Source organism: Vanacampus margaritifer, chromosome 5 (genome assembly GCF_051991255.1).
Source record: "Vanacampus margaritifer isolate UIUO_Vmar chromosome 5, RoL_Vmar_1.0, whole genome shotgun sequence".
Classification (NCBI taxonomy): Eukaryota; Metazoa; Chordata; class Actinopteri; order Syngnathiformes; family Syngnathidae; genus Vanacampus; species Vanacampus margaritifer.
The window spans coordinates 16,795,640-16,867,728 of record NC_135436.1 but is presented as its reverse complement, the minus strand read 5'-3'; the positions used below and the strand labels follow the sequence as shown (position 1 = coordinate 16,867,728).

The 72,089-nt window shown below is 37.7% G+C and overlaps 1 protein-coding gene across 1 annotated transcript; it reads right to left on the bottom strand.

The window, feature by feature from the left end:
• Positions 1 to 11,999: 11,999 nt before the first annotated feature.
• si (sucrase-isomaltase) lies at positions 12,000 to 67,801 on the bottom strand. The gene is made up of 47 exons (XM_077565839.1): positions 67,678 to 67,801; positions 66,952 to 67,037; positions 66,350 to 66,470; positions 64,867 to 64,976; positions 64,616 to 64,767; positions 63,225 to 63,396; positions 61,677 to 61,776; positions 61,431 to 61,543; positions 60,781 to 60,906; positions 58,234 to 58,365; positions 57,722 to 57,841; positions 55,403 to 55,516; positions 55,209 to 55,293; positions 53,275 to 53,392; positions 52,215 to 52,386; positions 50,619 to 50,735; positions 48,838 to 48,992; positions 47,818 to 47,902; positions 43,885 to 43,941; positions 41,216 to 41,340; positions 39,664 to 39,752; positions 38,894 to 38,943; positions 38,374 to 38,565; positions 35,511 to 35,660; positions 35,221 to 35,427; positions 34,745 to 34,899; positions 33,973 to 34,141; positions 30,920 to 31,016; positions 30,141 to 30,253; positions 29,675 to 29,800; positions 28,549 to 28,677; positions 28,252 to 28,365; positions 28,083 to 28,145; positions 27,095 to 27,211; positions 26,892 to 26,982; positions 26,669 to 26,807; positions 24,855 to 24,988; positions 24,698 to 24,732; positions 23,370 to 23,486; positions 20,806 to 20,954; positions 20,415 to 20,499; positions 20,276 to 20,332; positions 19,712 to 19,836; positions 19,397 to 19,485; positions 18,278 to 18,327; positions 13,262 to 13,429; positions 12,000 to 12,641 (listed from the first exon to the last, which is right to left on the bottom strand). Exons 1-47 carry the CDS (start codon positions 67,799 to 67,801, stop codon positions 12,564 to 12,566), a joined length of 5,472 nt encoding a protein of 1,823 aa, XP_077421965.1. The 3' UTR covers positions 12,000 to 12,563.
• Positions 67,802 to 72,089: the final 4,288 nt, after the last annotated feature.

Below are 72,089 nucleotides of genomic sequence, written 5' to 3'. Positions count from 1 at the left end.
TAAATCCAGCATGAGTTTTTTTCCCCCCAATCCTCCTTCAAGTTATAAAGTCCCCCCTTGAGTGATTATTGCAGGGCAAAAGTGTTTGCAGGTGTTCAATTCGGAATTAACACAACACAGGCACACACGCTCACATACACATTCACACAGCTCGCCTCTTCATCACCATGACCGGCGGCAGTCTTAGCGACAAAGCCAATGCCAGAGGAGGAGCTTCATTTTCAGCGCCGCGGACAACTCGTTCAAGCAGTTTAAGTGTGAACATGTGTGTATGTGCGCATGTACATAATTAAGTCAGATTTATTTTGTGTGTGTGGTATCAAACATTTTGTTTAGCAACATATGTTTACCATAACAAATACTGATTAATGTATTTTAATTGCACATTGAATACTAAAATTAATAAAAATGAAGTGTTTACTACAATTAAGGCGGCACAGAGACCACTGGTTAACAAATCCACCACGGTAGTTGAGGTTGGCCCTTTGTGGAGTTTGCATGTCCACCCTGAACCTGTCTGGGTTTCCTGCGGGTACTCTGGTTTCCTTGCACATTCCCCCAAAAAATGCATGTAAGGTTAATTGAAGACTAAAGATAATCCTTAGTTTTGAATGTGAATAGTTCCACATGTGCAATTATTCCAGTCATACTCTTGTGACTGTTTGCAGAGGTTATTTTTTATTTGTATTAATGTATCTATTTTATAATCCATATGGTGCTCTCCCCCTACAGAAGGATAGTCTGGGGCTGTTTTTCCCCCTCCCCCTTCCTTATGTTTTTCTTTTTCATCTGAGAAATCGGGACGCTGCTTGGCGTCCTGCCAGGCTTCCTTTTTTTCTCTCCATCTGTTGATCACTGTTCGTTATATCTTTTGGATGTGTTGTAACTGTTGAGTGAATTTCATTGCTCCACACTTGTTACATGTGCAATGACAATAAATTAGATTTTATTCAATTACATTTTTCTCCCGAATTTTAACAAATATAAGACCATTTTGTGGATTGTGACAGATATTAGTCATTATAGACATTATTCAAATTTGTCTGTGCACAGTAGGCTACTGTATGTATAGACTTGATTAGAAAATACACTTAATGTAACACTGAATTCATTTATTAGAGCTGTAATATGGTGCCAATCAGCTCCATAGCTTTTTTATTTGACCATTTACGACTCAAACATCTTCTAAATAGCAGATTAACCCCTTAGATGTTAACAATAGGTACGCCTGCAAGCCTCTGACCAATAGTTTTCAGACTGAATTCAGGTTTAAATTTCCCATCCTCTGTCTGTGGATTGTGTACATAAAGAAGAGAGTGTGCAATTTCATTTTTTAGCGACATGTGGCAGTAGCGATTCAAAATAAAATTTGCTGCAGTCAGCAGCTTTAATAAAATGACTACTGATTCCAATTTTGATAAACACAAAAATATGAATGCAGTATTTATTAAACATGAAAATACTATGTTAAATAAATACAATTTAAGACAACATATTAATAAGAGGACATGATTTTATTTTCACAGACATAAATAGTTATTTTTTTTATACAGTAATCCTAACAGTGCATAAAATATGAAAGGATCTCACATAAACTGCAGATTACAACCTGATATGAAGAGATTTACAAAGATTCAGTAAAAGTGTCTTAACAAGTTAAACAATTGCTTGTCATCAGTGGGTAGAAATTAATTGACATTTGGAAGATCAGCCCATTGGGGGAAAAAATGGCAGTAGGTCAATCGGTCACACATAAATAATCAAATACTGAAGAATAAACCCCACAGATTCAAACCTCCTTAGCCGTATACTACAATTTATGCTGCATTACACAGTTATTTGCATGTTTCATTTGCACTGAAAAACATCTAGAATGCTGGGCAGATGGTGAACCTTGATAGGTAATATTCTAAACAAAGTAAAATAGGCTCTGATGTTGTAAATATTACCCATGTGCTTAATTGCCAGTTGAAAACAAACAACCCTCATTAAATGAACATTACCCAACTCAAAATATGTCATAATGTTTACCAAGGGGCTCGGAAATGTGAAAAGGTAAGAATTTGATGGTTTTATAGAAATGCCTGTATTGAATTCACAACTTATTGTTTTCTGTTTTAAGTGATATTTATTGAATATGTCGGATCTTCAGCGCTCTCGGACATTTTTGTAGAGTATACTGCAGCAGCTCTTACCATTTTAGAGAAGTTCATCACAGCAGGGGTGTGTGTGCACTTATAGCTCACACCGGCACAGTGGAACTGATGTTGTTTGAAACAGTAAACGTTCCAGCTGGCAGGTTGAAAACACTCTTAATCTAATCTTAAGCGTGTTTAGTGGCTAGCACATTCTCGTCACAGTTTTTAATTTTTGGGGTTTGAATCCAGGCTTCCGCCTTGTGGACTTGCCTCCGCCTGTGCTTGGGTGGGAGTCTCTCTGAGTACTCCAGCTCCCTTCAACATTCTTAAAAATATAAATAAAAATCCAGCCATCAACCAGCAGGAGAATGGGCAATGGATGGACCATCCACTCACAGCCAGCGGCTGTGGTGTCCTTGAGCAACACACTACTATCCTGAATTCTTCCCCTGGCCTCCTCTTCAGTGCGTGTGACTGTGTTTTTTTTTTTTTTTAGGCCTATGTCAAGTCAATACAAATGATTATTCCTCTTCTTCTTCTTCTAAACCTGAGCTCTGAGTTGACTTCCTCCGAATTTGAAAACTGTGAGCCTTCTGGTCCAGATCATCTTATCTGAATTCATTGAGTTCAATCAAGTCTAAGTAATGCTCAGTTTGGACTAAATGCAAAGGCCACGAGAAAAAAGACCTACTGAAAAGAGCCTTTATATGCTGATTTACCATGGCAACAGGGAGACGTGTCAAGTTACTTACTTTCCCCTTGGAATCTTGGAATTGGATGGAGGTGCCTCATTGTTTTTCGTTTTGTTTTTATGACAAATGAATAAAATCTGGAGGAAAAAAATGTACTAATGTACATGAGTAAAATAGTTTAGTTTACCAATAAAATTTGAATTTGCTAATTGTAAATCTTCGTTATTTATAAATCAGCTACCAATAAGCCATTTATTTATTAAAATTAATAAAACATTGCTTAATTATATGCTTTTTATTTTATATTCAACCAATGTTTTTTGGGGTATATATATATTATTAATATTTTAATAAAACAATGAATGGGAGTTCAGTTGAATGATTTTACATCAGTCACTTAAATTCTTGTGAGAATTGACTGATTTTTGCTGTAGGTTTGTGCTCAGTGAAGACCACCATTACAGTTAACAGGCGTTTAACTGCGAGGGTGGCTTTTTCACTAGCCGACACACTCTTGCTTTTATGCAATATGCTCTGCATTGCCACACAAAACTCCTGGTAGCAAAGAAATTTATGGGCGAAGGACACATTTTGCGCTGATGTCAACATATTTCTCCGGTGTGTGAGATTTACATACTATATGGCTGAAGAAGATACATGATTGAGTTTGATGAACGGCAATACTCTTTGAACAGAAATTAACTTGGGAATGCTCATTTTATATTTTGTTGTGCCTCGGGATCTATAAAGTCACAGAGAAACTGACTGTTTGCCTCAGATAGCAGAAGACCTGTAGAATGTCATTGTTTAGCCTGCTGGTGAGCAGGTTAGGTTCACAGAGTGTGTTACCAGGGTGACTGATTCTTCTACACGGCTCTCTGCACCAGAAAATCAATTTAGGGTTAACCCCTCTCTGAGTCAGGGTATTGAATCAATGATGAGAATATTCACAGGAAAGTCTCTCCAAATGTTCACTTAAACTTTGCGTAGAGTTTGCAGGCTTTTCCGGTGGTTGTGCGGGTTGTCCCCATTTTAGGTTAATTGAATACTCTAAATTGACCACAGATTTAAATGTGAGTGTGAATGTAATTTGCTTGCTTCTAACCAGTCATCTGGGATGCAACCTCTACTGATACTGACAGTTAATAATAATAATAATAATAATAATCATCATCATAATATTGTGGTTGTAGTGGTGGTTAAAGAAAGCCAAGAAACTAGTATAACTCCATAATCCCCCACGATTCAAGAAATGGCTAAATTAAATGACACAGTATGCAAGGCTGGAGCGGATTTGTTTTGATACAAATAATTTAAGAGGTACATTTGTAAAAGTGTGGGAACCCTTTTTGACACTACTCGATTGCTAATTATGAACCAACATATATTTGATTAACTAGTGTTATAAGCTCTGCCGCTGTCTGTATAAATTTATCTAAATTTAAATGTTTTCGCTTTGTGTGCAATTTTTTTTAAATGATGGCAATCCATCTGTTGTTTTATTTTTATGCTTGTTTTCATTTTGTGTTTTTTCTTTTATTTTCCTTTTCTGTTTTTTTTTCTATAGTAAGGGGGAAAATCTTAAATAAAATATTTTAAAAAGTTAATTTTCACTATCGACTGAGTGACCCTTATGCATGGTACCCCGTACCATTAACCAGTCCCTGGCGAAAAGAGGTTGGGGACCACTGGCCTAAATTAATACTGGACACCATTGAACAACTGTTTAATCTTAAAATTTTGACTTTAATGTCAAACGTTTTCTGCTCTCAGTTTCCCCTTAGTAAGGCCACATTCCCTCAATGTATGAACTATGGTGCCCATCTCAAGGTTAAAGCAGGGTCGGATGCACTCAGCTTAACCCAGCGTAATGAATAAAAAAATTATAATAATTGCACTCAGTAATCAAGCAGCATTCTGTCATTTTGCACAGACACATGCACACACACAAGTTTGTTGTACTATCTTTGTGGGGCCATCTCATTGACATAATGCATTTCCTAGCCCCTTCCCCTAACCCCAACCATCAAAAATGATTGCCTACCCCTATTCCTTACCCTAACCTCAACCATAACCCAATTCAAAACTAAACTCTAAAACAAAGTCTTGACCCTCAAAAAGAGGTCTAAATTTGTGGGGCCCAGCAAAATGGCCTCACATGGACGGGTGGACCCCACAACTCTGTGAAATCCCAAAATGTTGACCCCGCTATGTAACAAAAAGACACACGCACACACACACACACACGCCCACGTGCACGCACGCACACACACACACACACACGCACACACAAAAGTAAAGATGTTTCCTTCTTCCACTCACATGAACAGCCATGCATGAAATCAACCACAAATCTGCAAGTCATCCATTAGATTAGAAAAGGTGACTTTTGTCACAATGTCACATCTAATTACTCAAAAGACACTTCAAGTGTCAACAAACAAGCGATGAAGTTTTTACAGACTTAATAACTTTTATCCATCTATCTATCTATCTATCTATCTATCTATCTATCTATCTATCTATCTATCTATCTATCTATCTATCTATCTATCTATCTATCTATCTATCTATCTATCTATCTATCTATCTATCTATCTATCCTCCATCAATGCCAGTCACTTGCATTCATGCATATTCCTTCTCAGATAAGTGGAGTTTGTTGTAAAGCTATTATCCATAGTGCGGTTCTGTGATGTTTCGATTGCATTTAGAAAGGAGCTTGTCGTGGCCCCTTTACTTCCAGACATTGCTTTCATCAGTGACTGAGACAGAGAGACTATATGTGATGAGAGGATGTTATTAGATGCTCTGTTGGAGGAAATGGTGGTCCAGGACTGAAGATCCCACAGGGACTGAATCCTGAATCATAGCACTGAGGGTAAAGCTCAGTGGAGAGTACAAGAGCAATCATCAGTATGCTAGCTAGGCTCTTTGTTATGTTATTGAAAATGTAATAAAGATGATGTTAATGTTGCACGAATTAACTTGTTTTATCCACTAACAGATCGTGGTATCCTATAATGTTGGAGAAGCAGTGAGGAAGAATACCAGCAGTAGTAAACTGACAGCAAGTCATTTAATGTACGCAATGATTGGAAATAATATTGCTTAACATCATTTTAATTATCCCCATCTTTCTGGTTATTTTTGAGAAATACTCATAGCCTACAGATATTTTTGATTCAATAAACATTGATTGTTGAAAAAGATGAAGTAGACTACATTGTTAATCTTTAGAAACCCAACTAAGCAGTAATTAGGCTGCTCAGCTCCGTTATCAATCATTTGTTGCAATTGTAGCTTACTCTCGCTCATTTTTAGTCAAATCCACCAACAGTAGTACGGGAAGAAGTAAACAAAATATATTTCATGTGTTTTAACTAGTTTACAGGTACAGAACTTAATATGAGATCTTAATTTTTGGATTAATGATGTAAATTCATCTCCTGACATGTATTTATGGTCCACTCACGTATTTACTGGTTAAAGTTTTTCTACAGGATCCATCTCAAAGAATAAAATAAATGTACACAACCAAGAGGAAAAATATGTATTGAATAACAGATTTATAGTTTCGAGGGCTGATAGAGCTGCATCCTTAAAGGCGGATACATTTTTTCTTAGGAGTAGAGGGACATGTATAACCCATAACCCTGTCCTCAAAGGATAAACCTGAAGGTCAAGAAAGTCTCAAGTTTTCTTTTTTTATTATTGTTTGCAAAAGATGCCATGTTATGGTATGATATTTTTCTATTGTTTTTATTTATTCATTTATACTCTGGTAGGGGGTTGTTTGTTCTTATCATAACCATTATGTGGGCATTATAGTTAACTAAGTCAGGCTTCCCCAATCATGGTCCTTAAGGGCCTGAGTCCTGCAGGTTTGAGATGTTTCTGTCCTCCAACTCAACCTGATTCATATAATCAGCCTTTATCTAGAGCTCTGATAGCCATCCTGATCTTTAGAATCAGATGTGTTGGAGGACGGACACAACGGAAACCTGTAGGACTCAGTCAGGCACTCGAGGACCAGGATTGGGGAAGTCTGCTCTAAGTGCTTTATTTTCATAGACAGCACTTTTTACATGTCCTGAGGTAGTTGACTTTATTTGTATATACATAAATGTTAATTGATCAAAAATATAGCCACATACCTTTGCTGTCCAAGTATAAACAGTAAAGGGTAAAACATGTCTTTGCTTGCTGAAGGTACACTTTCAAGTAAATTATATGCAGCTGCAAATTGTGTGAAAAGTGTTGAAGCAGATCAGCCAAGTTGATGATGATAGACTGCGACCCTTTTTATGTTTTCTGTGTCTAAGTGCATGTGAGAAAAGGACTGGCAACAACATCCCCTCCCCAATTGTTGTGAAATATCTCTCTGCCGTCAAAATTCCTCCTCTTTCACACCGTCCCTTCTCCGTGTGATGAGGCCAGGCCTTCCATGGTGATGAGGTAGACAGAGGGTGATTAAAGTGGAGTCTCAACCGGTGGCAAAACTGACCTCAATCAAAGCCATTCTACCAAAAGGACATCCGCCTTCTTTTTTGTCCCTCCATCCATTCCTCCAACTCACTATCATCCCCACCCCTTTATTCTTCCTGACCCACTCCGTCACCATGTCAGTGTTCCCCATCGCTCATCTCCCCTGTCTCGGTTTCCGCTCTCATTTCTCATCTTTCCTCTTGGTGATCACTTTCAATTCATCATTATTGCCGCTATTGTTGTGTGATGCTAATCTGCTCTTCTCTGGGGCTTTCCGGTTTGCTATCAGATGTGTGTTACAAATCTTGCACTTGTGAGAAGAAAAGAAAATGAACTTACAAGGAAATGGCACTAACTCTGATTCCTAAAATGTTGGCGCTTTGAGATAAAAGTACAAGTATGAAAATCTAGAGTTTTAATTTTTATTTATTTGCTTTGCAATGCTCGTTTTGTTTGATTTATATAACATCTTTTGATATGTTAAACTGCTAAGAACTTTGACGACACGTCTTGCGACCATGTACAAATGCTTACAACAAATGCTGTATTGCAAACTTTTGCTACTTATAGTGAAACAATAACAAAAATGTTGCGACCTTTGATGACCTCGGACGAAACCCAAATTCACTCCGTTCGCCGCTCAGTGAGAGGCGGGCTTTAGGGAAATTGGAAGATAAATTGCATCAAGAGGAAGTACTGTAGTTCTGTAATCTGGTTTTAAAAAACCTTAGGTGAGATGCTGGCCATGGATGAGCCTATTCAATTTCTGTGCAGTTCAATGTTTTTTCTCTCACAATTAAGCTACTTATGACTTTTTCCAAAGAACAGGCATATGGTATTAAATATTCTCCGATTCAGGTCACGCAGCTGCTCTGTTGCCATTTTTTTTTAATATACATGTATGGACAGCCATCCTACCATGTCCTTATGTCCAACCAGTGTGTTGTAATAACAATGTAAAGTGATCATAATTCTATTTCAGCTTGACAAACGCCCTTGTGCATCAGCACTGTCAGCTTTTGTTTTTCCAACAGCAATGTAGCATGTACTGTATTTTCCACAAACATTCATTAGCCGTGGCCGCTTGTATGAGTGTGCGTCTGAGTCACCAATGAGTCTTCTCGAAGCCTGATTGTAATCTCCAACGAAGCTACAATTGGATAATTAAGCCTATATATTTCCTTCTAAAATATATTAAATGATAAATAAATACAAATTCAACAGCAAAAGTCCCAAGTATTTTCTCACAGTGGACAGAAGACATAAGATAAAGCTGACCTTCCTTATACATTATATTGCGGTTTGTAATCAAGCAGATATGCATAATCTAATTATTATTACTGTACATGCGTTTATAGTCACATGAGAGCTCTCAATTTCCTGGTGATAACAAGTGCAATGCAGGCTTATTATATTTATGCTCATTAGATTATATGAAATATTGAATTACTCGGGCACCCGAGTCATTTTAATATCTCTGCTGAGCCGGAAGTGATGCAATCACACTGGCCCCATTTCCAATGATATTTAAATCCTTTTCTGCGTGGATGGTCTGGCCAATTGGCAAGCCTCTCCTTCTCTGTTTTTATTTGTTTGTAAAGCATGTTTGTGTGAGCGTATAAATAGGTGGGAGATACTGTTGAGCTATTTGATTTGATTTGGGAAGATGTGTGTGGCTATCAAGCAGTGTTTAATCCACAGTCTGCACCGTTTGTTGTTTGCCAATATTTTTCTTATTATCTCCAGCAATCATGCTATTTTTCTTCGTCTCTGACTTCAAGGCAATTTTACTATGATTGCAGCAAGCTGAACACACATAAGACACATACAGTATGTCAACATATTAATGAAACTTTTATTCGTATTCTCTCAAACTTTTCACACAATCTTATTATACACAACACTGTATCAACAAATGATTTTGACATTTCAATGTCTGACTTTATATGGACAGCAATATTTGCAATAACTTGATTAATCATTCTTAAACTACAGTACCATGTATTTTCTCAAGGCTTGAATCAACATTTTAACATTTTACAGCATTTGAAGTGCTCATGTTGATTTTTTAAATATAATACACTCCCACGCAAAGGTTTTCTAATTAGGTGCTTTAGCATTTTATAGAACATTAGTACAGGTTGCTATTATATAGTGCAAGTGACTATTATAATTGTCTTTTTTTTCTTCCTTTTATTTCTTTTTTTTGTACGTGGGTGTGTGAGTACGTGTGTATTCATTAGTTCACCTAAAATCTATTTAAAAAATCCCATACCGTTCACCTAAACCGAACACTTCCAGCCAGAGTCGTGAGGCCGTCAGGAGACCCGAGGAAGGATCAAAGAAAGGAAAGTGAAATCCAGCACCGACCAGACACCACCCACCAGGCCACCAACCAGAGTCCTTCACCAACCCCAGAAACATCTAAATTCCAAAAAATCAGGGAGACCTCGAGAGACCAAAGGAGAGACTGAGGAAATGGAAGGAAACACTATTATCATTTTCTAATGTTTAAATAATCTTATTGGAAGATTAAATGAAGAAAATGTAATTTATGTTACACACAGTATCTGAAATTCACACTTTGGCAAGTTTTGAAAATTTGGATACCAAATAATGTTTTTAGGGTTTCAGTGCAAATTAGAACATCAGTGATATGATCATGCTCATGGTGATGATTATTGATTGATTATTAAATTTTTAAGTAATTAATTACATTATTTAATGTTAGATGATAGTAGGTCTTGTCAAGAATGATTGAAAACAATTTTATATTCATAAATAGATGCCTAAATATGTCTCTTAAAAAGTTTTGATATAAAATGGACTTTTAAGGATGTGCTATTTCTCTACGGTCTGTGTACATGTCTTTGCTGTACCTGCTTTTTGTGAGTTTTCCATTGCTTGCTGAACAAAACAAAAAAACTGTTACTTTTGCAATGTGGTGTACTTATCTACACAGTTTAAGGCTCAGTTATGTAGTTTTGTGAGCAGGGAGTAGAATTTAGTTTGGGTTTAAATAGGAGCAGCCCTTGGGCACAGCGGCCACGCCACCATCCCTAAAGGAGGCCAGCCACAGCGGGCATGTCAGCTCTAATTTATTGAGAAGATCCGACACTTACTCACTACTTTCCGTCTGGTCACATTTACCATGTGCCAGTACAACCCTTTGAAAGTGATTCCAGTGTTGCATATGGTATGGCGCACTTATAATTGAACTTCTTTCTCTCCTCGTTGATCCTGTCATGCTTGCTTCCATGATACTCCTCTTCATGCCGTCGCTAAGCTTTGTTGGTTGGTTGTTGATGGAGCTTTTGTTTCTTAACGTAGTGGACGTAAAGCAGCCAATTATCTGGCACATCGATCGCTCTGTAAACACTTTCACTGGTTCGATGCTCAATCAACTAAACCCTCAGAATCTTTCAGAAGAATTCACTGTGCGCTCCAAACTGTGATCTTCTGCTTGTCACATCCTTTCATCATCCATGTCCTGTTTGAATACAGTATGTTGCAATGTGATCCTGCGGAGCTTGACTTTGGTGCTTTTGTCTGACTACCAATTCGTCATGCTACTCAGGGCATTTAATCCAATGGCCATTCTGCGTCTGATTTCCTTGCTGTTGGCCCTGTCTTTCTCCAGACATTCCACACTATCCACCCCCTGCAGGGTTGCTCTAATGCTGATTTGCTTTTCATTGGGATTGTCATTCATGGGGACAGCCATGCAGTGGCGGTGTAGATACAATAACATAAAAATGATGTCACTGTCCAAATATTTCTGGACACGATGGAGTACTTGGATACGAATTATGTGCATGACTCTAACAATATAAATCTAATGTTAACATGTTGTATACTAATTTAAAACATCTTAAAATTGAAAAACACCATTGGCATCAGAAACAAAATGATCCTCTGAGTCCTTGATTTCGTTAAAGAGGATCACTTACTGCATCAGGCATCTCCGAAATCAAAGCTTTTCCAATTATCAAATGCATATATCATTTCCATTGAGCAGTACTTCTTGTTAGAATTTGTATTATGAACATCTGCTTACTTGCTTGACACAGATGAAGATTGTCTTCTAGCAGTGTGTGGGAAGGAGAAATCATTGCATTAATTTACACATGAAGGTTATGCAGTTTTTATTAAGTAATTATGAATTATTTTCAACTATGTTCATTCTCTTATCCACTATCAGACTGACATACATATTGGAATGTTAATTAAAAACAAGAAAAATTGTTGGCCAATCATTACCATACGGCTAATCAGAGCACAAAAATGGCTACATTTTAATTAATCGAGTGGAAGGTGGTCACTGTTAGTGAGAATAATTGAATAAAACAAATTTCAGCCGGTGGGATGGTGAATATACATGCACTAAAATAACATTTTAACCCTACCTGAGAAATTCTGAAAGTTTGAAGACCAATTAGATAGTGTAAGTATTAGTATAATTGTCCGTTTGTTGTTTTGTGATTCTTGCTGAAGTAGCTCTAGTACCTTCGCTTAGAATGGAGCACATGGAAATCACCAAATTTGCATTTCTTCCATGGTAATGCTTTGCCAGGCCATTTGCTTGTTTGTGCATTTTTCTGCTATGCTATGCAAATGCTATGCTAATAAAGGCACTAACTTGGCCATTGAAAAGTGACCTTTTTTTTGCCAACAAAAAGACTTGAGTTGCCTAAGTTTTATTTCAAATCACATTTATAAAAGAAAAGCAGTCCTAACTGTATACTTCATGAGGCAGATTGATTCATTAGACGTTGCCTGTTTGGAACATGTAGCAATGTACAAAATATATATATATTTTAAACATGTAGCAATGTAGAAAAGATATAAACTTTTTTTGTTGTTGTAAAATAATTATGTGCATTAACTTGAGCGCTTCCAAATAAGGTAAAAGCTAAATGGTACAGTCGGTACCACACTGTGTGTCTTCCTCGACTTACCTTAGATATGAAGATGATACAATTGATTATTGTGACTATAGTTAGATAAAAGTGTAAAAAAGTAAACATTAAAACAACTTTTAATTTCAAAAGTTTTCTATTGTACAAAAACAACTGTAAATTGTCAACATAGATTTCAGCTCTGTCGTGTTGACTTGTTCAAATGATGCCTTTGTCAATATGATAATCACTTAAGGGGGCAAAATCAATTCATAAAAATATATAATTGTATAACCTGAAATATGTACAGTATGTTAAATATTCACCAACCGAACATAAAATCATACTCAGACACTGGCCATCCACGTCATAGTAAATCCTTGATCCACACGGACTGAAGTTGCAGTTGCATCTACAATGAGCTCCTGTAGATCAAAGACAAAGAAAAAGAAAAAGTTTAAAATCACAATAAATGTACAATTTTAGGCGGTGTAAACAACAAGTTGTAAAACATAATGTCATAACTCACCGTAAAATATGAATACACCAACATATGCCATATGTCATTTTGTGCAGTTGTGCACTTAATGGTGAGTTTGACATATTAATATGATATACACTCCATCAATAGAGTGTGTGTCTAAAAGAACAATCTAAACATGGTATACTACATTGTGTTTTAAACAATTCACCCAGCGGTTCCTTTTGCTTTAATTAAGAGGAAAGAGCCACAACAAGAATGGAGCTGATCGCTGTTGCTTTGATGTTTTAATAGAGTCAAAATTGACAACTTTGGAGAATGAATGTTTGAAGGCAATGCCTGACAATAAAGGAGTCGTTTTTAAAATATGATTGATGATGTGCGCAGCATGATAGTGAATACATTAAATTTACCGGTAAACTGGGAACAACGCTGACTTCAATGTCAAAATATGAAGGCATTCAATTGATAACAAAATGTTTTTCATTCTCTTTTCTTAGTGACAAATATTAATTTCATCAGACTGAAAAAGTGTCTATATATACAGTACATATATATATTCACCTGAGTATCAGCATTATACTGAGGTGCCAGATCTTGTACTGTCCCGTCCGCATCTGTCAGAGACACCTCTGTGATGATAGTGCTGATCCCCCAGATCTTCACTATGCCAAGGATCAAATGGTCAGCTTCAAACAAGCCGTTGTGGAGAATTTTACTTGACAAAGAATTCTAGGAGTGGAAAAACAAAAGATTAGGAATGAAAAGAAAACTAGTCTGTATGTTGTTTGGAGGTACAGTCAACAAGGTTGTTGGAAATCATGATTTGATCTTTGTTCAGGTCACATTACTTGGAAAGAGCTCAACCAATGAGTTAAAGTCATAATGAGCCATTGAAATATTTAAAAGATTATAAAACATGCAAAAATACCAAATTATTGGGACACTATGTTTAGTCATTGCACTGATAAGGAGTGAAAACGGGAGAAAGAACTAGGGACAACTTTCTACAAGATGTTGGAGTAAGTCGGGGAATTTGTGTTTACTTATCCACGATACCATTTTTCAAGTCAGCCACTTGACACGAAGTCTGATGTAGTTCATTCCAAAGTTATTTGTTGGGGTTAAAATGTGTTCCACACCAAACACACCCAACCAAGAGTTCATGGAACTTGCTTTACCAGAACAGAATACTCCCTTCTCAAAACTTTTGGAAGAATGTCCAAAATGTTTTGTGGGAATGAAGAATTAAGAGGAGCAAGGAGCAACTGGAGGATAAGATGATGATTCACAAACCGCCTGCTGATGTCTCATCCTATATGGAACATCCTAGCCCTTCAGTCAGATTTTATGTAACAGAAAAAGGCCAAGCTTTGAATAGAAAAGTTAAAGAGATGCCATTTAGATTGGATAACAAAAATTAATAAAGTTAAAGTACCACTGATTGCCACACCCAACTAAGTGGGGCGAAATTTGTTCTCCGCATTGCATATCCTTGTTATTCACATTGACCTTGAGGAAACTATCTGCTACTGTGTTATTAAATTAACAACATCAAATGGAATGGTTGACTGATCACCAGTGACCGAAGGAGGGCGGGATCACACCTGGACAAGGTCATGCTATATATTTTGCTCTTTGGATAATTATCGGTACCACATAAGACTGTGCAAGTGTAGCATAATTTTTCCAACAGAACTCTGGACCGGCGTAAACTGGATTAGATTTTTTCCATTAAACATAAAATAAGCCACACTCCAGAAAGTAGAAGGACACGACTGAACCAAAAGACTAAACAGAAGAATCATCCAGACTCGACACGTGGAGGTCGTTGTACAAAGGACAGGGCTGAAGTGTAGATATTCAGATTATGTTAAATTAAAAACAGAATGCAAATCGGCAAATATGGTGACAGGATAGCAATCGCTTGTGATATTTTCAGATAACTTTTTTCTGGCATCCTTCTTCAAACTATTGAGTCAAACAGTCATACATTGTTGCTTTTTCCTATGTGCTGTCTGAATAGCTGAGTGTAGTAAAGTCATTTTACTGCTTCCTAGTCAGATGTGCAGGGTTCATTTTGAACATCCATTTACATGACCAAATATGCTTCTTCCCCTGAGAGGACAGACTGCTTGAAAATTAAGGGTGTGTTAGAAGGGAATTGCCCATAGCAAATAGAAAAAGGTCAAACACACAAAAAAAGAGGTATAAGGTCTGGCCATGAAGCTATGTTTCTTTTTGTCTTTTACCACCAATATCCTCTTAAAGTGGGCATATAATGGAAAATAGACTTTTTAATGTTTGTCTAGTTAGGTCCCTGGAGTGTCTGGCCACCTTTCAAGTGTGAAAACAAACAGCAAAGTAAGTCTTTTGTTTGATATCTGTTTACTTCTGAAAATGTATTTGACTGTGATCAACAGTATATATATATATATATATATATATATATATATATATATATATATATATATATATATACACACACGTCTACACACACACAGACACACACACACACAGTCTATGTTCAGCGTCATCCAAAATATCATGTGATGTGCTGTGCTAATCTGCAAGGCAGCTTTGGCCTCGTTGCCCAACTTTCTCCATCTTCTCACATCTGCCTGTTCATGCTTACACGCACACAAACACACACAAACACACACACGCTGATTCGTTCTTTCTCTTCCTCCTCCCCTTGGCTGACAGACAGTGTGCCTGCTTTATCACTGTGTGAAATTGCTTTGGAATGAGCCTGATGGTAGGCAGAGGACAGCCACAGATGTTTGGCTCTGGTCGCTGTACGTGTGTGTATACAGTGTGTGTGCGGGTCTGTATGTTTGTGTACGTCGATCTGTGAATGTTTGAGATTAAATGTATGCTCATTAATGTGTGCCTGTGTGTGATAATGTGCCTTTTTGCCTGGTTGAAAAGAGAATGGGGCTGGGTTAGTTGCATAAAACCAAATGATCAGGGGGTTTGTGACAAATCAAACTTAAAAGAGGTGTGCTAAACACACTTGCACGTCCAATTCACAATATTGCTGTTTTTGCAATGCTACCTAAACTAAAGAATAAGCTAATAGATTCATAGGGAATCACAGCTGTGAGTATATTGAGTGTTTTTGTATATTGGGTTTCACGAGGTAATTTCAATACCAAATTACCGTCTGATCCAGTGAATTCACTGCAGAACAACAAAGAAAAATCATTGGACAAATAAAGAGGGAGGCAATAAAGATATTTCAGTAATATCTCAAACAAAAATACATAATAATAACATGTTTTTAAAACCGTTAATAAATAGCAATATCCGCAAATTCCTCCCTTTTTAATACGTCTTATCCTGGCTAACTTTTGATGAGTGGCACGGTCCACTGTAGACTGACACAACACAATGAATTAAATAAAATACACAAGTCTTGACACTGTAGATACACTGTACTACAAGGAGAATGGGAGCACCAAAATGCAATTACTGTATTTTTCGGAGAGGAATTGCTGGAATTTCTTAATCTAACCCAACTTCTTTAACTCACTTACTCCCAGCCATTTTCCCTGAAGCAACCCCCTTCGCTCCCGGCTGTTTCCCTGGATTTTGACTGATTTTGCAAGGCCCACAGAATACAGTATTGTGATCTATTGCTATAAAAATATCTCTTATACTCTGCTTCCACCTGCTGGCCGTTTTTTGCAATAACTACCATTGTTAAGCATCCTCTTCAGGTCAGAAGCTGCATCAAAGCCTTCTGTAATGTCTAGCATTAAAAAAAAAACGGACAATGGCAATATTTAAAATAGAACGTTTTTATACGTTTTTGGGAGCAAATGAGTTACGAAGCTCACCGTTGATCAAATGCCATATTGTCAAATACTGTCCTCTACTGTAATAGTCGCTATGCTCCAATAAATAACTGCAGCTTTGTTTTTGTTTGTATAACGTGCAGTTGAGTTATAGTGTAATACTACACTGTTTGAATTAAATATTCATATGGATGTATATGGGTATCATCATTTTCACAACATTGATTTTTTTTCTATGTGAGCCCTGAGATTGACTGGAAAAAAGTTTACCCTGCCTCTCATCCCAATCAACCCTAATGAGGACAAGCGCTACACACAACAGTTGGATGGATTTCCTTCTTACGGGAAATGAAATTTGACTCCTCTATTCCCTCTAAATATGAAAAATAATCAATGGTTACTTTCGGAATATTCCCCTGTCAGGCCTGTCAAGATATTGTTAGATTGTATAGTAAGTCCTTTGTGGGCCTCAACAATCTATTACAGTGCTCAACATGAAAAGAGAAAATAACGTGTTTAAAGAACTGAGACCAGGCATGAGATTAGTTTTGATGACTGTTGATTCACTGCATAGCTGAAAAGCTGACATGCTTTAAATTGGATGACAATGAATTATTTTAAACCGTCCTATAATAATTCACAGTCCAGTAGCCTCGCAGTAATTTCAATATTTAATTTAATGCCTGTAAACTTGCCAGAACTGTGGTAGCTGAGCTGTATTTATTTGTTAAGTTTGTAATTGGAATTGGACTGGCACGTATACTGCATCACCAAGCTTAGGCTTGAGTAACCTACTGTATTTTAACAATAATTTTAATTAAGTTTCTAAATTATCATTGCTGGCAAAAGGAAGTCTACGCAGGATGTCAGACAAATGCCAACTCTGGTGTCTAGAGCAACGTTTATGATATATGATGATATTTTTTCTTTGTGACAACTGGAACATTTCTGACACACCTTGTATCTCTGTGAATGCACTATGACATTATTTATTGACGCCAAGCATAACTATTCAATTCAAAGAAAAAAAAAACATATATTGCCTGTAAATGTTACCAACATTTCTAAATCAAGTAATGACAGCCTTGTAAATGTTTTGTTTACTTCTAAACGCTCAACTGAGCTACAGGCGGTAATGTTCACATTCCATTACATCCTCTTCATGCAATTTTACCTCAGGCAATGATGTAATTTTACCCTTATAAAAGCCTTATTGGTTTCTAAACATTTGCAGACATTGCCAATTGGTGTAATTTCAAGTTTGCTACCCCATATGAAGTCGTAAAAATGTGTTCCTAATTTAAACTATTTTTAAAATGGAAAGCCATACAAACACATTATGTAGCATTGATTACCTTTGTATTTCATGTTTTAATGATGAACTGATGCTAAATGACTTCTCCACCAGTGCCATTGCATATATACTGTACATAGTAACACATTCTTTTGTCGCATCACTATCATTATGTACTGCTGCAATGGCGGCAAGTTAATGTAATAAAAGGATCATAATTCAATGCCCACATCTTAAATTGGCAGCACAAATACAACATCCTTCCCAGGATTGCTGCCTCAGAGTAATACTTTTAAGAAAGGGAATTATTTTAACCCCAAAAGAAGTCACATAAAATCCATTTCCTAAGTTGGACTAATTTCTGTGAAGGTGACTTGCAACCACTACTCTCTGGCAAATCAATGAATTAAACTATTGCTGCATTAATAACAATAGTGACAATAAAGGAAAGAAGAGACGTGACATTAAGTCAGCATCTGAACTCACCGCTTCTACAGAATATGAGGTCAGGAGAATGTGTCCTTTTTCAACCGTGTCTAATGGGAGGGAAATAATTAAGTATGAATTATTGAAATACAAAGTAACACAAACAAGAAATTGATCTAAATACAGTATAAACGTTATATACTTGGATTCATAAAACCGCATTTATCCCCGGGAGAAATTCACAGTAGAAGTGGCCTAAAATAAAGAATTATAGATTCAACTGAGCAGTATATTTTTTATACTCTAGCTGCATAGCTGCATTAAATGTACATCACCATTTTGTATTCACTGGCAAATGCTTGGTAAAAACACTTGCACTTGAATGTTAAAATGGCTACGTAGCTTGGCTAGGTCAAACGACTCATGAAAGTCATGAGGAGCAGTTTGAAAAATGAGTAAGCAAATAATGGACCGATGCACTGCTTTAGTTAATGAAAGAGAAGTAATTAATTAGTTCCATGAAATTGAAGACGTGTAGGTCAGGGGCAGAATTGCTGACCAAGATAAACATTTGCGAGTGCCTCTGAATGTCAGTTAAATGCATTGCTAATATTGAAACTCAAACAAAACACAGGTAATGTGTCACTTCAGTGAGTGGAAAAGCAAAGTAAAACAAATTAGGCCGGACATTGAAAGAGGAAGAAGAGAAATAGACACGGGAAATTAATTCATGAATTTCTATTCCTCTCCTTCTATGCAAACCATATTTTCTCACACTTCGTAAATGCAACGAAACATGACTTCATGTGCATATTTATCTGTGTTTTATAATAAAATGTACTAGTAGGAACCAGAGGTGACGGAATAACATGGTGGATTAGGTGGCACTTCCAACAAAGTTCAAGAATCAAATACGCAAATACGGTTGGTAAGGCTTACATGTATTTATGCTACTGAAATATGCAAAATATGCTCAACTGGATATGAGTAGTTGTTCTTAATGTCCAATACAATTTTTTTTTATAGTTTTTCAACATATCTACAGCCTTCCATATTTGTCAGAACACAATGTATCATAGGTAACACTGAAAAGTAATTTTAAATGTCATATAATCTACACCCCTGTAATTGAACAACATTTTGAAGCAGCAAGTTTCCCACGGGTGACCTTTTACTCACCTATTCCGTCGCCGTCATCCCAGAAGAACAATCCTTGTGCAGTCCCATTGTCACTCAGGGCAATGATCAATCCCAAAGGATTCTTCCGGCTGAAAGAGAAATGCCGGTAAGGGTTGCAACAGTGAAGGACACCTGCTATATTTATATCATCGCTGGCAGGGACCCACCTGATCTCTACTGCGCTCAATCACTCAACACCCTAAATGTGACTTATTGCCTTTCTCAAGCTTGCTTTAACCATCCAAGGCATTCACCACTACCTGGTTTGGGTCTCGGTTGTGAGCCATTTTATTGTGAGCCGTTATTTGCAATTACCTGTAGTATGTTGTGTTCTCTGGTTTTTGCCAAGGTAAGATGTATCCTCCTCTGATGTGAATATTGATATGGTCCAGTGGGGTGGGTAGCCAGACCTTTTCGCCACGCACCTTGACTTCTTTGGCCTAATTAAAAGGGTGATAGTTATATCTCATTAACTATATATATATATATATATATCAGCTTCAAACCCAATATTATAGTTTGCAAAAATAATGACCATAAGACCAAAAAAGGAATGGCAATGGAGGTGGCATCCTGTCAAAGTTTTATTGCATAACAGCAGTAAGACAACAGGGTTTCTTTACTCTTCAGTCTATTATTTTGCACCATACTGTTAAGTGAGCATTGCACCTTGCCATTTAATGTGGTTATTCGGTTGTTTAATAGCTGCTTTTGTTTAATGGCATTGCTTGAGTGAGAAAATAGCTTCAACTTATCCTGTGTCACTTATTGATGTCTTCGTGACTCAAAAAAGAAAGAAAATAAAAAATATATAATTATATAATCATAGCTCTGGAATAAATTCAGTGATATATATATATATATACTGTATGAACTCACCGTGTGGTAGTCATACCAGCGTGCATCAGGAACATAGGCTTCTACACGTGTAGCTCCCTGCAAATAAAAAAAAATAAATCACATGAGCGAGACAAGTAGACAAAATAGCACAATAATACCAGTGTTTGCGCGTACGTACCGGGTCAAGGGCAGGGCTGATAAGAAGAGCAGGTCCCCAAAGAAACTGTTTATAAATGTCCCAAGTAGTTGGATCGTTCACAAACCTGTGACACATCGGCAAATTGTATGTTAAACATGGCCAAACAAATAGGTTCCTTTAGCGGTTTAAAAATGCAAGTTAAGCAGCACTTAAATGATTTTTTTTAAGTCTGATTCATCAAATGAAAACAATTTTAATTCAAATGTAAACATATTTACTCATCCGTTGATTTTTATTTTATGGCGTACCATGTTTGATTGAAGGAGGCATTTATTTGTTCATTTGCGTGTACACTCACCCCAGTTAAAAGCCCCCCCCCCCCAAAAAAAAACAATAATTAATAATTAATTTAAAAAAATAGTGCACTTACTCATGTAGAAGTGGTCTGACGACAGTGCTTCCTTTAGTATGAGCAACATACATGAGCGTATAAAGGTATGGCAGAAGGGTGTAACGAATGTTGAGTACATTCCGAGATGCCTCTGCAAAGGTGGCGTCCCAGGCAACAGGATCTTGTCTCTGAAAACAACAAATGCTCAAGAAATAATCATACACCGACAAACATACGAATGCTAAGTTTTCTTGTCCTCCCATTTGCTATGAAATAATGAAAGTGAATTATTATTATTACATGACATGATTTGATTATTTATTGTTATCTGTGTTGGTCCACTAATCCTAAACAGCTCTAATATGATACTGATTAAAATTGTTGCTGTTTTAAAATTACTGGTCTGATCCAAAGCATCCTAAATTGCTGACTTGGTGTGGAGAGTACATGCAGGCCTTCTAAAGTCTCAACACCATTTTCCAATTACCTTCATACTGCTTCTAATAACACATGCAATAGCCTACATCTGTTGCCTGTAGGCTTAATCTGAATGATTTGAGCATGAAGAAAGACATTTTTTAGCAATTTTTAACCACAAAAGTGCTCCTTTTTTTTTTTGTAAATCCAAACACAATATTTTTTGCATTCTGATGTTTGAACACAACACAAGCCCAAAAAGCAACAGGAATGCTTAATGTTTCCGATAATCAGATCATCCTCCCAGCATTCCCAAAGATGAAGGAAATGAGCATCTGACGGGCGGCTGAGTTTGTAACCTTAAGCCTCCAACAAACAGCAATTTCAGGTGAACAATTTGTGAGCCATTGTGAATCAAACAAAAAAAACTTAACACCTTATGATCATGACTCATTCTGTTTACCACACACTGGTTTGCTTCAACTTTCTATAATTTCAGTAATTGGGTATTAAGAATTGAAAAAACAAAACAAACTGTGATTTAACTTGTAGATGTTTGAATATTTTTAACAGCAGAGAAATCTAATGGTTGCTTACTGCAGACATAGCAGGTTATTGAGCAGCTAAGAGTTCTAAAATGGGGAGGTGTCGTCTGTTGGCTGTGCATGGCAGTCGGCAGCTACCATCGTGAGCACATACTATACGTATGTGGCGACATTAGTGATGAAAAGAATAGTAACAAACAATGTCAAGCGGACGGAGAGCTTAAATGTGTATTGCTCCTTCTGCTGTGTCCGACCGCGCTCTTTGACTTGATTGCTCGTGGGGATGAGATGCTCCAATGTAATCATCAATAACTGGGTGAGTACTACAGATGACGAATGATTTGTTGATGGATGCCCATTTTGCTGAGCAATGACGGTTCGGCTTGAAATATTGACGATTTGACGATGACGGGAGCGTGCACGGACTGTTGTCGATTGCCGAAAGACGTAGAGATATTTTGTCGAGAGTGAGTGACTCTCTGCCAGTCTGTCCTTAACGGTCGGCCGTTTGATTGAGCGATTAACGGAATGCCCACCTTTGTCTGTAGGTCCTAAAATAGTGGCGGATGTGTGGTTAAAATAGCAGATGTACAGACTAACGATTACAATTTGGTTCGGCTTGAAAAAATGACAGACTGACGATGAGTGACGGGTGCCCAGGGCCTTGATAAATGATGGATCGGCAAATTTTTGTAAATAAATGCCCACCTCTGCAAAAATGTGCCCCCAGGTTTCTTTTCTCTCTGCTTCCTTTTTACTTGCTGCGTAGCTGGCTTCGTCTTTTTCTGAAAGTTTTTGATTCCAAGCTACAAAACTCCAATCGGAGTAATTATCCTCTAGATGCTATCCCATTTGCAAGCCATTACGATACCACGGGAATAATGGGGTTCGTGTGTGTGTCATGGTGGGGTGGGTGATGTGCAGTGGCGCTCAGATCACCTTGAGAATTCAATTAGGCAATCCACCCCCAATACACACACACACCCTTCCACACAAACTGTCCCATCGAGTACTTCAGACTCTATTGCAGAGAAATTTTGTCTCGTGGGATCGATCCCTGGACGGGCCTTATTGGATTTCTTAGATGTGTTCCAGAGCCCTTAAAGGTCACTGCAAGAATGAATGCCACCAACACAACAACACCAAACCAGAGTATCTCTTTGGAGATTTATGTGTGCCTGTGTGTGTGTGCAGCTTAATATTTTTGGCAAATATTAGGCTCTCTCCTTGAGAACAAGAATTTGCTCTGTGAAAAGATAAATTTTTCATCTTCTCACTAAGCGCCTGTAGTTGGAGTGAAGCGTATGGAGAAATAAAATACAATAATGCTGATAAAAGCCTTCTAACGTCACGTAACTCACTGATAATGTTCTTCTCCTCTCACATCCTTATTAATTTAATTCCCCTCGTTAAGGATAGAAAATAATAATAATAATAATAATAATAAACAATAGCTGTACCTTACATATTTTCTAGTGTAATACACTGTGGCAACAAACATATATTTCCATAACTTGAATATGAGCGGGTGTCCACATGCCGTAGTTTGAAAATACTGATATTTCTCCAACAGTGAATCCTCTCACTAGTAGTCTGTCATAGCAAGCGAAGCTTTAATCATTCTCCTGAGAGTTTACTCACCGGGTTGCCCTTGCCGTTATGGTTACGTGAATATGGATAGAAGGCACCCAGTTGCATCCAGCGAAGACACATCTCATACTTAGCTGTATTGAAAAACCCGCATATGTCTGCCCCAGTCTGAAATGGAGGTCCAGTGAAAGAAAAGATGAGACAACAGGGAAAATAAATGCATTCAACAATAATTGAAAATCGTATTATGTAGACTATTTGAGAAATGTAAATGCAATGTATAATCAGCAGCATCATTTTTTTTTTCAACAGCATCAACTGAGTTATAGTTTTTGGATCGTTTTGGATCCAAAGCACAAATACAAATCATGGTCAATTTGTTGTTATGATTGCATTTTATCCATTCATTCTAGCCCGGCGCGGCCATAAACGTGCACTGCACATTTTAATCCATAGAATTCCTTCACAAAATGCGAACGGCGTATCAGACCCTGTGTCAGAACGGGAGAAACGTGAGTGACCCTGTCAGTAGTCAGGTTTCCATCCAATTGTTTCTAATGTTTTATGCGATTTTACTTAAAATGCGCAAAACGGACCTGCGACTTGTGCCCGTTTCCAACTGTTCTTCTTTTGCCAATATTGAGAGGGGACTCCTCCGCTATAGGTGGCAATATACACCATAGTCCATAGAGATGTGATCCACCAGTAATTAAAAAGAAGAAGAACAGGAAGTGACTGCGCCATGCGATGACGTTGTATGAGTTTACTTTATTCTTCTGTACTATTATCGATGCTCTTGCACTACAACGGACTTGCATTTGATTCTGTTTTATTTATTACTCACAATTTGTTACAATTTGTTGCTTATTTCTGTTGTTTTTACGGAGCAGTGTCCCAAATTTTGTTGTACACCTGTTGTACAATGACAATAAAGGCATTCATTCATTCATTAGTTCTTGATAAACCGTAGCGCTTATTTGCTGTTTTCCAGCAAAAATTGCATTAATATTCACTTCTTTAATTAATTACAAAAAGAGTTAGAACATGAGCTAAAACATATGTGCCTTTAACCTTCTGGGACTGTTACATATGAAGTGACCTTATCCATCCAAAGATTAAATATATTAAATCCCCCCCACCCCCCAACAAATTGTAAAGTATACGAAGATTTTTTTGAATAATTGACCTATTTTTCAAATGTTAACTGACAGCATTAGGATCCCTGCCTCCTGTAATAACATGCTGTACAAGATTGCCTTTGATCAAAATGAAATAACATCTCTGTGGCCATGTAATCTACTTATAGCAGACAAGGTCACATCAATACGATTATGTCTTATCAAAAAAAAAAAAAAAAAAGATCAGATGATGATACTTACATAAGGGATGCCAAACAGACTGAACTCCATCATGCCTGTGGGATAGGGAAATCTTGAGTGACTTCTACAGTAAAGGGTATGGGTGCTTTTAGAACTACTGATGTATATCATGTTTTGTTAACGTTCTAATTGTTTCAAGTGTTTGTACATACAGTACCTATGATGGATTTATACAATTGGTCCCAGCTGGCGTTGTTGTCACCCAGCCAATGTCCAGCCCATTTTCCACTGGAGGGATAAGTGGATCTGGTCACCACTATTCCTCGTTTACCAGTAACACTCAGCAGGGCACTGTATGAAGCAGACAAACACACACGTGTAGATACAAAGTGGCTGCATTAAAAAAACAACAACAAAAAAACATTAAACTACATGGTAAGTCTTTTTTTATGAAGTACCACACTGCTTGTGGACACATTTCTCAAATGGAAACACCATTGTGAAAGTTGAAGCCCGGCACATTTTGGGGGTATGTGGAGGACTCCCTCTATGTTGTCCATAGCACTCCTTTTTTCAGCTTGTTATCGGTGCACTTGCTTGTCATCTCCAATACACTGTGCAGTAACTCAAAGCTCTATTCTTCATCTTCATGTTCCCATAATGACAGTCTGGCTGTGTTCTAGTCTTGCATGCTTAATAATGTGCTCCCTTGGCTTTCTCACGCTTCTTCTGCATACCTTTACCAACTGTACCCTTGCAGGCTTTTAACGCCTAGAATAATGTATTCAACCTGGTTTCTACCAATGAATGGTGTAGTTTGGTAAAGTGTGTATTATTCAGTCTTTCAAATGAGTAAAGGGTATCTATCTGAACTGTGCCGTACATTATTTCAGGTGATTTGGTGTCTGAAAGGTGGAGCTAGCCTAGACATACAATCCCATAAGTGTGGACTAGCTTTTGAACACAACAGAAGAAAGAAAGAAAGAAAGAAAGAAAGAAAGAAAGAAAGAAAGAAAGAAAAAACAAAAGAAAAGAGAGCATGTTGTCGCTAAATGCTAAGAAGAAATTAACTTCTGATCTCCATCGTTGCATTTTTGCTCCATTTTCACCAAGCAATACCTTTTATCAATTTTTAGGTACTAATTTTACATTTGTATGTTTCTATTTTCAAAATAAAAAAAAATACATCATTGCTATGACACCTTTCTGTTCTCTGGGTTACAAAACCACAAGGGCGTGTTGTTGACTTAGCCTGGCAAGCTACACCCACTTACTTGAAAGAAAGAAAGTGGGTCTGGACCACAGACTTATATAAGAATGGACTATGAATGCCACTTACTGGCCGTTGTCAGAAGTAAAGCCATGGGCAGTCATCTCAGGTTGCCACTTGCTAAGGCCACCTTACTTGAATACATTGATTTCTCCGTGGCGTTTTTTAATTAATTTCTGTCTCCATGCGAAAATACCACTGTGCATGCCATACGGTTGAAGTGATAAAACTGGGAGAAGTGTTACATATCAATTACATTGGTAAGAATAGATTACATGATTTGAGACGCGCATGCACAGAAAGCCAGCCATATTTGGTTGCCAACTACGGCAACTACCCTAGGTCAAAATATGTTGTACCCACAAGTTGCTTTTTAAAAATCACACCCGCTCTTGACTGATTGGTTCTTTCCACTGTTTGTTTGGTCAGGTTTGCCTCGCCTCAGAATTGCCTTGATATTTTTTTTCTTGTGTGAACTTACAAACTAGAAATTAAAAATGTTATCCTTTCTCAACTGTGTTTATTCTCATTAAAGGAGCTAGCATGATCACACTTTATTTTACTTTGGTTTAATGATGATATTGACCTGTTTTTGTATCCACAATATCTACAAACATATTTGATTATAAGTCCAATCATATTCTGCCTTCGTCTATTTAAAGATCTAATGCTTCTCTTTTACATTGTTTCTTCACACCATGTACATTCATGCACTTGTAGAGTATATTTACAAGATGATAGAAACACATGATGTATCTCACTCATAGGTAGGCTTCGTGTGGGACCAGCCATAGATGCTGTGGACATCGTAGTGTCTGACTGCCGTCCCGTCACTGAGTATCTGTTCGCTGTTCATGCACAGAGTTTTATGATTTAAGCCAAGATGTTTAGATTCCAAGGCTATGTGGACAAAGACACAAAACACATGTAGAGTGAGGAGTTATTGCTTGACAACAAAATGTTATGTTATTGTGCATGTCCTACTTGGCATATATGGAGGATTCTCAAGTCGAGGGTCACCCAGGCAATTCCCCCCAACTGTACCATGCACAAAACTGGCAGGCTCATTCATGTCCTGAAGGTAACGACAGAGAAACTTTTTTAAGTATAGAAGTCTAAAAGAAAATTGGACACAATTAGGCAACATAAAAACATGGTAAGTTTATGTTGTATTCCTGGTCACTCACTATCCAGAGGCCATCAAATTTCATAGTTTTCCTGTAGAAATCCATAATTTCTTGATGCCACCACTTTGCCGTTGAATTACGGAAGAAGTCAGGGAAGGCAGTGTAAGACCTGTAGATCTGAAAAGATATGATGTTCACTTGTTGAAACCTGCAAAGATCTAGAATACACTGTATCCTACAGTGGAACCTCTAAAGCTGAAATCTCTTAAGTTAGACGATTTGGAGTTCAACCAAGATTTTCTTGAAAAATGTGCCCCAAATGTCAAATAAAAACATTCATGACATCACACAAGAAGTCACATCTCATGAGATTATAGTCAGTGAGCGTCGCAAAGATTTGGGGAGCTTTTTAAGCATGTATGTTTTTTTGTGTGTGTGTGTGTGTGATGCCACCGCAGAAGGGTACAGTGATGTAAAAAAAATTGTGTTTCCCTTTTTATCAAATCGATTCACTGTATATCACAGTATTTTCATGTATTTTATGCTCAATCCATAAACCATTCAGTCTTCAACAACAAAGGTTTTAATAAACAAAAAATAACCACATTACCCCCCCCCCCCCGTGCAAAGGGCTAAAAATGACCATACAAAGATGGCACAAAAATGCTGATGTGCAAACCAACATTAAGTGCAAAAATCAACTCACTCAAAATCTTATTGTTTTGATACTAACTACTAAGTTTGTACTGTATGTGATTCAAATTGCCCAAATTATTAGGTGTGCTGATCTTATTGTTTATGGCAGCATAAGAAGCAAGTGGTGCCTGCCATTTAGTGGTGAATGGTGATATTGCAACCTAAAATGATACAGTGGACCCTGGGGATAAGGACCTGGCTGTTTTCATTTTCTTCAGACATTAATTATCTTTATATTACTTCCTATGTTTTGAAAATGAGAACAACCAGGGACATGGAACGGTTTGTGTTTGAATTTGGATGTTCCACTGTAAAATATCCAGTTGCCTATGCTTATCTCTTATAATTATACCTCTACTTGGGTGTCCCAGTCCAGAGACTCATTTACTGTGACATGTGGGTAATCTGGCCAAACCTGCAAGGCAATAACGGCAATGACATCAATACATACATATGTTGTACTGTGTGTGGAGAAAATAAGTTTGCATTTGAATTCTGTATGGCTAATCAAGCCACCTTACCTTCCCCCACACGATGTCATCACTAACATTTTTGGGCCATTTAATGAAGACATCCGCTGCAATTCCCCTATCAAAGGCTGGATAATCAGTCTCATTAGCTGAAATGGCTGGATCCTAGAATAAAAAAAAAAGGCAGCATCATATATTTAAAACAAAAAAGCACCAATCCTGCATTTACTTATTTATTTTTTGTTATCATAAAGTGCAAAATACAAAAGCAACATAATACAGTTCTCCTACAGTTTCATATGCTTGCTATTCGGGTGTGTTACCCAGAATTTCAAACTTGTTGATTACCAAAATGAAGATGAACCTCATGCCCTCATTTCTCATGTTATTGACCAGGGAAGGTAGTCCAGCAAACTCCGGGTCCAGGACAAAGTCAAGCTGCCGATTCATGTAATCGATGTCCGCATACTGCACATCCTGCAGATTGAAGAGAAAAAATAAACAAAAACATCATACTATCATCATTATTTTTGCAAATTTCTTTAAAATTTCTGGTATGACGTCAGCTTTGGCAGATTAGACCTTTGTGAATAAGTACTCCGTAGAGCATCAAAGTTTTAATGTTGTCTTGTGCATTTATGAAAAACAACAGAAACCTGCCCTGTTGTATGTTTTGTTTCAGACATATATATATATATATATATATATATATATATATATATATATAAAGACAAAAACAGAGGCTATATAATAATGAAATACTGTAATAAGAATGACATTGCTAGGAAATGAAGCCAAAGGTCACATTTGATTTGATTAAGTTAAACATATTCACTGCAATCTATGAAGTCAGTGCCTCTTGCTTGATCCATGAGTCTTATCTAATTTAGCACTATGTACTTTCTGTCATTCAAGATTGAAGGACATTTTGAGATATGTACGGACAGACCATTTGACTTAATATGTATCAATGTATTGTAGAAGCCTTAAATTGATAAGAATGACCGGCAGCTAACATACTAATTATGTGAAATGCTGGGACACAAATGAACTGAGCAGAAAAAGGATGCAGAGAACCTAAAAAAAAAAATGTGCTTAAAAAAATAGGGTGGCAGCATCCTCTCAAATAGATGCCATTTTTCTCATAATGACAAGGCACAACATGCACTTGACCAATCCTCAAAAGACACTCAGGCGTTACTAAAAGGTGACTGTAATTAACATAACTTTGGTTGATACCACCATGAGTCACGGTACACATTCTGACCAAATTGTACTTATTCATGTATGTATTTATGTGACGTCATTCTCCACTACCAAACCGACTAACTACTCCCTGTTGACCCTTTCATGTCTATCATCCCTTGAACCCAGAAACATGCCATACTCCAACTCCTCCCATACACGTACAGGTCTCTGGTGCATGTCTCTCCCATGTTCAATTTTTTTTTTAAATGTGTATTTGTGCACTTACATAGGAAATACCTGCTGCCCTCATTTCCTTGTATAGATTCGCTATCTCTGTGTCATTAGCATATCCATAGCGACAGAGCTGGAATCCAAGGGACCAATAAGCAGGTAGAACAGGTCTTCCAATCAGCTATTATGATAAAAAAAAACAACAACAAGGAAATCAAAACACTTCAGCAAAGAAAAAAGTTGTTATGGAAAAAGTGTGTGCGAGTGGGTGTATGTGTGTGTGAGAGAGAGAGAGAGAGAGAGAGAGAGAGAGCGTGTGTGTGTGTGCGTGTGTTTAGACTGTCCAAATGAGAGTGTGCAATGAAGCGAAAAACTCCCAGCTGCTGCAGTCCATCAACGGAGGCCCAGGGCCAGACACAACACACACACACACACAAACAGACTTGCAAACACAATTTAAAATGTTACTGTAAAATATGCACACACATACACAAACAAATCAGGGAACTAAGACGACTTACAGCCGTGTACTGCTCTACCACATTCTCAGGTGTAGGACCCAGGACCATGTAGAAATCCAGGATGCCTCCCACAGTTCGGTAGGTTAAAGCAGGCGTAGGCTGAAAAGTCACATCTATCACAAAAAAACAAACAAAAAACATGATTTTATTGAACATATTCAATTATTTTTGCTCTGTGTGCAAATCATAGCTTTGCCCGTCTGGGTATGTTGAGAGCATGAAAAGCAGAAGGGAAAGGCAACAAAAACAAGTATAAGAATTGTATACATTAGCATAGTTACATTTTATGCATAATTAATGAATGTGTGCACTCATTACTGCATTTATTCATTTATTTTTTTTACAAAAAGGAAATCCCATTAAGCCCTATTGTTTTAACCAACTGGAGTTTGGGCTTGCGCAAGTATGATTTAAGAATGATCTTTTGACTTTTACTTGAGACCAAACAAACTTAAGTAAATAGCTTACATATACAGTACATACTGTACAGTATATAAATATGAAAACATGTTTGTTTTTAGCTGCAGTGTGTTGATGTCTTTTGCTGTTAGCTACACATAGATTCCAATATGGAAAAAAAAATCAGGAGACACTAATTGAGTTGCATTGGGCTTTTAGTAGGCTTCCTGTCATGCACCATAAAATATTCCATTAATATTAATATCTACAGTAAATGCCCACTGCATCCATGTCAAGGCTTATGCTGACATAATGTGTTTCAACAAGCATGTGCATTTGTGTGTGTGTCCGTGTATGTGCAAGTTGTGATTTCCTCTCACCCATTGCATTGCTGTTTAGCAGCAGCACGCCATGAGCATCAGCAGTGTTCTCCAGGCCCATATAGAATGGGTGGACTCCATAGCAGTTCATCTTGTACTATAGCAAAGAGAACACAGTCAAGTTTGGGACTTTCATTTTTGGTTGCTCCGTTGTTTATAGGCTTGTACAAGAGCATTTTTGTAAAGTTTGTAGTCACGGTAAAAGCAGTGCTAATTGGGACGTGTGGAACTTTGAGAGTTGCATACCCAATTGAACATTACATTAGGAATATGAAACAAGATGGACTGGGCAACGGGGGACACAGTGATGTGCTAGAGACAGGAAATCTGCCACTTTGAGATGTCAACATCTATGACAAAAGCTCACGGGCATGTCAGGCTTCATTAGCTTCATACTCCACTGGTACCTAAGGAGCTGTTAAAAGTATGTGTGCGTGTACTGTGATTGCATGTGCCTTTGTCTTTGCTACGCGGGTTTTTCCAGGTTTAACTACCATTGAGGGGACGACTTGAAATTGTAGGGACACTTTGGTGGTCCCCACAGGTTCAGACCTCTTTTTGAGTGTCAAGACTTGGTTTTAAAGTTTAGGTTTGATTTGGGTTATGGTTGAGGTTAGGGTTAGGAATGGGGGTAGGCAATAATTTTTGATGGTTGGGGTTAGCGGAAGGGGCTGGGAAATGCATCATGTCAAAGAGATGTCCCCACGATGATACAAAGACAAGTGTGTGTGTGTGCTTCTTGTTTTTGTTACATAGTGGGGCCAACATTTGGGGATTTCACAGAGTTGTGGGGCCCACCCGTCCATGTGGGGTCATTTTACTGGGCCCCACAAGTTTAGACCTCTTTTTGAGGGTCAAGACTTGGTTTTAGAGTTTAGGTTTAAATTTGGTTATGGTTGAGGTTAGGGTAAGGAATAGGGGTAGGCAATCAGTTTTGATGGTTGGGGTTAGCGGACGGGGCTAGGAAATGCATCATGTCAATGAGATGTCCGCACAATGATACAAAGACAAGTTTGTGTGTGTGTGTGTGTGTGAGTGCGTGTGTCTGTGTTTGTGAGGGTCTATATGTGCCCATTGCGCTGCTATCTGTTGGACATAACTCAAGAAGAGGGAAAAAGGGGTTGTAAAGTAGTGACGTCTACAATAAAATCACTTAACGTGCTTGTGTTGACCCAGCCACACCCATGGTGTCACATGATATTGTTACAGGGCACAAAACCAAACCTTTATGAACCATTTGTGTAAAATGTGTATGGCTCTCCTATTATTTACATTCTCTGGCAAGGTAAAGATAAATACACTACCATACTTCTTTATCAGACTAAAAACAACAAGTTACTCCAACTACAATATATAGCCATGTTTGTACTGTATTTTATCAACTTAGGATGATAAAATGCAGGTTCTAAACTGTCCTCAAATATGCTACATTTTTATTATTACTTTATCTTGAACACATGCACAGGTGTTCGGCGGAGGTCAAGACACACCCCCAACTTAAATGACTCGTGAAGATATGCCCCACTTGGCCATTATTGGCTACAGGTGATTGCGCCACATTGCTTGGCCTATCTGTGCTGCAGGGAAGTTGGTGCGCTCAGTAGTGACGGTACATCGTTGTGTGATTTTTTATTATTGTACTCCCTTCATACTAACTATGTCAACCAATAAAACAAAATATATGTGCAATATGAATTCACATGTATAACGGAACATATGGTGTTCCAAAGGGTTAACTTGTGGGGCCTCTGCTGTTTTTAATGTATTTGTTGCCCCTGGTTTCCATTTTAAGCAAACAGTGCTGGTGGTCTTTGAAGTTGAGTTAAGTGATGGGAGTCAGCATCCTAACTGCATGATTTTTTTTCTTTTTTTTGTTGTTTTTTTTCTAGGGAGAGCTCAGTATTGTTCATTTGATTTGACATCATCATTGCTCTCCTTTTTAAAAAAAAAAAAAAAAAAGAAGTTTTTTTTCTCTTTTTTTTTAATTTTTTAAATATATATACATATATATATATATATATATATATATATATATATATATATATATATATATATATATATACACACATATATATATATATATATATATATATATATATATATATATATATATATATATATATATATATATATATATATATATATATATTTTTTTTTATTTTTGCATGTGGGTGAGTATGTGTATGTGCGTGTGTGTGCGTGCGTGTGTGTATTCATCAGTTCACCTAAAGCCCATTAAAAAAATCCCATACTAATAATATAATATAATAATAAATTGCCAAATGCAGAAACATCAATGTAAGTTATCACAATATAGTGGCTCTCGCTAACAGACAGAATTAAGTAACCAGAATTAGGTTAAAAAAAACCTAACTAACTAACTAACTAACTACTGTCATGATTTGGGTCAGCTGGTGGGCGGAGCCCACCATACACACCTGCTGCCCATCATGCCATCAGACCAGAATAAAAGCCTGATGGACACAGCAAGGAGTGTCGGGTGATTACTCCAAGACGCCGCTCTCCTGACCCGACTGGACTCGCGCCTACAAGAGTTTCTCCTGCTGCCCATGACTGACCTTTTTGCCGCCACCGTGTGTGATTTTGAGTTTGTTTGTTATCCGCCTGTGCGTGTGAGTTTGTGTTTACTTTTGTCCGCCTGTGTGCGTGATTTTATGTTTACGTTTGTTGGTACATTAAATCTAAGTTATCCACATCCCTGCCGTGACTCGCCTACCTCACTGCATCTGGGTCCTCCCTTCTCAAGCCATGACAACTGCATGATTTGTAATACCAAGTTGAACAATTCTAGTCCAGCACAACAAGTGAGCAAAACTAAAGGAACACTTTCTTATGCTGCATGGAGATGGAGAGTACAAGAACGCAATGCTTTCTGATTTCAAGGCTGAAGAGAGATTTGATGAAAAGGTCCCCTCCCTGTTCATTTTGTTCAACAGGTAACGGTACAGAATTTGAAAAAAACACACACACACATTTCATTTGAATCACATTTACTTCCATTAAAAAAAAAAGTATGATGATAAGATACTTACACCAGGAGGTTGATCTTTGGAGAACATACCCCAGGTGTGATAGTTCAGGTCATGTCTGTATGTTATATGCTCTGTCTCGCCAAAGCCGTAGACATAATTGGATGACAGACGTGTTGATATTTGAATAAACATGTCTGAGAAGGTAAAACCTGGTACAGATGAGTCCCAACTGAGAAAAAGTGACAAAGACTTAGAATCATTTAGAGGGTATTGTTATAAAGGGAGTTATTCACATCACAATATTTAACACAAACATCAAAATTATCCCCCATGGCATATTTTCAGTTATATTAACTAGCAACATTTCAAATATGTTATTTATTGTGGGTGAAGTTTGGAGTGGTGTAGAACTGCAGTATATACTGTAATACTAAGAGGTGCTAATGACACAATTAGACTGAAAATATTAGAAATGGTTCTTAGTTTGATGGTGTGCAGTTCTACACCACTGCAGTAAAACAATTGGTAAACTGCAACCATTGATAGTTACAATCAAAACTGACCATAATCATCTCTGTAAAGGCATATACTGTATTTTATATAAATGTCTGTATTGGATGTCATCAAATTGTGTAGATGCAAATTCAGATTATTTTGTTGCCATTGATTATGGGCAGTAATAAAGATTTACATCTTATACTGCATGTGTCAAGGTGTCATATAAATAATGCACAAAAAAACGCAAATAATTTTTACTATACAGGAGTTGTATTGACATCAGAATAATCTAAAAAAAAAACACTCAGAATCTCTAGAAAATACTCTCACTCACATCGTGGTCCCAGTGCTTTTCCGTATGACCTGGATGCCAAATGGATCACTTTTGAAAAGGACCTTGTAAAGGCGTTTGTCCTCATTAGTCTCGGGAACAGGTGGGACAGACAGCGGAACTGGAACCTCATAACGATCTGTGGCTGGGTCCCAAATCTGGACAGAAGGGCATATTAGTATGTGTGTGGTGGACACACATGATGGTAGCGCTGGTGGAAACAAAATTATTCAGGATAGGGCAATATGCTATTTACTGATATAGGCCTACTAACTATATGGCCAAAAATACTGGGACAAAAAGGCCTGTTATAATTCATCTGTAGTTGATTCTATAGTATTCTGAGGGAACTGAGGGGTCTAATGCAACTATATATAATGTATCAGGTGATTTGATAGGCCGTGTTAACTTATACTTCACAATAGTAAAATACTGTACTTTATAAGTGATATGCATGGTGCATAGATACATAAACAGACCTTGAACTGCAGCATGTTACTGCTGTGGTAGGTGATCTGAACATGGAGGTAATCAATGTCAGGTGACTCAAAGCGGCCCCTGCTCTGGTACATCTTGTTCCGATTGATTTGGAGCCAAATGCCAGATGTGGTTCCCTCATTTAAAATGACATGGTATCCATAGTCTTTTGGGTAGAAGCACCAGGGGACACGTTCAATGTTGCTTTGCTGAAAAAGGATGTTGGGAGAAGAAAACAGATTTTAGACGAAAAAATGGAAAATGTAGTTTTGAGAGAGCATTTCCCCCTCACCTTCCAGACGCACCCTCGGGCCTTGCACTTTGCCTCATCTGCATGTTCCTCGGGGTGGCAGTCAAAACGCTGGTATTCCTCTAGCACCAAGTCCCAAAGCACAAGATATGTCTCACCCAGAGTTAAAGACAGCCGTCGTAAGAACAGAACCTGCATTTGAGGCGGAGTTGTAAGTGGCAATATTGTGTGAAAAGTTGTCATTATCTGCCCTGCGACTGAATGGCAACCAATCTACAGTGCTGCCCTTCAATCACAGTCAGATATTGCCTCTAGTATTGCCACAATCCTGAACCGAATAACTGGTCGAAAATTTGTAGGCAAAGGGTGCCATTATGACAGTGATGAGACGGGCCTCATGTATCAATGTATATTTTGTATAAGTAATTTATATGTATATATTTTGATTATTATTATTATTATGACTAGTGAAGATTTTGGTTCTTTGTAAATGTTTTACATTATTTTGCCATCAAAAGCACATTTTCAATGATGTTGGTATTTTACAGGGGAAAAAAGACTGTTAAGAAGTTTGAGGCGTCACTAAAGCAAACCATTTTGAGCATAAAAGTCACTGTTGTGCAAAAAATATATGTTTTCACAAAAAGTTTGTTTTCTTACTTTTTGGTCCAGAATAGGCGATTTGGGTGTTTTATTGCTGATGGATAAAAATGGAATAAGGTAGAACACCCCACCCATACATTTATTAGTTTCTGTGTTTATACAATATTAAAAAAAACCACAATATTCTGGGGGCCTTGAAACGTAATGTTCCACATTGGCTGACACTCAATAGTTTCTGTTTACTTTTGAAATGGCTGGCATTGAAAGAGCTATTAATGTGTCATTGAAGTATGATTTTTAGAGCGATTTCTTCTTGTGCAACTTGCTGTTCTTTTGGACTTTCTGTCCATGACGTCAGCCTCAAATTTGTCATTCAAACAGTCTAGTCGTCATGACTGGGATATGACCTGTGGCAGTTATGATACAACCATACAGTATGAATTCTACCTACCAACAAGTAGCCTGACAGATTACATTTTACCTTATAAACCACAGCAGACAGTAAAAGTGAGTATTTTTGCTATGTAAAAAAAAAAGGGTTGGTGCACCACATTTCTTTTGTTTTGTTATGCTGTAAAACACTACTGAGAGTAAATGTAGGCGTGGAATGAGGCCAATTCTCCTGCATGGCAAAGCTTTGTACAGACCGGCTTCCTTGAGACTGACTAACTGATGTGGTTGATGTTGTTTGTGCAACCAATTAAGACACATCTGTTAATTTCCAAAGCTGCTTCAACAGCCTCTATGGGGAACTATGACTCACAGCAAATCTTGCGGGAGCGCTACAGTCACTACCACCCTAAAGTTTATGGATCTGTTGGGTAGACATTAGTGATGTTCATCAAAATGAGTCCTGTTCTTTTGAAGTCATATTCCCGTTATTAAACTGAGTAAAATATTGGATGGGGAACATCCAAGTGCAGCTGGGAAATACTGTGAAGGCATGATTCAAAATTTAAAGCAAAAAATTGGGGCAAAATACTCTAAATGCAGTGAAGGTGACACGAGATGTGTACACAGTTATATTATAAACAAACTAGTTATATGTGTATAAAAACAATCACGAAAATGAATCAAGCCAACAGTGGCTACAATTAAGCTCTGTTTAACTAATGTTGAAAGTGTGGGAGCAAGACCAAGTCCGATGAGAAAATATTGAGCTTGAATGAGAGTTTAGAGCGCTTTTGTCCTTCACCTCCAGACCATGATGGTGTAAAATTTGATAAATGTATCCTTCTGTGTTTGACCAGAACAACCTTGAGCATAGGCCTATCTACACATGAAAGTACCGTTTTTAGTATGGGGAAATGATCTACAATATTGGTGAACTGGATGTTTTCTCATTTCATAGAGACGCTTGTCTTATGGGCTTTTAACTCATAACCCTGTTCGCACATGAAAGGTATGTTGCTCTTAGTCATTTGTTTCCCTGTCTCTTTTTATATAAACACCCACTCACTGTAAATTGGTAACATTTCTCACACTTAGTGGCTCACCTTGAAATGGTACAGCCAGTATTGTAAGTCACCCACCTTGCATATGTCCTGCATCGGTGCAACATGTATTTAACCACTAAAGTAAAACAATTTTTTTTTTTAATTGAAGATGAATAAAAGCTGGGTCGAATATTGCTTTCACAAAAACATGGCATTAGCACTTATTAATACTAATTAATAATTTACAGTATGCCACTTTTATATGTTGTACCCAGCAATTCAAGAAACAGATCTATGGATATTGTTGAGGGTCTTCTGCCCAGATTTAGTTATAGCTGTTTTAATTTACTTATTTCCTCAGTAGAACTTTTATCTGTGGATGTGTCTTTGTAAGTGCTGTCGCAATTTCTGCCTGTGTCGTCATGTGTGAAGAACCTCGTCTGTTTCCACATCAATGGGCCAGTGTCTGTGGTTGAAGTCAATGTGTATTGGATGATATTCTGTAAAAGTCCTATCTACTTCCGGCTGTCGTCATGTGTATTTAACTCATGGCTGGGGGCTGTTTCCTGGTTGTTTGGGGTTTTGGAATACTGCCTTTCAAGATAGTATAAGAATGCTGTGAGTCTGCTGTAACTACACACTTGCGAGAGGCTGCCACCATTGCTGGGAGCTCGCTTGTGTCCGGAATATTCTGTAAAATAAATCCTTCGAAGGACCTGTTCACCGATCTCCAGTACGTATTCAGAAAATCAACATTCTCTCTACCCGAAAAACAACGAACACGCGAAAGACAAAGATGATCTTCTAACAATAGTAATAATGGGATTTACAAGTGTGTGAATTCGAATGAATAGAATAAACAGTACCTGCTTTGCTGCATCATATTCTATGTTTGAATCTGGAACATTAGTAGTAGCGTTTCCATGTGATCCTGAGCCCACGTGTGTCACAGAGACAGACCTAGGAGGATGGGGAACCCCTAAGATTGTGATGTTCTCAAAATGTAAGTTGTTGGGATCCCTGTAGCCAGCATGAATCACTTGCATGGTCAGCACACCCTGTGAAACAGACAAGGCAGAGTTTGCTTGATGCCAATTCAAGTCCTCCAGCCATCATACTTCCAGTTTCTAACTGGATAAAAAGCCCACTGTTATAATTAACTCGGGCAATTCAATTTGCTTTTATGTCTGGAAAGTTGACACCCATCATATCCTTTTGCAGGATAACTTATTTTGTCAAACAAATCCTGAGCAGAGTATGATCTGTCGTGAGGCATTTTCTGCAACAGAAAGGTCTATGCTGGTCTTGAACTTTGAACTTGAGCCAAAGTCGGATGAAAGGTAAGTGCTGATTTACAACAAAAAAAGGTGTGCAAGGGAGACTTACAGACTGAACAGTGAATTTGTAGTGGATGTAGTTGCCTTTTTTAACAGTGTCTGTGAAAAAAAAGAGAACAGATATTGTAATTTGTCAGAGTGATTTGACACAGCCGGAGTACTGTCACACTGAGTGACTGACCTTCATTTGTTCATCTGTGTGAGCAGAATGTTTAAACAGTTCCGGTACAGGCATTTTCATTTTGTAAGTTGCACATCCTTAATGGAACAGCTTTATACACGTATCAATCAAAGTAAAGCAGTTAAGTGTAACTGAAATAGTCATTGTCCTTTACATGAGTACACATTACCATAATCCTTTAAATACACTGTAAAATATGGAATTCCTTAACTGCTATTAGGACTACAGTAATTTCTGGACTACAAGCCGCTACTTTTTTCACTTGCATTCAACCCTGCGGCTAATACAAAGGTGCGGCTTATCCATCAGATCACAAGGGGGCGCACTACAAAGGAAGCGCAAGAGCGTTAGGAAGAGCAAAACAAACCAAGTGAGCCCAAATACAGTAGGAGAGACAGAACGAGAGCGAGACAATTTGCGTCCTCATTAAGGAAAAGAAAGTATCAAGAACCCGGTGCGGTAACATTAAAACACATGCGGCTTGTAGTCCAGAAGTTACTGTAATGTGTGGATCAAGTATGAATAAATTGAGGAACAAAAAAAGCTGACAGGAAATGCCTGCCAAATTGTACAGTAACATTTAATGTCATGCTGTACTTATATTTGGACCAACATAAACACTATTTGAGAAACATTACCTCTAGAATCTCCATCATCCCAGTACATCTCCCCTGCAGCCTGTGCTTGATCATCAAGAGCAATGATCAAGCCCATTGGATTGCGTCGACTGTAGACCAAAACAGGAAACAGGAACAACTTTCACATGCATTATTGAATACTTAATACAGTCTTGGGATGTCTAGGCCATTATTCATGCCATAGCTAAAAATACACTCAACAAAAAGATAAACGCAACACTATTGTTTTTGCTCCCATTTTCCATGAACTTGACTCAAAGATCTAAAACTTTTTCAACATACACAAATAGCTCTACTGTCAGAAACCATATTAGGGAAGCTCATCTGCATTCCAGTCCTCATCGGGGTCTCAACGCGACTGCAGTTCGTCGTCGTAACAGACTAGAGTGGGGGAATGCTCACATTTAATGGCGTCTGGCACGTTGCAGAGGTGTTCTCTGGTGACAGAGGTGACAACAACCTGATCAACTCTACGGGAAGGATTTGTGTTGCAGACCAGACCCCCACAATAAAGAAAAAACTGCACATTTCAGAGGGGCCTTTTATTGTGCCCAGCCAAAGGCACACCTGTGCAATAATCATGTCTTATCAGTCTTGATATGCCACACCTATGAGGTGGGATGGATTATCTTGGCAAAGGAGAAATGCTCACTAACAAAGATTTAGACAGCTATGTGAACAAAATTTGATGGAAAGATCTTTGAGTCCAGCTCAAGAAAAATGAGAGCAAAATCAAAAGTGTTGTGTTTATATTTTTGTTCAGTGTATAAAACATTTTTGGATATTTCCCCCATTTGTTGTTAATATTCCAACATCAGATATTATGCAAGATTGATAATTAAGATTTCTGGAGCACTAAGGAGTCGTGCCAAGCCTTCAGATGATTAAAAATTGATTAAAATCCATGTCCATATCATTAATATATCCAGCATATTTTTTAGACCACATTTTCCAATTTTAGGCATCAAGTATAAAGTAGTTGTATGCATCTTATGCAACTGTCACCAAGGGAACAGGGTGACTAGTGCAAACCAGATCCCCCTTTCCCAGCAGTGGACTCCTGCTCCTCTTTGGGGACTTCCAGACATCCCTAAGAGAGATGATCTAAATACGATTCCTATTGTAATAAGCTGTTCAAGGGCTGCCACGAGTACAGGACATCATAGAGTGCCACTAAAAATGACAATGTTGGGGCAAACTTCAGTGGTCTTTCCAGGACTGTTGAAAAGGTAAAGATCAGGTATAGCAGCTAGTAAAATACCCCAAGCATTTTAGATCCTAGTTGTTCAGTCTAGACAACCAATATATCAAAAATAATGAATGCTTGATTAACCTCCAATTATACCTTGGGCCTTGCTGAGGAGTTTCTCAATTAATTGTCAACCTCAGCGCTATGGATGAGGCTTCCCCCAGCTCCAGCTTTTATACCCTCTGATGAAATCTCCACTCAAAACCCCAGTTGCCCTTATTGGGTATGGATGCTCGCAACACTGGTGACAGTCCAACCACAGGCATTTTTGCTTCTGTTTAAAGTGTGTTTGTGAGTCTTTACCTGTATGTGGTAGTGACAGCAGGTTTCTGCGTGGGGAGAACTGCACCGCCTCTTATGTGTAAACCAAGCTTGTCACCCGGTAGATGCAGCTTAATGTTTTGTCTGCGCACCGCCAATGGTTGCATCTGATTGGTGAAACAACGGAATATGTTACAAAGATTGTCTAAATACAGATCTGAGGTTCAGACTACCAATACACTAGTTTATTTTACTTTGTATACAAACCTACTAACCTAGCCTACTTGTATTAAAAAAGTATTTTACGGATGCTCTGACGCTCTTATTGCTGCTGAGGCCTAGATAGTTCACACTTAATTTCTGATCTCCCGAGGCCTGAACTTTTATCGCAGGCCAAAAACAATTTAAAAGGATCTTCTCTCAATCTCATCTCATTCACAATCCTATTCTAGGTCCCGTTATCCTCTCATGTGATGCTCTAATTTTCTCTTCTCTGTGTTCCCAATTCCATCAAGGTGTGTGTCATTTCATGCAGTACATTGCTATGGTTGTGTGTGTGTGGGCTGGAGAGTCCTGTGAATTTTCTTCATTTAAACATGTACACTGTATATTGTACAGTATTGCATGTGATTCAAATGTGGTAAACTAACAAATCCTATTTTTCAATTAACAGAGGGGAAATTATGTCAGTTCACCACATTTTAATAATGTTCGACCAATTGTACAAGATCAAATGAAGTACTTTGTCTTCATTGTATGCAAGCAATTTGAAATGCTTCTCTCACTGACTGACCACAACTCTTCATAGTCCGTTCTCGTGGGGACCCCGGTTCAATAACATCTACCCTCAACATGCCCTTGACTCATCGATGTGGTGTCCTTGAGCAAGACACCATTATCCCGAACTGCTCCCCAGGCTGCTCTAGAGAGTGCCAACAAAAGTGTGTGTTTACTGTGTCCACTACTGTGATGGGTCAAAAGCAGAGGTCACATTTCTTGCAAAGTATGTATGTGTACTTGACAATTAACTTCTAACGTAATAGAGCATCGGTAGAGTACATTAAGAAAGTAAATCAGTTTTAAGGACCAATGGTGTCAGGACAACTTTTTGGTCGAATATGTTTTCAAAGAGATATATAACATATTTTCTTATTTTACAACTCAAACAAAGATGTGCTGTTTCAGCCTGTGCAGCAAAGGTGGTAATAATAGTATCAATGGTGATGTTTCTTTCATTCATTCATTCATTCTCTGAACTGCTTATACGTCCCACTAGGGTCGTGGACGTGCTAGAGCCTCTCCCAGCTGTCTTTGGGCAAGAGGTAGGGTAAAACCTCAACTTGTCGCCAGCCAATAACTGGGCAGGTGATCTTTCATATTTTCTGCAATATTTCCATGTATTGAAAAAACAGCAATGAAATATTACAAAGAAATAAAAACTCCAATGTCCCTAAGCCTTTATATGGTATATTTTCTATTTAAATTGTCTTTCTACTATTATTATTATTATTATTATTATTATTATTATTATTATTATTAATGTTCATGTTCTTTTTTTCATTGAGTGACATCTTTACCATTGGCCAGAAGCTAATATTTTTGAAAACTTGATTTTTGTTTAGTAAACTGCATAAAATAAATATAAAAGGCTTTTTGTATTGATTGTTAAAGGGCTAAGGGGTCTTCTGATCTTCGAGTAATAGTCACCCCCCCCCCCCTATTTTTTCTTGTTTTTCCTGCAATATAGACACAATATGAGTAGAAAATGACAAATAGATTTATATTTCCACTCATATTGTATTTTCTCCTTTCACTTCATAATTCTATTTGCTCTCTTAGTCGTGTACGACTTGCCGTAGATCAGTAGCCCTCATCCTCCTTCCTAGACAACCACTAGGGACCAAACAGGACACAGGAACCAGCACTGAGTAACAAAATCTAATCATCCATCTGATCAGCGACCGCTTTACAATGCCACTGTGACGTCCGAAATAAGATCCCAGAGGGACTAAACACCTTGTATCTCTTTGTAAGGGAGATGGTCTCTCCATTCTCGTCTGCACACCTGCTTTCACTCTATCTTTGTCTCCAGCCTCGCTCCGTCTTATCTCTCTTGTCTCGCAGTCCCCGACAAAGAACTTCATGCATAGACTTCCACGTAAAACTGTGTTCTTTGTGTGTGCTAATGCCTCTAATACTGATAAACCCCCTCTGCAATCATTCTCTTGAGCACTACATTTACCATTTGATTGCACCTGTAGAATTGAAGCATTCTTGCGCAATAAATTAATCCAGCAGTGATGCAGCGGCAAAGAATCCAGTTTAGCCTGTTCATGATCCCTCTCCCCTGTTGAGGAGGCTTATGATATTTACTTTTTGTTAAGGCTGTATCAAGGAGATGCTAATTTGGCTCCATTGACATTTGTGAATCACTTGTTTTTGAATCGGATTACACTTTACCAGATGATCAGCTCTTCACAGAGGCTTAAATCATGTAATTGGTGTGCCCATCTACATACAGGGTGTTACAAATGCTTGAATTAGGAATGTTCGATACCACTTTTTTTCCAGATTGATAATATGAGTACGCCATACTCAACTCTATAGTAGTCGCTGATACCAAGTACCGATACCACCACTACTACTAATGTTAAAGACCTATACCCCACTATAGAATTTTTGCATTTCAGAATGAGTATACAAAGTCTTACCGTCTCATAGTCATACCACAAAGCGTCCGGGATATATGCATCCAACATGGTCACACCCTGAAAAAAAAAAAAAACAATATTTGGAAGACAAAAGAACATTTCAATTTTTAACCTTGATCTATTTTTTTTTTCCTCCAATCACATTTTTGTGGGCCTGAGTTACAGAGAAAAAAAGAGTCATTCCTTATTTTTAAACGTTCTGCTAATCAGAATCTTACAAGGTGTGATGATAGAAAGTAAAGTACACCACATGGGACACATTTAAAAAAATATTAACATAATGAGACATATCTCAGATAAGTCATTTTAAACAGTATATTGTGTGATTTCTGATTTCTACACAGTTCCTTGTGACCTTTCAGTCTGCAGCACTATGATGCAATTCATGATGGGAAAGACCATATCAACTGACAACTGGCGACAGTTTTTGATGGCTCAAGGTGGCGGATAGACAAGAGCAATCAATAGAAGAGCACCAGCCCTTTGATAGCGTTGTCAGATCATGGCTCTTTGTGACAGGGAGGAAGGCATTGAATGAAGGAGCCACCCCAACCCTCCTTCTCAAAAAAGACCAAATTATTAATATCAATGTGTCAGTGGTGTCGAGCCACCCTGCCCATCAAAAGCATGTCACGTGTCATCTCTTTAGCAGTATGTTTTTAAAGACAAGACAATAAAAAGATGAGGCAACAATATACAGTTTTATTATTGTAAAAAGGGGGTAATATTTATTATCTCAATCCATAAGAACACACTAACCACACAAAAGACTCAATGGACATGGAACCATATTTATGTGTCATTGTTATATGCTTTTATTAAATCAAGTTATAATAAGGCACAGTGAAGTCTCTGCATTTGGGGCCAGTGGGGCCAGGCCCCACCAGATGGCGCTGTTGAACACTATGCAGGCTCGTAATTGGTCTTCTTTATAACTAATAATTTATAAAAAAAAATGATTTGATCAAGAATAATAATGTTGAAATAAATACAATTTTGTTTGTAAGCCAAATTCAATGGTCTAACTTTCTAAACAGGAGAGGGCAAACCGGAAACGGAAACAAAGTTGATGGGTGAAAACCCGGAAGTCATAAGTCCCGCCTCCTCCGTGGCATATAGTCCATAGCAGCACTGCTTGTTGTGGACAGCACACTTTTCAGTAATTTCAGCAAAACGTTTCCATGTGTTGAATTTGAAGCAGCAAAGAAAATCTGGTCAATTGGATATAGTAAGTTAATATAGAAAAAAAGTGAGTAGCACTTTTATTATCAACTAGGGCTGCTCGATTCTAAAAAAAAAAATAATCCTAATTATTTTGTTAATAATTGAAATCACAATTATTCAAATGATAATTTTTTTATACAAAACAAGAACATGTTTAACATTTAAAAATATTACGACAAATAAAATTATTTGAAAAAATATAATTTCTTTAAAATAAAAACATATGCAAATATATAAATTTAAACCACTCCAATTAGTAATAATAATCATTTGTTTTTGTTTACGATTATGCCAATTTTGTAATTGTGGAGTGTAATAATTGTAATTGGATTTCGATTAATTGCACAGCCCTATTTTGAACCATTCAAAAGTTTTATTCATAGCCTTAATTTGTAAGGCTATGAATAAATGGTAGGCTACTACATTTATATATTGCTTTTCCACTGGATCGTGATCTTGAATTGAATTAAAATTTATTGTGTAGGCTTTGCTGCTTGTGGATGTAAAGTGCCCACTATTGTGCCCCACTCAACTTTTTATGCCAGAGACGCCACTGATAAGGCAACATACAGTATCTGTTGTGAAAACAGCAATACCTATGTTTGAACTTCAAACAATTGCAATGAGTATAGGTGCAACACTTTTTAAAGGGTAACATTTATTCCGGATCACAGAATTCAGGTACCTCATTTTATGGTGTTTGATTTACTTGCCATACCTATTAGTCACCACGCTGGCGAATGGGAAAGAACAGAAAGGCTAAGTATTGCTGCTAGCATTGCTGCTAACTGTGATTCAGAGCCCTGTCTCCACGCTTACATAACCGAAGCAAGCACTTCAAACCACAAGGTAGACCACAAGTTTGATCTGCATGTGATTCTATGATCAGTAGGCAGGGGTTAGACGGGTAGCAAGCAGCACAGAAAGTCAGCACGAGTGAGGTGAAAAAGATGCTGGATGAAATGGAAAAAGGATCACTCGCAGGAGTTGACAGCAGCTGATTAGGAGAATCAAGATGAGAAATTGAGCTCACATTTGATGTCAGTAAAAAATGAAAAGCCGAGTGGGAAAAAATGGGCAAAAAGATGGTGTGAATGGTGACCAGAGGGGATGATGGGAAGCGAGTCAATAGATCTACCATGTTTTCCACAAAGATCAAGGTTATAGTGCAGCTACTGATCTGAAGGCTGGAGCTCGAGCATCATTAGAGCAATAGGTAGGCAGATGGACTGAATGATGAACGAAGAAAGACAGTGAATTAAAGTCAAGGATAGTATTGTTGGATAGAAAATGAAGGGTTAACAGAAAATAGCGTGAATTAGGTCTTTGATGACTTCATCCTCAGCACCCAACTCATACCAGTTTTTTTTTTTTTTATGAACTTTTGCATTTGCACTTTCCCTGATCTAAAATCTGTTTAGTTGCTGAGCCACTCTGAGAAGTCTACGAGAAGACACTGGTTGATTACAATTACATCACATTATTTAATTGTCTGCTACATGGGGTATAACATGGAATCTGTTTTTGTTTTTAATTTGTGGCTACAATATTGATGAAACATGGACAAAAAAAAGGATAATTTTTTGGCCATGAAATGGACAAAATATTCATTTGTGGATTAAATTCTCATGAACAAGCAAATTGCTTGCACCTTTGCTGGAAGCTGCAGTGACCATTGTCCTTCAAGGCAAATGCCATTTAGCAGTCTCTTGTCATCACTACATTGTACAGAAAGGTCTTTGATGCTCATTCCCAGCCTAAGAAAAAATTACATTTTGTTTAAAACTGACCTGTACCAATTCTATAAAAGGAGTTCTTGATTTTCCAACAGTTCAGTTGGGAGCTATGCATTTGTTTTGAATGGCCAAAAATTAGCATTTTGTGCACATTACATTGATATTGTTTTTTTATTATTATTATTATTATTATTACATTGAAAAGTTCCACGTGTCCCCTTTCAAATTTGAGCCCCTGCCTCTGCTCTACAGTTGGTGATGGATTGATTTGACTGCCACCTCAGTCGGTGCTGGACAGTGCATCTGTTGACCTTTTAGAAGCTTCCTAGAAAATGCTTATATTAACAAACTTTTGTTTTTCTTCTTATTGTTCTTAGTGCAAGCGTTTTTTTTCTCCATAATGCGTTGAAAGGTGCACTTTCAATTTGAAGTATTCTCAACTTTTCTACAGTCACACCTATTGAAGTAACTTGATACACTATACCAATCCAATGTACTTTCCACCAATCCATAATTAACAAAGGACCATGTCAAATTGCTCATTAATCAGACCACTTTGACATGACTGCAATCGTTGTATCCGTGCACTTACAGATGCATGTACAGTACAGTGCAGCACAGTACAGGAAACTTAGCACTTGCACATGACTACGCGCACTCGCACACACACTTCCATCTACACTTCTAATCTGCTTGTAATGAGGTCAGCGCTCTCATTAGAGTTGAGAGAAAAAGAGGGAGGCTATGAAAGAGAAGGAAAGAGGGATGAGAGGAGGGGAGGGCAACAAAGCAAATCCCGTGTCATGTTTTCCCAGTGGAGGTCAGTGAGTGTGTGTGTGTGCGTGTGTCATCCAATCTGTACGACACATACAGCATTAAAAATGTCCAATTTGAAGTGTCAAGGGGTCAGTGGTTGTAGTGAATGGTCCTAGGATACGTGCGGTTGCGTAATTGTTTGTTTGTGTTGACTGACCGGGTCCAGTACTGGTGTGATGAGCAGGTGTTTCCCCCAGAGGAACTGGCGATCCACAGCCCAGGTCACGTCGTCAGAGTAAAACCTGAGGAGCAACAGTTTCACAATAAAGTTTCAATTGTACAGATCCTAAAAAAAAGCACACTATGTTAAACAGAGAAAATCTATCATCAGAACACTGAAATTCTACTAAAAATGTCTGCAAGCCATTGAACTATTTAAAAACAAACAAACAAACAAACCTGAGTTTCCCTAAAACTCAAATGCATTCCTCACAAGAATTGAGGCAGAATGCAGAATTAAATACTTGTTAGCAGAACAATCCTGGATTAAAGACAGAAGAGGAAAAAATAAAAATGTAAGAGTCTGCACTTGTACTTTCAAATAAATGAATACATTAGTGATGTTCTATACCACCTTTTTTTTTCCCAGACCGACACCAGTATGAGTACTTGTCACAAATATTGATACCAAGTACTGAAACCACTAGTACTTTTGATACATAAAATGTACAACAAAAAAACTATACAGATATTTTTACAGAAAGATTTATATATCCCAACATATGATTTGACTTAAAATTGAATGATATTAATGGCAATTTTCTATTCTTCTAATTTCTCCTTCCTGATCATAAAATGGCCGCAACAGTGCCATCGTTGTACCAATTGTTCCCAATTTAATCCAGTTTCCCGGTGTGGCAGTGCCAACCCACCCTCTTTTTTTGGGAATTTGAAGTGTTGAAAAATTAATTCTTGGTTTTGCACCATTCCATATGAATCTTGATTATTATTATTTTTATCCCATTCAGTAAATTGGTGAATTTCAAAAAATAAGGCCTGGTATCAGCCTGATACTGATACCTGTTATTGGCCTGACAATGATATCTGGTGTTGGTTCTCACCTCTCCCTAGAATATGTTAACGTAACATATAACACATATTCTGCTGAATAAAAACATCTACATTTCCTGGAAGTCACACTTGTGTTGTGAAATTCACAAGATTCAAAATGACTTACTCATGCATGAGGGGACGCACAACGGTCTCCCCTGTGGTGCTGGCTTTGAAGAAGAGTGTGTAGAGGTACGGCAGCAGTGTGTAACGAATCCTCAGGTAGTGTTTGGAGCTCTCCACCAGAGTTGAGCCTGGCCCATATGCAGCTGGATCCTGAGGCTGCAGACAACATCAATTACTGAGAGTGGATTTGATGAGCCTGAACCTCACTTCCCCTCTGATTTGTTTTAGGGGAAGTACATGCGTGTGCCTACAAGTCAGACTTGCAGGTTGCACTAAATGTCTTGCATTTACAAATGACGTGGCTTAATTTCATTTTCTAAAAACATGGCGTGGAAAGCAATAAAACAAAAAAAACATTGTAACGAATTATTTGATTTAGCTATCTGAAAATGTAATAGCTTGATTCTTTTTCTAGGTCATGCCACACACACAAAAGTTAGAAAAAGAAAGTCTACATTAGGCACTATTGAAGAACACTGAATTGTTAAACACATACTGTACACACTGCATTCCATTTATAAGTGTTCCATCTTTGTAGCACTGATGAGCATGGAAATGTTACGTCTGCTGCCAGAGCCTTCATTTTCATGCTGTTCACTACTAATGGTGTGATTTTTCTCCCCAGTCATGTGCGTGCTTATCTTGAATAATCAGTAGTTGGATGTCAATATAAACACTGCTCTTCGCTCATTGGGTGCGTTTCTTGTGCCTATTATGCTTTGTCACATTTGTGACAGTCAAGTCAATGCCACTTGAGTCCCAACCACTAAATTCTTTGTCAAAATGAATTTCATAAATTCAATGCTCATATAGCAATGGTGTGGCATCGGTGAGGCCAATCCAAAGTGCACCTTACCACACTGTAAAAGGCCATTTAAAGGGTGCAAAAGCAGTATCAATTGAGGGCAAATTGAAGCATACATGGATGCACGCACGAGCAGATGTGCAAGGTGGTCTCCTTTGTGATGACTTTTCATACTTTCATCTTAAATAACTTTTTTGCTCCCAAAAACACATAAAAATGTTCTATTTTATTTAAATATTACAATAGTCCCAAAAACGTATTTATACTTTTTTTTTATGCGAGAGCATACAGAAGGCTTTGATGCAGCCTCTGACCTTAAGAGCACGCTAAAAGCAATGGTAGTTCTTACAAAAAGTGGCCAGTAGGTGGCAGCGGAGTATAAGAGATCACCCAGAGCCACGTTGCAGAAAAGCTCTTTTCCCCAATGTTTTAAACAGATTTCTGATTAATGATGAAACTTAGCTATATTCTCATGCGAATTGCTGCAAAACGGAAACAGATAAAAAATATAATTTATTTCCTGATGAAAGAAGAGACTATAATCTTTATTTTGGTAGGTTCAATGTTTTTATAGCAATAGAACCACAATATTCTGCTGGCCTTGCCAAATCAGTCAAAATCCAGTAAAACAGCCAGGAGCAAAGGAGGTTGCTTCAGTGAAGATGGCTGGGAGCGAATGAGTTAATATATTCCATTTAAGTTGACCAAGATATCATGATGACAACAGTTTGACTCTGGAACAAATTTCCAAATTCAATTTTCTCTTTTGGTAAAATTTGTTTGAGTCTTAATGAGTGAGATAAGTGGTTGCTTTTAGGCATAAATTCGATTGACAGTGAATTACCAACCCCTTCCAGTATTTGTGTCCCTTGCACTTCATTCCTTTCTACTCTAATGCATATGTGATATATACATATCAAATTGACGGTTTAATACAACAATGTATTAAAGTGCAACATGACTTAAGAGCACTCTACCTTGTAGCCCTGAGCATTGTGGTTGCGGCTGAAGGGATAGAAAGCTCCCACTTGCATCCAGCGACGGCATAATTCTTCACTTGAGTCATCAAAAAACCCACAGATGTCAGCTCCAATCTGAAACGCATGAAAGCATTAAATGTCGAATTTTGTGTGCATTTATTAATCTTGCTTTCTTCCTGTGATAAAACGGTATGTGTACACTTGTCCACCATATTCAGGTACCTCAATCTTGAATAGCATAATTGCAAATATAACCAAATAATTTAATACTTCCGAGAATTCATGCTGACCGGTAATTACCAATGATTTTCATCTCACTACAGGATAACAAAATTGTTATATTTACAATTATGTCAACTAGTTATAAAAAGAGAAAGTTAAAAAAAAATCCTACTTGGGTGTTTCATTGCAAATCGATTATGGTGGTGTTAACTCTTTCATTCATAACTGTACAGAATTGTGTCTCTTGGTGTCAGCTCAGTTATTGGCATACATTAGACGTGGGCTGTGATATTTATTTACATTGATTGCACAATGCAAGTCTTAGACTTTCCAAAGGCCACTCCTTGGAGACTGCTTGAGTTCTATTGTTTACTATTGGCCACATTTTTCAACAAACTCAGCTGGTGGGAGTCGATCAAAATCTCATTTCTCTGTCTTTTTTCTCCCTCTCTGTACATGTCGCAAGGTATAGGAGTGTGTGTGTGTGTGTGTGTGTGCAAACAGAAGAGCCTTAAATGTGAATGCCAAAGTTGCACCTTGACACCATTTATATATTTAATACAAATTTAATACAATGCTGTGTATACTGTGTGTGTGCCACTGACTCAGTGGTGTAATTAGTATACCAACAGTCAGTGCACGTGTGAGGTGTCTCAGATGTGTTAATGCTGCAGGAATTTTTTTTTGTGGATCTCATTTCAGGTAAACTTGCCTTCTCAACGTCTCAACATTGGGATCAATTAGCAGCTAAACGTGTTCTGAATGCCAGAATTTCATGTTAATTAAAAGGAAACTTGCAATGAAAGTTTTTATTGCCTCTGAGATATGTTAGCATTCTGTCCATTATTAACCTATCAATACCCTAAACTAATTTGTACTTGGATGCCTGCAAACTTCTACAATTAAAGCTACATGGACACAATGTCAGCATTGCCAATTTCTCAGTCAGGAACGTAGCTGTTGGTTGTCTATCATCTCGTAATTTGCATAACTTTCCATTTTACTGTCCATGTGGGAGGTCAGTTGTGCTTTGTGAGGGCTTAAGTCCCATTGATTTCCTTGTAACCCGAACACTGACTATTGTTCAGACAAAGAACGATAACAATAATTGGTTAATTAAGGTTGGAATGTGTCAGACAGGAAATTGTGGCAGATCTGACATTTGCCATATTGAGGCAGATATTGTTTAAAATACCTGCCGAATGTTAATGAAGATGAGTTTAAATTACAAGAGGGAGGCAATTGAACAAAAAAAATGTCTATCATCTTTATAACTCCTTTCAGGTGTGTTCCAGTCTTTATATCTGAGGCCAACTCACACTAAATACATCATAAGAGCAGTTTGATCTTTAGTGGAAGTTCAGAACTCACATATGGAATTCCAAATAGACCAAACTCTAGCATGCCGGGGATGGCCCATTTGATGTCGTTCCAGTTGGCAGCATTGTCCCCTAGCCAGTGACCCGAATATTTACCCACACCTGGAAAGGAGGAGCGGGTCAGCATCAGAGTACGGTTCCCACCAAACACACGTTGCAGAGCTCTGAGGAACAGAGAGCAAAAAACAACAACAAAGTGGTCAAAGATAATGAACATGAAAAAAGACCCTTAGAACAGGAGGTTAGTTGCATCTTTAGCCAGAGATCGTCATTGTTATTGTTATCTACGTAATGTTTTTCCTTAATGAAGGAAATCAAAGCAGAATTGATTTTCCCGAAGATTCAGGAACCTAATTATGTTTAAAATGGTTTCATTCAGTAGCCATTTACAATATTTGTTTATTTCTCCAAGCAGAACTCCCAAAAATGAAATAGATACATAAAAGGGGAACTCAAGTCATTTTTTGTTTTTTTTGTTTTGGAAGAATATGTTCTATGTGGCCCCAGTAGTAATCTAAACATGGTATTCTTATTATTACTGTTTTGGTGGAATAAGAATTAAGCAGATTAATCCACCTATTGTCATTCAACTCAGGGGGCTGCCATTTTGACATTCTACCGCCAATGTAAATTGACGTCAAAGTGTCCTCGGGCTCACATTGCGAACATCGCAGCCCACCTCTTTTCTAGGTTTCGATGCACGGTTAGAAGTTTTGGGAAGAAAGCTAGAGAGAGAAGACGTAGATGGTTTGGACATGTTCAGAGGTGATAAAGTGAGTATATCAGTAAAAGGGTGATGGAACTGCCAGGCAAGAGAATGAGAGGAAGACCTAAGAAAAGGTTGATAGTTGTAGTGAGGGAAGAAGAAGAAAACCCAGAACATTCCCTCTAATTAATTCTGGCCTATCATCAGGACCCTACCAAAATTACGTACATTCAGATGTAACTATTTTTGTATTTTGCTGCTAATTCTTCATTGCTATAAAGGGATGTCAGCCAGTTGGCTTGCAAAGCACAAGTTGGCAAAATACGAACATTGATTCTGCACTCACTTTTCAGTAGCCAGCACCATTGAGTAGCCGTAGAGACTGTGAACATCATAGTGGTTCCCCCAGGCCTGCTTGGCATCCATACACAGAGTCTTACTATACATCACCTCATCCAGAATCTCTGTTGGTTGGAAAGAATGGCAGTGATGGATAGGCAAAATAATATCTATCTGTATGGTTTCAGTCCATTATCAGATTTTTTTGTCAGTGTACATACAGTGTAGATGTGTCATGACATGAAACTCAAATTTCCTGTTATTTTCTGTTCCTTGTCTTGTTGAACATTGAGATACTCTGAGTCATCCATTACAGCGATACAGTTCACTTAAGTCACTTGAGTCAGTATTGTTGCTACTATAGTTGAAGCACGAAACAGACAGCCAGGATGGGGACAATGAAGTGCGCCGCAAGATGTTTTCTGCCTTTTGTAGCGCGAGCTGTTTTTACACCACTTCGATTTAACCCATGCAAATGTTAAGTATGAAACCAATCAGATTAACGTACACACATATATATATATATACATATATATATATATATATATATTTGGTTTATTTTTTCAGGAGAGCTCAGTATTGTTCATTCGATTTGACATCATCATTGCTCTCCTTTTTTTAAAAAAACAAATAAATTAAAAAAAAAATAATAAATGTTTTTTTTTTTAATATATATACATATATACACATATACACACACACATATATATATATATATATATATATATATATATATATATATTTTTTTGTATGTGGGTGAGTATGTGTATGTGCGTGTGTGTGTGCGTGCGTGCGTGCGAGCGTGTGTGTATTCATCAGTTCACCTAAAGCCCATTAAAAAAAATCCCATACTAATAATATAATATAATAATAAATTGCCAAATGCAGAAACATCAATGTAAGTTATCACGATGTAGTGGCTCTCGCTAACAGACAGAATTAAGTAACCAGAATTAGGTTAAAAAATTCTATATACGTAGACCATGTTTTTATAAATTTTGATATTTGGTTTTTATTTGAGGCAGATATTTTTTCCATTAAAATGTGATTTATGAGGAGGTTAGACCATTGGTCGATATTCAGAGTTTGTTTATTTTTCCAGTTAACAAGAATTGTTTTTTTAGCGATAGTAAGGGCTACAACATACACATATGACGAAAAGAAAATCTGTATATTGGGAGTAAGGTATGTGTGTGTAGTAGGTGTGTTTATCTGATTTAATCAAATAATGGCCATTTTCCTATAAAGCATGTCATATTACCTTGTTTAGATAATCACTTGAATAATGTGATAACTGCAGAAATCGGGCAATGATGTGATGTAAAGGGTGAGACTGAAAAAGATTCAGGAGACAGACCATCCAAATGCTGCTGCTCTCTTCTCTAGTTATAAAATTTAGATTCTAGATTGGAATGTTGTCATTGGTCCCTTTGTGCCTGTTATTTGTATTCATATAAAGCAATTCGTTTTTTTTCTTTTTCTAAAGGAGTCACAGAGTGTCATGAGTTTTATACGGTATAAAATTTATTTCTAAAGAACACAATTAGTTGCGCAATGGGTGACATGAGAGAAGATATTTCAACAGTACAGTGAGTTACAGTTGTGGTTACCACATCTGCCTCACAGTTTAGATCCAGGCTGGGACATTCATTGGTGGAGTCTGAATGCTCTCCTTGTGCTTATGAGTTGTCTATGGTTACTCTGGCTTCATCCACATTCCAATAACAACATGTCGTAGGTAAATTCAAGACTCAAGATTCAAGAAATTATCCTTGGATGAGAATGTGAATAGTTGTTTGTCTGTATGTTCCCTGAGATTGCTGGCGACCAGTTCAGGATGTCCCCGGTGTCTTGCCCAAAGGCTGGGACAGAATCACCTACGACCCTAATGAAGATCAGCGGTGCAGAAAATGAATGGGTGGAAAAGAAAATGTCTCTTACTTGGAGTGTAGGGAGGATAGTTTAAGTTGTTATCATCACAGCCCTTAATCGATCCTTTCTTGAAGTTAGCCACTTCATTCATGTCCTGCAACAGGACGAGTCATACTTATGAATCAATGTATCTTTAACCGTTGCAATTATAAATACAATAATGTACTGTATATGTGTTCCAAAGCTCTTGGAATCAGACTCACTATCCAGAGGGCGTCGTGTTTGATCTCCCGGGAGAATCTCTCATACTCATCAACCCACCAGTCGATGCAGTTTTGGCTGGTGTAGTCCGGAAATACAGTCTCACCCGGCCATACCTGGCGAGGACAGAGAGTGTTTTTTTTTTTTTTGTTTAAATCATCAGAAATATTGTACCACAAACAAAAGGGGGAAAAAAGTGTCAAAAAGGTTAAACAAAACAAAACTGCAGGGTTGAAACTGGCCAAGTAAAAGAATCTGAGGAAATTGCTGAGAGGAGAAATCAATAAAGTATTAGAGCTCTCGAGATGTGACCATGTGATCTGAGTCATCCTGTATATCATGTACCAAGGAAAATGATTGATCCACTAAGAATGAAAGCTATTGTACTTCTTGATCTGTGTGTGCCATTATGTTGTGAGAGAATCTCAAGGTTGGTCCACTTTACCCTGACTTCCTTCACCAATAAAGCAAGTAGTTAGAAGCCTTGGCATGAATCATTTTTGCATACGCTCAGTACTCACACACGCGCGCACGCACACAGACTTTACTTTTTACTTTCAGGCAGATGTTTCTGGCAGGTGGTCAGAACTCCGAGGTTGTTTGGTGCAACAGTTGTTACTTTTTAAAGTCTCTGCTTCTTCCCTTTTACTGGATTTTTTTCCTACCAAATGTTATCTTTTGTAGTTGCATACTGCCCATCTGCTTGCTTTTATACTTGTCTATAGTTCAATGTGCGTATTTCAAAGTACAGTATAATGCTATAATATTACAAGAATCTAGTGGAGTTGTTTTTTTATTTTTTGGGGAAAAAGTAGGAAGAAGTTGTACTTTTAAAAAGTAAATGTCAAATTTCCTACAGAGCAGTACCGACTGAGGATGTAGGTACTTGTTGTATAATAGATAGGTAATATATATTTACATATTTTTGGTTCCATCAGTGGAGTCCAAACTTTGGCCTGGGGTCCATTTGCGGTACACCATCCCTTATTCAGCGGCCCGAAGCATATACTGGTTTCTCGACCACTGTGCCGCAGCACACTAGTGTGCCGTGAGATACCGTCTGGTGTGCCGTGGGAAATTTTCCAATGGGGTATATGCCATGGAGGAGGCGGGAGTTCCGGGTTTTCACACATCAATGCTGTTTCCGGTTGCTTGTTATTATCTTGCTTTCATACAGAAATATAACCAGCAAGCTAAAAGTAATGTATGCATCTTAAAATCTAAATAAATAAAAATATGCATCTCCAAATTCCAAAGCAATGCAATGCTTTCCAAAAAAAAAACTCAGCTGCATTAATAATTTTGACGCACATTCAAATGGAAATAAACAAGAAACTCTAATAATCGCACCTATAAGTGTGCACAAACATAATAAATTAACAGCAGCATGTCATTCGCAGAACTAGAATCAACATTTTTTATAGTGTTGTCTTGCTCCCTTTCGATATCTATTTCCCTCTCTCTCTCTCCATGCTTAATCTGCGATGCAGTGATGCAGAACATTTTAAGATTAAATACTAATGTGGAATCAATGCATATGTTTGACCTGTTATAAGCAGCATGAAAAGGCGATTAGCAGTGGGACTAGGCCTAATCGTGTGCATAATCAAAACAAGGCGGTAAAAGCATAAGAGCAACACAAGTTTATCCCTCACACATCCACCCTTCACAGTGGGTATGAGCCTTTTAAAAACAAGCTGTGCGGGGGAACGGGGAGAAAATAGCACACCAGGGGCTTGAACTTCCATTAGTGTGTGTTATGGTTTGATGGAAATGAGGACAAACTAGTCACCCAGACATCAGCGTACAAACAAATACACTTGCTTAATAGATGACCTACTATTTAATGCGGCGGCTCAAAACAAACTGCGAACATGGTTGATCTATCCATCTTCTATACCACTTGGAATATACAGGGCTTGAATATGGAGCTTTAGCGGGGCAACAGATGAAAGCACTTGGCCATTGTATTGCCTTGTGATCCAACAAACTTACTTTTTTTCCCCACTACAATCAACAAATATTCCTTATTATTTGTGATGCTGATTGCAATGTGAAACGGAAGATTAAGCATAATTACAATTTTGTAATTATCAAGTACAGTGTGATATTAATCTCACTCTTGTCTAATCTTGTTTAACTTGTGTTTGCATACAGAACATAGATTACACGATTTCATTTGGACAAATAACTTGCTAATTCTAAGCGATCATAAAAATAAATAAGCAGTCAGTATTAAATGAAGATCAGAACACAATTACTGGCCCATGACCAGTATTGATTAATGTCTATGCTTCTTTTCTTTTCTTTTTTTATCTCACCTCTCCCAATAAAGGAGTTTTGCCATCTTTTTCAGTGACCCAAGCATTCTTCTCGGTCCCACGGTCAAAGGACTCATATGGCAGACCCCCGACTCGTTTGCTGGTGGTAATAGCAGGATCCTTGAGCAAGCAGACAAACAGGGAAACATACTCATAATGAAGAAAAGCAAGGTAATGGTGTGAATATTTGCAAATAAAACTGGATGATTAAGGCAGGATTCTGTAACAAACAAACAAAGTTATTAGAATTGACATTTAATAGCTAAAATGAGGATTTGATGTTTTCTTCTTTGACTATAACAAAATTGCAACCAGAACTTTTGTTCAAGGTAATTTGGCCTTTGTTGCTCATATTAATTGACTCAACAAAAAGCAACAACAAATCTATTGTTATGAAACTAAAATGCTACGCTATTATGAAACAGCTGTTTACTTCTTTTCAAATGTACTCCAAGCTCTTTGTATTAGATGAAATAGACATTATACTTAATTGATTTTAAGGTGTTTCCTACCAGGATGAGGATGTATTTCTGCCCCTTCTCATGAAGGTAGTCAGCAAACTGAGGCAGCTCACTGAATCTGACTTTATCATAAGTGAAGTCTTTCTTATCCTCCATGTAGTCAATGTCAGTATACTGGATTTCCTGTATGGGGTCGTTCAGACAAAATGACATGCACATGACAGCAGAATATTATGTCAAAGTAAATCATTCGGTTTGAAAAATAATGTTGTGTTAATGTAATAATTTTTAAAAAATGCACATATGTGCTGCTGTTTAATTAAAAACATTTACTGCATGAATTGTTATAATAAATGGTAGGGGTGTCAGGCAATTCAAAATTTTAAGCGTAATTGATCGCATTACTTCAATAGTTAACTCACAATTCATTGCAAATTTTATATCTGTTTTAAATGTACAATAAAAAAAAGTTTTTATACTCTTGTTAACAAAGAAGTGGAAAAAAATGTTAAACTAATAGAAATATGGTTGCATCTTTTAATCATTGATACAGTAATTTCATAATAATTAATTAAATTATTATTTTTTTTTAAGTACTGTACTGTACTGTAAAGAAAAACAAGTGTGATATTGATTTGTGTTGAGGTCATTTTTCTGCCACGAGATGGCACAATTGCATTTGTAAGAATGTGTGGTAGCTCAGGGCCAGTCATTCACCACGCATGCATTTTAAAAAAAAACTAAAAAACTTTAAATTAACTAAAAATGAACACACTCATTTTGACACCCCTAATAAATGGCCATGTTTTTCTTATTTGGGGAAAACAAAAGTGAGAGAATTTGGACAAGAAAACAACTTGAATACATGCTTTTAATTAAACAGGGACACTAAGTGTAGTCGATGCATGATTGTTAGTTCATGTTAAATGCTCATGCTATCTACTCAGATCAGACTTTTCATACTGTTCATCTCTGACACTTTTCTTTCAATTGCAGTGCCACCTTTAATCCAAGAGTCCATCTCTAAAGTGTCATAAATTGCTCCTCTTGACAGAAGAGGGAAGCATCCGCAATCTTTATATATACAATAAATGAAAGGTTAAACATAATCTGCGGTGTGTTTCATTTTAGTTAGTAATCAGACAACGCCTTGATTGCGTTTGATGCTGTAATATACAACAACACTGATGTTGTGATACTATTTTATGAGGATATGAAGTATAAAGGTTAGGATTAAGAATTTACCTTAGCAATTAATTTTAAAAAGAGGTGTCAAACAACTTTTGATCATATTTTCTCAGAAAATGTCTTACAGAACTGGAACTTTACCCAGCACCAAAGAAGGGGACACGCTGGAGTGGGTTTCTCATTTTGATCAGGATGAATGAGATCATGAAAGTAACTTGTTCGATTGATCTTTGATCAGCATTAACGTTCACTTAAACTTGAAAAATAGTGCTCTCGTGTTTGAACCTGAATAGAGCCATGCTGACGTTTCGTTATTTGGCAGAAAGCTGAATAACCCCGTCTCAGCTAAAGGCCATCGCTATCGCTCAGGCTGTCTAGCCAACTGCTGCTTCCACCTCAACATCACGCCTCCCCTGATAGTGTTACAGGTCAGGCCTATGGAACTACACTCTGGTGTATAAACTGTTAAAAGAGTAACACAGCTCGCAAAGGTGAGGTATTGATATCATTCACTGAAATCTTTTCACCAGTGCTCTTAAAGAAACCACTGCCAGCACACTTTCTTACACTTGATGTTTGTGCTTGCATTATTTGACAAAATAACAGGCGCTGAATTTTATGGATCTGCTCCTATTTGTGTCGTCTTCTTTGTAAAGAAAATCAGTGGGGGGAGAAAACCACAGAACGTGAGTTATTCTCACACACAAGCATGGCAGCCTTATATCCAATGTGTTAAGCCTTGTGATGTTCTTTTTTTTTTTATTGTAATGTTTCACAAAATATAAAGTAAATAACAAAGTCCAGGACATATCAATTCTAACTTCATTGCTTGCAGCAAGGAATATTTCATTATTTAAGTACTGTATATATTTACGAAGTAGCTCCATCAAATATGATCATTGATAATCATTTGCCCTCTCCCCAAAGTTGGTACAGTTTCGTTATAGACAACAAGTACACAGGAAAGTCAAGTGTGACTTTGCTTAAAACAGGAGAGTTTCTGCATGTGCCACAAATTAAGTCAACAGTACCTCACACCTGTTCGAGGTATTTGCCATTTGGGGAGCTGCCATGAATTTGGGATTTTGTTGATGATTATGCATCCTATCCTCGCTGACTTTAGGTGAGAGGCAGGCTATACACTGGACTGATTGCTAGATAACTGCAGGCTAAATTTACCGTGCATGAACACCCATTCGCATGTCTGACACCCATGGACAATTTCCGGTCATCACTTTGGAATATGAAAAAAAATTCGGAATATTTTAAGAAAATCCCTGCAATCCCAGAGTGAACATATAAATCCCCCACAGGAAGGCAAGAGCTGAGATTAGAACCCCCAAACCTATACATTATAAATAGCATGGTGTGGATCTGAAAATAATCCTATTGGAAAAGACAAACTCTTACATATGGGAGGTCCACTGCACGATTCCTCTCCACTGTTTTTTTGACCTCACTCAAGCTACCGTAGTCCCACCTAGAAAGCTGGAATCCAAGTGACCAGTAGGGCGGAATGACAGGCCTGCCAATAAGCTGAAAGCACAGTTGGTAGGGTCAAGTCAACATCAAATATACATGTGTTTACCAATATAATAGGCTGCCCATGTTATCATGACATTTAGAGTCCTTCCACCATTACAAGTGATTAAAATTAATATTGCGTGGCAAAAATATTGACTACATTTGAACAAAATGCACATTACTATATATTGCTTTGAATGGCTTTTAAAGCTTGTATCCCACTTAACAGCGAACGTTTGAGACACTTGGTCAAATATTGATTTCACGTCAGGGTTGACTCAAAGTTGCAAATATTTCTCTGAATGTTCTATATATAATCTCTAAATAGTTTAATGGTTGTCTAACAAGTTGTAATGTTTTTTTTCTTGTCACAAGGAAATTTCATTGAAACAATATAAAAACTCCTGTTGAACGTTTAACAAATGTTTGTGAACCTCGAATGAACCCTGACAGGAGCACGCATTTATACCTTCTCCAACACACAAACATTTGCCCCTCTATGGGATGCATACTTTAATTTCCTAGACATGTCTCACCTCAAGAAACTCCTGCACCACTTGTTCCGGTGTATCTCCAAAAAGAATATAAAAATCAAGGATTCCTCCAATTGTTCTGTATGTTACCGCAGGTGCAGGTTGCAGTGTCACTTCTGAAATTAGACACCATACAGTAATGGCAAGCTTTAGTGTCATCTTGAATATAACCATAAATAAGCCAAATTTGCTTTGGATTTGTGCAACATGACGGACTCGGAATTGGCAAATATGTTTTTTATTTTTCACCCATTGCATTGCTGTTCATGAGGAAGACCCCGAATGACTTTCCACTATTGTCTTCCAGACACAGGAAAAAGGGATAGTGTCCATAAAGGTTATGTGTTCCCTAGAGAAAGAGGTCAATATATTAGGTAAACATAGAAATCTGGATTACTTGTACTGTATACTGAATTATTTTTATCTTCTAACTTGGACAAAATGAGTTCACACAATTGGTTAGATTTTATTGAAAGATTACAGTTAGAAATTATTAGCCTATTATAAACGCCTCTCCACAGCTGGAAAAACAAGTTTTCGTTGCAAATGGGAAGCAGAAAGTTTCTTGCTGTAAAAATAAACATGGCTCACAGCTGGAAAGTCAAATCAAACATCAGTTTCTCTTGTCCAAGACTCATCTACCACAACCTCCTCCTGTTATCTATCTACTTGTTATCTATCAACGTCAACATCTATTTCCTTTGTATGCAACTGGATGAAAGAACACAATAGAAATACCATTGAGCATGTGGTTTATTGTTTGACGGTATCAGTATTGTCCTTTGAGTACCACAGTATACAGTACTATATATATATATTATGTGGAATGCCTGACAAGTCACTCCATGTATATAATTCATTATTCTATAATTTAAACAGGTTAGCCATTTCATTATTTATTAATAAGCTATAACTATTTATAACAAGGAAAGTGCAAATATGTTGTTGATTACCTGACAAACAACGGGTCACTCATACTCATTAGCTAAGGACTAAAAGCGAATATTTTGTGCTTTAGAAAGCGCAAACTCATTTAAAATCAAATCATGTAATCAATTTAAAAAATCTTTAATGTCATCACATACTTTATTAATAATGGTGCATTGCTTATATCCATAGTTTTGCAGAATGATGCCCAGTGTTGGGCAGTAGCAGTGTTACATGTTTGGTTGTTTAACTACATTTCTACAACTACGTACAGCTTTCAAACAGCTTTCAAATGGCTTTTCAGTAGTTTATTTACATCGATGATCACAAAACAAAATCATTTCCTCAGGCAGTTCAGAACCAAAAAATGTATCTCTTCCATTTGACATCATGTACCTGTCAATCTTAGTGTATTTAAAACATGCCATGACATGAACTGTCTTATAATGAAGCCGAGTGGGATGGAAAGTGTACAGCTGGAAGCAATAGCAGAGGAGAGAGCAGAGTGAATAGCCACGGCTATTGACTCCTCATAGAACAGTTACATGTTCAGATGTTTTAACTGAGCAACCCACATCCAGGACATTATTCAGGCGTTTACCGAAGTTTATGACATTCACGAGATAAGATCACAGCACACATCAACAGCTGACCTCGCACTAGCTTAGGAACGTGCTTGGCAGCAATAGGGTAAAACTTTGTGCATATGATGAAGCTGAAAACCTTTGGTTGTGGTTCATTTAACTATTATTTGTGCAGACTGCGCTTGCTACATTTTACAAGTAGCTTTAATTACTTTAAGGCAAATGATATTTAGACAAATAGTGTTTTAGCAAAATATCATTCACAGTCAATTAAGAGACTTCTCACCCCATTCGGGAAAGCATCTCTGGTGAAGATGGGCCAGGTCTTCCAGTTTATATCATGGCGAAACTGTCTGTGTACATGCTCTCCCAGACCGTAAATATTCTTGGATGGAAGTTTAGCGGACAGCTGTAGGAACTGGTCTGCAAACACCAATGGTCCCATCGTTGTGTCAAACCTGTATGTCATTTAAGACATGGACAATTAGAGGCAAATGTAAGTAATACAATTTGAGTTTGAGTTAGCAATTTAGCCCAAACTCACATAGAAAATTGTGAACATTTTGAGATTTCTATGAATGCTTGCAGATTTAAAAAATATACATTATTTCTATTAGACACAAAATGTCATCAGAAGCTGTGGTAAACAGAAATGATATAGACATATTTTAACCATTCACTGAGTCATTGTAACAGTTTTGAAGTACAAGCGCTATTTAAAGCAGGGGAATCCCAGCTACATTCCAGATGATGATCAGGCCAAGGTTCTGTGTATAGGTTTATGATCTCCTGCAGTTTTTATGATACGAAGGGTAAATATAACATGATAAGTTTATTCGGTTTGCTCAACTTTAACCTTTAGCCTTGCTCTTGACTATGTAAAAAGTAAAAAGTGTAAGAACTACAGTAGGTGTAAACAAGTCCAGCGTGACTTGAGAATTGCTCATGCACTTAGAAACCATTACCCTCATGAGTAGTCTAAGAGGGAGATTGGGAGATTCTAAAATGCTCCCTCGCGCTAGACTTGCGGCGGCCATGAAAATTGAGCTTTAAGTGTTATTGGTTTGATTGTTTGTGAGGTTGCTGTAGTGTGCACCCAATGGGTGTGCGTGAGTGTGTGGCAAATGATTGATACTGTAAGTAACACCTTCTACCTCTTTTTGGTTCTTTTTTCTCTGACTTTGTGTTTTTATATCAAGTTAGAGGCACAAAATTTTATTTGACAGATCATATATAGTATGGACTACTGTCAACTGGTAATGAATGTTTTAACACAAATGACAAAAAAATATTTTTTTCTTTTTATGGTAACGTTACTTTTAAATGCTGCAGTCCAATGCTAAATCTTTATTTTATGACAACGGTGTGTTCCCCTGGTTGTATTCTGTTAAACTGTAACCTACCAAAGAGTGAAAACCTGCTTTCAGACATGCACTTCCATTCGCTACCAGAATCCTCAACTACTGAACTACGTCACTGTGAAACTGTTTTTTATTGCTCCTGAACAAAACAAAAATGTCACACAATGGAAAACACCATCTTCTTCACACAGGGGCAATATGCCTGTTTGACTGTAACTCACACAGTAAGGCTGGCTGGCCACAAGAAAACAATGGTTCACTGTTCCATCCACAGAAAATATTTACAGAAAACCGCCATTCAGCATTGAGAACTCACAGGACTTTTTTGTTCTCCTTCCTGCGCACGACCAATCCAAAAGGTTTGCTCGTGATCTCCAGCGTGTTGCTAATGGGACTGGTCGGATGATGGCTGAGGCTGTTAACGTGTTCATGGGGCACCTCGAACCTCTGCATGTTGGCGTCAGATATCTAAGAAAACCACAACAAATAGGAAAATAAATCTGAGGTTATGCAAAACAATGTTTTCTTTGTCGGTCTTGAAAAGCGTGCGTGTGTAAATGTGTGTACCTTAAAACGAAGTCGATTGCTCGATTGCATTTCAGCATGAAATGACAATTCCTGTATATCTTCTCCAAACAAGGAAGGGGAGGTCATTCTCTTCAGATGTGCCCTTATTACTGCCATAAAAACAAGGTCCGGTTCATAATACAGATCAGATATGACTGAGAGTCCAAAAGTGAAAACAGTATAGTGTATATTAACAAAAAACTAAAATTAATAAATTACTTTTAAAGAACTGATTAAATATCATACTGTCCTCAATCACTGCCATATGGGTAGTGTTTAATGGTCTACAAAAAACATAGTGGTCAACAGCATCCCATCCCCACTTTACCCAGTGTTGATGGTGCTAAACAGTTGTTGTTTTTTTAAGGTATCTATCTATCTCTTCTCACTCCATTTTTTTTCCCTAGGGACAACCAAAACCACATTATTTTTTGCATGCAGGGATACATCAGCAAAAAGGCTAACATTTTTAGCTTAATGGCATCCCTGACCGTTGGTGTCCACCAATGGGTTTGTGTTCGCTTTGACAGATATTTTACGAACACAGCCCTGATCTCTGATCAGCCATTTTTACTATGGAGACCTGGAACATGGCCAACTCGGACTGTGGATAGGCGGAGGTAAGCTGCTGTCACAACAACATTAACATATATCACAGTGAGTCCTGTAGGGGAGTAGGAGAGGTCCCATTCATTTTTAATATGTCCAACACTGTATAAATATTTTTGTGTTTAGTGAATCCCGTTAGCTTTAGAGATGCTATTGTTTGTTTTAAAATATTTCAAAGCATCCACCTTTGTCAAAACAGTGCTTTCAAATGCAGTATTTTATCAGCAAAAAAAAAACTATTTTTTTTTGCCCACAGGTTTTTAACAATATCACATTATTTAACAAATCTAACAATACAGCTGAAAAGGTATTTGTTCAGGCTGAGAAACCAGTAACTAAGATCACTTAAAGCAAAATGAGTCCGTGCAGGAAACAGAAAAATCTACATTTAGCAAATTCAAGCAGGCTCACTCCGAGAGGCTGCACGTCATGTTTCACTGACAGACATGCCTGAGGCAAAGTGAGTGATAGAGGGAAAAAAAACAAGATAAGGGTAAGACAGACAGATTGCAGTTATACGCCCTCAGTTGGCCTCCAAACTTAGCTGCATAGTGAAGGAAATAAGGTCATCAGTCAATGAGCAAAAGATGAAACACTGGTGGAAGTGGAAATTGTTTCCAACTTAACCTTAAAAATGTTTCCCACCTACAGTCGAAAAAAATTAAGCATATTAATCAACAAAATCAATCAACGTAATGTATTTAAATGCATGTAAATAGACAAGGGTGTTGTTGTTTTTTGAATTCAATAAGATAAAATAAACAGCAGGGTCTTAGATGGGTTAAGATTTTAACTGGAGACAAAATTAAATGTTTACTGTCTTTTCAACCTATCGCCTTCCACAACATCAAATCCTAAAACATGACAAGTTTACCAGAAGGATTTGGCTGCTCCACTGATTCAACCGTGTATCCGTGGTTGGTTGAAAAGAAGCACCAAGGTACATTTCGCTCATCTAGAGGGCTCCAGCAACATCCACGCTGCTGGCATCCTCTCTGTGGAAGAAACATGAACGTAGGTAAGGTAATTTTTTTAAAATTAGGAACTATACAGACAGTAATCTTTTTGGCCTTGGTATTACTGCAGCGATATTTATTGAGATCCAAATGAAGAGCTGGTGCATATTGAGCTAAATTTAACACACAGATGGCCTTTAACAAGACGACAAGGCCCTGACAACAAATTGCTATGATAATATTTTTAATAGGCCTATTTTACACTGAACTTTTATACAACCAAACAATAAATATATATACTCCCTGTATCTCACTATCCCCTTACACTACCATAGTTATGCCACAATTTTACTATCATGAGTAATAATGATTGTGTTGGAAAAAAAAAATCATTACAACCTGGTAATAATCAGCTACGACACTAGTTGTAATGTCAAATGGAAAACCCTAGGCAGTAAAGTATATTGAGGAGTCCAAAGTCTCTGAATACATAAACCCCCATATTAATTGTCAAACATACCTTGGAGGCTCCAGCATCAGGGAAACAGTCCACCCTTTCCTCAGGACGAATAGTTGGACACTGTGGAACAAACACCTCTGTTGTCTCTGCCAAAAGATATGAAATATCCTCATAATAAGCACACAGATAGCAGTTGCAAATCCTAAACATGATTAGTGTATTCTATGCTTTACAACCTAGTCAAATATAAGTTAACATACAGTAATGTCGGTCAAAGGTTGTTCTGTGTTAATCCCAAATTATTTGATGTCGTTTTATTAACAAACTAATTATTCCATAAATAATCCCATTTTAATCAGTCATTCATACATTTGGTAATGTAATGTGGTGCATATGATTTCAATATTTTATGAACTGGAAGACTCAGAGCCCACATTACAAGATACACTTGTTCAATCAAAGAATAGTGTAGAGTTGCCTTGCATCATACTAACAGATGTTTCTAATATTTTGGTTACCTTATTAGCGGCATGAAAAAGGGTCAATACTTAATAATATGATTTCGTTCACTTTTACAACATTGCAAGTTACAACCTCAATAGTTTCAAAATTTTGGCCTGTCTCAAAACACATGGCAATGTAACAATCACATTATACATTTTATTTTAAAGGCATATTTTGGACATTCTTATCACATTATTGTTCAGGCATAGCCTATTTCATATTGTGGCCCATGAAAGAAAACTTTTGTAGTTGCGTCTCCGTGCACAATGTAGATTCACTTACCATCCATAATGGTCCCAGATTGGCCGGTAGCAAAAAGAACTATTAGAGCAATGGCTACTGCCAACACCAATGTGAACATGACCATCAAGGTCACCTCCAAACCCGAGAACCGCCTTCTCCCCATCTAAAACACAAAACCAAAGAGATGTGAGATGAGTGATTACAAAGGTCAACAACTTTAGAACCAATTAATGACACCATGATTCTAAAGGCGAGGTCTCAAAGGTCAGATATAATTTCATGCTTAATGAGGCCCAACGGCAGGACACACACCAAGAAAAAAAAATCTACACTCACTAAACTGACATGCACATATGTGGACATGTTCCCTCACAGTAACAACAACCTTTTACAAAGGCATTTGTGAAATAGTTCTAAAAAGTTCATAGATAAGGAAAGTATTGAAGAACTTACAAGACAAATGGCTATTGAACAGAAATACTTTTTGAGACAAAGCACGGAATCGTTCTACATTTGGGTTTGATCCCAACGTTCCCCTATAGTATGAGATGTTCATATTTATGACAGTTTATAAAAAGGCTCTTTGGGATGAACTATAACAGAAATTGCATTCGCTCTCGCCCAAACATTAAAATAGTGACCTCTGATCTCAACAGTATTCTTTTAAATCAATAGACAATTTTCTTCTCACACACTATAGCCCAACAACAATTGGGCCACCTATCAAGCATGTCATCATTTCCCATTTAACCTGTTGAGGATAATGGCAGGGGCAGGTCACACACCAATTCACAAATACACTGGATTTATTTTCATCCAGTTTTTGTCTCTGTAATGATCAGACATCCCAAACTTTTGTCCACATATTGTTACAAAATCCACAGACAGGTTTGAGCAAGTCATTTTAAAGACATTCACCATGTCTCTCAAGCCATTAAGCTTCCATCCAATGTATTACTGAAGACAGAAACAAGGTGAATGTCAAGCTGCTTGTGTGAGTATGTGTCTATTTGGGCGAATTAGACATTTATTGCCACGCTGTTCAATGTGCTGTGAAGATCAAGCGAGGGCAGAGAAAGAGACAAATGTGCCCATGGCCCTGTGTGATTCTGAGTCATATGCACATGACACAACAATGAAAAGCGCCTGAAAACATTCAATGTAAGGAAGATACAAGACAATATTCCTTCTTTTTCTCTCTCCTGGAGAGCTCAGTATTGTTCATTCGGTAATTTTACCGATTTGACATGTCATAATCATTGCTCTCTCTCTCTTTTTTTTTTTTTTGTATGTGGGTGAGTATGTGTATGTACGTGGGTGCGTGCGTGCGTGAGAGTGTGTGTGTGTATCCATTAGTTCACCTAAAACCTATCAAAAAATCCCATACCGTTCACCGAAACCGAACACTTCCAGCCAGAGTCGTGAGGCCGTCAGGAGACCCGAGGAAGGACCAAAGAAAAGAAAGGAAAGTGAAATCCAGCACCGACCAGACACCACCCACCAGGCCACCAACCAGAGTCCTTCACCAACCCCAGAGACATCTAAATTCCAACAAATCAGGGAGACCTCAAGAGACCAAAGGAGAGACTGAGGAAAGGAAGGAAGGACAACGAAGCAGAGTGAGATCCATAAGACAATATTCCAACCTAGAAGTGCTTATAATAGAAACAGTGTTGAAACTAACACCCTTTTTTTTGTTTGTTGTTACGTTACAAAACTACTTTTTTCCTATAGTTATTGTACGAGCGTTACCCAAGTTATTTATGCTATGTGATCTAAGTGAAAAGTCTCCCACTGCAGCGCCGTGGCACGTGAGTGTCCGTCATTTTATAGACGTCCCTGCTGCTGTCCGAGAGTCCACTATTTGAGGTGTTCTCTGTTGACAGCTTTGTGCTCTCATACCAGCCTCTGAGTCCACATGGCTCTTCTCACTCTAACTTGAACACAGCCCGTACATCCAAAAAGAGGTTAATTGATTGGCTGACATAGGGCAAGATGTCAGGGTAAGCCAATAAGAGACAGCCTGACAGAGTAGGGCGGGTCTTACTAGTATGGCTGTACTTAACACAAACACACAAACCCGGTTTACACACGCACACAAAACTCCGGTAGAACGAAATTCAACACACGCTGCAATAGCAATTGCGCATGAAAAGAGAAAAAAAGAAGAAAAATAAATAAATAAATAAAAAATAAATAAATAAAAGCAATTGCGCATGAAACTGAGAGTGGAGGCTTTTCAGGGTGAAAATACAAACACTACTTTGAATTCCTGCAGATAAAGAACACTAAAAATATCTTGGTAAAATGCAAGTTAAGTGTTGGACAGAAAGAATAAGCGGATTCGGAATCTCACCGCACGCAAGGTATGCTGGTCTAGGTCAAAGGTTATGCCTCTTCAGTTCGGTAACATGGCGGCGTGTGACCTCGATATAGAATACTTTGAGCGTTATAAAGTGGATGTTTTAAAATAATTTTGTAAGAAACGGTGATGCAGTGTTACTGGGAAGAGAAAGATGGAACTCTTGCATGGGCATTTTCATTTCAGAAAGCCCCAACTGCATCGTCAACTATCCAGCGCAACTGGACAAATTAACTTTCGATTAACAAACACTAATGGACACGGAAAGATGAACTGATGGAAACGTGTGCCGACGCACACGTTTTATTGGGACTGAACGACAATGTGCCGCGGTGTATTGTATTTTATAACAATGTACGAATCGACAACTTGATAATTATGCGTCTTAAATGTATTCTGGGGACGGGGGTTAAAAAGCTTCGTCTTCATCCCGTCAGCCCTTTTTCTTTTCGGATGTAACGAATAAATGTTGTGTTGAAACTGTCGCAATGATATGTCCAAAAGGAAAAATGAATGAATAAAAACAAAACAAAAGAGTAGGAACAGGAGGCTGTCAACCATGATTATGAATCTCTGCTCAAGATTGATGTTGATCGTCTTGTACTTAAAGCTGAGAAAAAGTTGGGAGAGTGAGTCTACAGCAGCAAATAAATGACGATAGCTCCGGGTAGATAACCTTCCACGCGTTTGTTGAATTACTATTTACAATGAATGCCAACAAAACTATGAGGTAATATAAATCCATTCTTACCCTGCTTGACAGGAACAATGTCTAAAAACCTCGGTTTTGCTGACAATCAGTCAAAGTGAGTGAACTCTGTTTTTTTCTGACTTCTGTAGTAGCACAGGCAGTGATGTGTATTTCCTTTATTTTGGGGCAAAATTGCATGACGAGGGAGTAAGGATACCCTTCACTAAAAAATGTAAAGCTCCTCTGCCTGCTTCAAAGAGAAATATCGGTGTCCTGAAAATACCTGACCGAGAAATCACAAGGAAGATCTGATAACTTTGCCATTACAGTGTATGCACTTTAGCTCATCTTGACCAGTAAATGTCCGAGGGCGCTGCTTGTCACATTTAGTGAGCAGGGAGGGGCGTGCCACGGTAAGGTCAATTGTCTACAGCGACGAAGAGCAATGCAAATCTGTTAAAGCATCTTCAGTTAGTGCATGGGACAAAGACCCAAAATCAACCGCCACCACCAATGACAGAGATGGACCAACACTAACTAAACAGATGAAGATTGACTTTAATTCGCCACAGCAACATACTGTATAACCAGGAGACAACTTGACAAAATGATGTTGTTGAGGAAGTGCTTCCCCTCTCAACGGTGGAGTCTGTTCCGTTCAGAGCACTGATCAGCAAAGTGAATGCAGGGCCAATGTGCAGAAACACATTTTCCAAATACCTCAACAGTGAATATTGCAAAATAGAAAATGAGCTCAAAAACAGATTTGATGGGTAGAATATCTACCACTGGAGATATTTGGACTGCAAATAATAAAAGCTTTCTTGGTGCAACCGCATATTGGATAAAGAAACAGAAAAGAACATGGAAAAGCAGCGCTGGCATGCAAATGATTCAAAGGTCGCCATATATATGACAGTATTACTACTGATCTTGATAATATTCACAGCACAACAGCAAAAGCACAACAGATTGAAAAGGAATCATCCCTGTAAAAAGCAACCATATTATTTACTACACAAGCCACATTTTCTGCATACTATTGTCTATAATAGGCTGCATAATGAAATGTGTATTTCTGTGGCTGCAACAGGTTTTCAAGCAGATGTATTATTCATTTTGCTGTTGCATTGACAATTAATCCCGCTAGCACTGAGTTCTTTATTGTGAATCATTTAGCAGCAGCACAAGTGCTGCAGTCTGACTTTAATGAACATAGTTCACTTGTACAAACTAATAAAGAAGATTAAGTATAAATGATTAATTCCTTGTTGTTAAAAAAGGTAGCTGTTGTCTTACCTTGGCTCTCTTCTCTCCACTGTGTCCCGGGCAAAGTTCTCTTTGAAGTGCTTGAGCCGAAGACAGATAGCACCTAATAAACCACATGAGCTATTATAG

What these genes read in the sequence shown, in the direction of transcription:
- si (XM_077565839.1), bottom strand. Translation starts at nt 67,801, where the DNA reads ATGGGGAGAAGGCGGTTCTCGGGTTTGGAGGTGACCTTGATGGTCATG. An exon ending in CTGATGCTGGAGCCTCCAAG is followed by an intron (nt 66,471 to 66,951) that starts GTATGTTTGACA and finishes TTTCTTCCACAG; the next exon opens with AGAGGATGCCAGCAGCGTGG. An exon ending in CCAAAGATCAACCTCCTGGT is followed by an intron (nt 31,017 to 33,972) that starts GTAAGTATCTTA and finishes TCTTTGCTATAG; the next exon opens with TACAAGATGAACTGCTATGG.